Below are 72089 nucleotides of genomic sequence, written 5' to 3'. Positions count from 1 at the left end.
TCAGCTTCCCCACCTGTCCGGCACCGACGCGGGGAGTGTACAGCCACACCTCGGAGCCCGCAGTGTAGAAGGGGGGCTCCATACGGGGTCGGGCGCCCTGCTCTTGCCGCTGGTGCGCGGCCTCTCCGTTCGGGTAGGCTCAGCCCCTGGCCCCTCGCAGGGTCTCCAGCAAGTGCTCCACGGGGTGGCTCCCTTCCTCCCGTTGCGGCGGAGGGACACCGAACAGCAGATCTGCGGGCAGGCGAGACTCGCGACCAAACATCATTAGGAACGGGGTCTGTCCTGTAGATGTGTGAACGGCGGTGGTGTAGGCGAACAGGGCATAGGGGAGGTGTTCGTCCCAGTCCTGTTGATTCGCGGCCGCCATGCGTTTAAGCTTCCCGGCCAGAGTCTGGTTCATCCTCTCTACCATCCCGTTCGCCTGGGGGTGATATGCCGTGGTTCGGTCCTTCTGGATCCCGAACTCTCGGCACAGCGCCTGGAATAGTTCGGCCTCGAATTCACTACCCTGGTCGGTAATGACTCGTTCGGGGATCCCGCACTTAAGTACGTAGTTTTCCACGAAGGCCCGGGCCACTACGAGGGCTGTTTTATCCGGGATAGCCACCGCCACGGGGTAGCGGGTGAAGTACTCCACCGCTACAAGAATATATCGGTTGCCCCGGTGGGATCGTGGAAAGGGCCCCTGCAGGTCGATTCCGACCAACTGATTCGTCCGACTGACTCGGAACGGCCTCAGTGGTACCTGGTACCTCGCCGGCTTTTGCCCACACTGCTGACAGGCCCGGCAGCCCTGCACCCAGGCGGCCACATCTTGCGCCAATTTAGGCCAGAGATACTGGCGACGCAGAGTCTCCCGGGTGCGCCGTTCCCCATCATGGCCCCCGAGCGGGTGGTCGTGTACCAGTCGTAGTAGTTGGGGTCGCACATGGGCGGGAACGCAGATGCACCCAGGCTGCCCAGCGTCGGCCAGTTCCCTCACCACCCCGTTTTCCACACACAACCGGGCATACAAACCGCTCCAGGGCCCTGGTAGTGCATCCTCCTTCTCTCGCAGTGCCGCCTCCACCGCCGCCAGATCCGGATCTCGCTGCTGGGTCTGTCTCAGCTGCTCGTCGTTCAGGCCCGGGAAGGCGCAGCCGACGTCCTCCTGGATCCGTCCGATCGGGTCCCGAGCTGCGGGTCCCGCGCTTGCCGGGCGGTCGACGGGATTCTCGGTGCCACCTGCGAGGGTCTCTGTGGCGCACACTGCACTCTCTCTCGCTGGGGGGGGGTCAGTGGCCGCGGCCGCTCGGGGGTCCGTTGCCTGCCGGCAGCGTCCCCCCGTGAAACACGGGCAGGCCTCCTCCGCCCTCGTCTCGGCGAACACCGTGGGTCGCCTCGACAAGGCGTCCGCGTTTGCATGCGTCCGGCCAGCCCGATACTCGATTTGCAGGTTGTATTCCTGCAACTGCGCCAACCACCGGGCCATCTGCCCCCGCGGCTCCTTGAATGTAAGAAGGAACTGCAGAGCATAATGGTCGGTGCGTACGCGACATCTCCTGCCGTACAAATACGGCCGGAACTGTTTGCATGCGAAAATTACGGCGTACAACTCTTGGCGGGTCACGCAATAGTTCAGCTCGGCCCCACTCAAGGTCCGGCTGGCGTACGCGATGACTCGTTCCGTCCCCTCCTGTACCTGTGACAACACCGCGCCCAGCCCGCTGCTGCAGGCGTCGGTGTCCAAAATAAAATCGGTGGTAAAATCGGGGAAAGCGAGGGTGGGGGCGTGGGTGAGGTGATCTTTGAGAGTGGTGAAGGCCGTCTGGCAGGCCCCCGTCCACTGGTAGGGGTGCTTAGGGGAGGTGAGTTGGGTGAGGGGGCGTGCAATCTCGCTGAATCCCTTTACAAATCGACGATAATAGGTGGCGAGCCCCAAAAATGATCTGATCTCCGTCAGATTCCTTGGCCGTGGCCACTCCACTACGGCGCGTACCTTCTCCGGATCGGTGTGCACACCTGCCTCGCTGACGCGATGCCCGAGGTACCCCACCTCGCGTTGTGCGATGTAACACTTACGTGGCTTGAGCTTGAGATGAGCCGCTCGCAGTCGCTGGAACACCTCTCGAAGCCTGGACCAATGCTCAGACAAAGATCTACTGAACACTATCACATCGTCCAAGTAAATCAGGCACTGTTCCCATTGCAAGCCCCGCATCACCAACTCCATCAGCCGCTGGAACGTCGCAGGCGCATTGGTGAGTCCGAACGGGAGTACTCGAAACTCGAATAGTCCCATCGGGGTGGTGAATGCGGTTTTCGGCCGATCTTCCTCCGTCATCTCCACCTGCCAGTAACCGGACGCCAGATCGAGGGTGGAAAAATACCGCGCTCCTGCGAGACTGTCGAAGGTGTCGTCGATGCGGGGTATGGGGAAGGCATCGCCGAGCGTGACTGCATTTAGTTTACGGTAATCGACACAGAACCGGGTTGACCCATCCTTTTTCGTTACCAGTACCACCGGGGCAGACCAAGGGCTCGCGGAGGGCTGGATTATGTTATCGCGTAGCATATCCGTGACTGCCTCTTTGATCTGGGTCCGTTCAGGCGCGCCCACTCGGTATGCGGGGAGTTTGATGGGTCGGGCTGCACCTGTGTCAATTTGGTGCTTGACCAGGTCGGTCCGGCCCACGTCCGAATCGTGCTCACTGAACACGTCGGCGTACTCCCGCAATAACCCGCGCAGCTGATCGGCCTCCCCCTTAGGTAAGGCTGCCCAAGGCACATGTAACGCATCCTGCAGGGGAACAATCTCGGCTCGGGGGGTCGGGCCGACCCGCCAGGCCAGATCCTGGCTGTCCTCGGGGCGGCCAGGGTCCTCCGCCCAGAGTGCGAACACCGAGTCGTTCGAGTGGCGAGCGTGCAGGGGGTGTACGGTGGCTACCGGGGTGCGTCGTCGTATCATTGCCGGGGTACTGTGTGGGTTAAACACACGTATAAACAGCCGGCCCCCATCTGCGTTTACCAGTGTGGCTGACCCTACCACCCCGTATCGCGATGCCAACTCCGGGTGAGGAGTCAGCATTACCTCGCCCGATGGTCGGTGGGTTGGGTCGGTGGAGAGGGTTGCCACTGGCACCAGCATCTCGGCGAGAGGCCCGATGGTGACGGCCGACACCAGCGTAGCGGCCACGGGTGTGAAGCGTGGGCGATTCGGCTCCTGTCCTAGGAACGGAATCCGCTCCCCGCTGCCCTCCACCGTAGCGCATCGTTGCCGGGGCTGTACGTTAAGTCCCAACTTTTCCAGGAGGTCCGTTCCTGCAATGCACTCGTGGCACAACACACTCGAAACGTAGAATTCCTGTGTGCACACCTGGTTTCCTATGCGGACCTCTAGGGTGGCTCTCCCCAGCAGCCCCATTCCGGCTCCGCTCGCCGTGTGCAGCGCGCGGTCCGGTGCCTGCAGGTGACGCACGTCGACCCCGATCGCGCTGCAGTGCGCTGCGCTCACGAGCGAGGCCACCGCCCCCGTGTCCAGCAGAATTCGGGTACGCACTCCGTGTACCTCCCCTTCCACCAGCGACGTGGCCCCCGTGATCCCCGCCACCAGCTCCCGTAGCCAGTCGCCAGGAGTCACCGTTTCCGTGGGCGTTGTTGTTGGAACCTGTGTGGAGATCACTCGCTCGCCATTATTACCATTACCGTCTATTTGTATCGGGACCGCGTCGATTGCACCCCTAGTTGGTCCGCTCACTAGGAGGCGTTGGAGTTTAACCCCCGCGCCTGCCTAGCTCGGGTGATTTCAGGACAGTCTCTCACTAGATGCCCTCGGCGATCGCACATATAACATGCCCGGGGAGGGGGGGCGGCTCCGTAGTGGGCCCCCCGCCCACTCCCTCCCCCCCCATTACGCCGCTGTCCACCCTCCGCCTCTAGTCGGGCTACCCTCCCAGATAACCCTCCCACCGTGGCGCGTAGGTCCCCCATTTCAGATCGGATGGTCTCAACGGAGGATTGCAATTGGGTCATATTTTTGTTCGTTTCCTCGCGTACCTGGGTTACCTGGCCGGAGACATCCTTTATACCCGTTTGTATACCGGCAACCCATCCCGGGGTTGTCTCGCGGGACACTGGAGGTTCTCTTTCCCGGCCCCTTACCGTCCTCGCGAGCTCCTGTTCCTCCTCCTCGTCTTCCGAGAGCAGGCTCGCAATGGCGCGCTCTCGTCCCAGCCCCCGGAGCTGCGCGCGTTCGCTGTGAATTCTTTCACACTTACGTGCGCGCTCGACAAGGGTGTTAAAGGGAAGACGTGGGCAGCTCATGTCTGGCTGCCACCACGCCGTGCGAGACAGGTACCGCTGGATTTTCTCGGCAGCCAGTTCCTCAATAACCTCAGTTGCGTACCCCGGGCGTGCGATCTTTGTTAACTCGCGCACATCCTCGGCGTAATCACGGAGATCTTCGCCAGGTTGGCGACGGCGCGCCTCTAAGGCCGATTTTGCTTCCTCCTCGTCACGCGTGCCAAAACGCTGATCGAGTCGGCGCATCAGCTCCTCTAGCTGTGTCTGTGCGCTCGCGGGTAACGCTTCTACAAAATCGGCTGCCCGCCCATCAAGATTCATATTAAGTTGACGTACTGCCTGCGCGTCCGTCCATCCATTAATTTCCTTGGCCCCTAAGAGATTGCGGGCGAATGCCTTCCACGAAGGGGCCCCCCGGCCGGTAAATATCAGTCTTATTTTAGCGTGAGGTAACGCGGGGGTCCGTACCGCTTCCGACACCAATTTGTGGGGGTCGCTAGCCCCCGAGATCCCTCCCTCGATAATACTAACGGCCGGACTAACATCATCAATCGCCCCCCCCGCTGCTAAGCGAACCGCCGCTAGGCTCCTCACCCATGGTGTGGGAGCCGTCACCCGAGGATTCCCCTCCACCGCGGGTCCGCGTAGCAGGCATGGTTAACCACGTACGCGCACACCCACACACAGCTCTGCACGGCACTCACCCAACGCTGGCCGCTCACGTTACGATCGCGCACCTGGGGTACGCCGATTACGCACGCCGAGAGCTTACGCAAGTAACGAGCACACGCGGGCGGGGCACACGCCGACACAACGACTCAAGCCGCCGCCGCCGTGCGCGCGAGACAAACCGTACAACAATGCGCAGCCGATTACGCGCTCGAGCGGCGGGGTCGGGGGTCAGGGGTCCACCACCGCGCCGCACTTTACGCAAGTAACGAGCACACGCAAGCGGGGCACACGCCGACACGACGACTCGTCCCCTCCCCCACTCGCGCGTGCACGTCAACACAAATATCGTACAAGGACGATTCTCCTCTCACACGGCTGCGTAGTCACGCCAACACACAAAAGTGCTCCCCCCGGGCGTTAACGCACACACCTCCGTACCCGCACAATCGTACAGAGACCACGGCCTTTATGCATAGAACGACCACACACTCGCGAATGCAGTGCACGCTAATACCACGTTCCAAAAACACCCAACAACACGGTTTTGTTACTACGCTCGAGATTTTATTAGCCCTTGCTAACCAACCGAGCCACCCGTGTGTGTGTGCGAGCCAGCAAGGCGCTTCTAACCCACACTCTGGTGCCGTGTAGCCCTATTCTATGCTGCGCTCTCTGCCAAACCGCTTTCCTACTCGTCCTTACCCCGAACTAACCCTCTCCCACGGATCCTACTCTCCGCTCTGAGGTGTTGTAAGGCGCGCAACACGATACCGTCTGTAGTCCTTGGTGACCTTGCGGCGCTCAGATCGTCCTGCAGACAATCTAGCGGCTCGCCCGATGACTCCTTCGTCGCTGACCCCGTGTCCAAACTCCAGAAGAAGAGAGTTCCCTACTGCCCCTGCGTTTTCTTTTAAACTATTTACATCAAAGGCTAGGCGCCCCCGTCCCGACCGCCTTGGTCTCTCGACCAATCCTGAGCCCAGGATTTCCCGCTCCCCTGCGATCCCGCCGGCCTTTGAACTTTCGACCAATCAGTCGTCCCGGGTCCTGATCCCAGCTATCTGCCTTGCTGACCCGTGTTTGTGTTTGTATGCGTTTCTAACTGCGGGGCTCTCTGAGCTCGCCGTGGTCGTGCGATCTCAAATCCGCCCACGGCGCCGCAGTGTTACTTGGCCTGGGAAGGGTCCTGTCCAATTCCCTGGCCCTGAGAAACCGTGGGGTAACCCCCCTAGGGGGCCCTCGGGTGAAAACTCAGGGTAGGTGACCCGACCACGAGGCCCTACGTGGGTGCGGGTGCGTGTTTATGTGGGGGGGGTGATGGGGGGCAGTGCGGCGGTGGAAGCCGGGCGGCTCCCTGGCTCGGCCGAGCGGCCCCGTCGCTGTGGCACCACAAAGGCACAAATACCATTGGTGGCAAGGTGAGGTTTAAAACAATTAGGTTTGATAATATCTAGAAGGGCCAGTTAGGGTGAGGTTTTGAGGTTTATTATAAAAAGACGCCATTTTGGTTTGCAGGAAGTCTGACTGAAGTCACAGACTGCGGAAGGCCGGAGCCTGGAAATCAGAAATCTTGCCATTACCCGAGTTACTAGTGTCATCAAACGAACCCAATTTCCACCACGAGCAGGATCATGGATCAGGACCTTGATGAGGATTCACTCGATTCCGAAGAATGTGATAGTGATGTCATATATGTGATGGAGAAGAATGGAGTGGCTGGCGAGGAGAAAGATGGAGTGGCCGACGAGGTGTCGGCGAACGCAGGGAAGGCCAGAGGACACTCGATGGGCCAGTTTTGGCACTACTTCAGTGATGATCTGGAACCGCACAAGTTGAAGAGCGCCATCTGCAAACATTGTCGCACCAGATTCAACCATCACAAGAAGAGTGAGCAGGTGGAGGCACCTGAATGCATGCGCCACTTTTCGGAGGGCAATGAATGGCACCGAGATAGATGATTTTCCTGAGTAGTATGCATCTAACAAGAAGTGGGCGAAGCCATTGAAGGCAAGCGGCAGCTCAACTCCATCTACATCGAATGCCTCGTCGATGAAGCAATGTCTTGCCTCACGGCAGATGGGGAGCGTACGTTCACAGGAAGTTCCTGTTTTTGGATGCTGTTGGTCACGTGACCAGGAAGTGACGATGTTAGATTTCCACTGTACCACGGGGGCGTCGGCCATTACACAGATAAGTCAAGATGGTGGCACGCATCGCATCTCAGTGAGACCACAGCCACACTTGTCCATTGTGGGAGCTTAAGAAGCATTATCTGTAAGTTGTTTATATTCCTATAATATTGGAAATGCTGTTGTAATGTTGGAATGACCGTTATAGCAATGTAAATGCCTTTATGGTGCCGTTAAGTTGTTGTAGTAAATACGAGGCCTGTGACTTTCCTTATTGTGGATGTTACTTGTGATTTAGTAGGTCGAGTCAGACTTGTGCCTATGTTGCGATCCTGAGAGTGATGAAGTATCTCATCCACAGTTTAGTGTTAAGTGTAATGCTGTACATTTGGGGTGCAGTGGGATGAATACACTATGTGCCTGTATGCAACGCACCAGCTTGTGCCTTTGTCTAGTTGTTCAGGGGTAATGTGGGGGCCTGGTCCTTCCAGGATCTATTGTTATCTAAGACAATGTTCTGATGCTGTGGTGTTCATTGTGTGGGTGTTTCCGAATTATAACAGATGCTGTATCTGTGTTTTCTCACCAGTTTTACCTGTTACAATCAATAAATGACGATCGGAGTTGGACGGTCATCCTGGCTCCGAGGGTTTATTGAACACATGTTATCTAATCGACTAGCGGTGCAACACAGCGCACGGCGAGGCCGAGATAAGCAAGGATCGATCAAAGATCACCTCATACCCAAGCTCGAAAAGCGAACGAAAGAGAAGTTCGAGCAGGCCATAGCAATGCATTACTTTATCTCGATGCACGTCGTTCCAGCGGGTCGAGGAGGAGAACCTGGTGATCGCTGTGAAGGCCCTTCGCCCAGATGCAGTGCTGCCGAACAGGAAGAGGCTGGCCGGACCATTGCTCGACAGGGCGTACTTCGACATGAAGAAGGTTGACAACGTCCTGGACAATAAGTCCGTTTTCCTGACATCTGATGCGTGGTCAAACATCAAGAATGATCCGATTGTGAAGTACATGGTCACATCGCCGTCCACACCGTTGTTTCTCGAGTCGGTGTCCACTGGAGAGCAGGGCGACAACGCTGACTGGATCGCCTCGGATCTTCAACATGTGATGGCGTCCCATCCGAAGACTATATTCACTGGCACGGTCACTGACAACACATCCACCAACAAGAATGTGGGAACAGCTCTCGAATGCTCACCCATCCAATGTCCAAGGCTGTACGTCGCATGTTCTGCATTTGCTTGTCAAAGACATATTGTCTGCCACGAAGACGATGAAAGCCGGCCAATCAGAACACACATACCTGATCGACTATCCGTTCGAATACCTGCTTGAGTTCATAGTGGGGTGCAAGGACACGGTCAAATTGTTTCACAAGTCATGTTCTGAAGGCACAGCTGCAGGCTGAACAGAAGATCGCTGGCGTTCGAGCATTGGTCCGGCCGGCTCTTACACGTTGGGGAACGATAAAAGGCTGTTGCGAGACGCTGTTGTCGTCGAAGAGGATTCTGCATTCCATTGTCACAGCTCGCGACTTCATCAAGGGGATGGCAGCTCAAAAATCCGAGCGCATGCGAATCAAGACCATCATTACGAGCGACAACTTCGTCTCTCTGTTGCAGATGTCCCTCGTCATTCTCACGACCATCGACGCATTGATTGTCAAATATCAATCCGATTCCGTACCAGTCTCTGAAGTCTTGCTGGATTTTCACGCCCTCCCTGCTGAGGTTGCCAAGCTGCACGAAGGCGGTCATACGAGCACTGAAGAGACCAATTACTTGATCAAGTTGGCAGCAAGTCGCTTTCAGTTCATGTATGGAAAGGCCCATGGACTGGCGTATCTGTTAGATCCTTGCTTCATTGGAGAGGGCTTGAGCCTGGCTAATCGAAAAGAGCTGGAGAACATTTTACTGGAGACACCGATCGATGATGAGACGGCAGTTAATGACGAGAGGCGCTCTTTATGCAGCTCACCGAGTACGTCATTTCGGCGCAGCAGGAGGATGCCGGCGGGTTTAGATTAATTATGCTGTTCAAGGGACGTAAGACACCTTTGCAGTATTGGCAGTCTGACGGCGTGGCCTGGCCCGATCTTCAGAAGATCGGCATCAAGCTGTTCACGATGGCGATATCCTCTGCAGCCTCGGAGCGCAACTTCTCAAAAATGGGCTTCATACACAGCAAGCTCAGGCACAGCTTGGCGCCCAGTTCCGTGGAGAAGTTGGTCTGCCTCAAGAGCAACTTGCGGCGTTCGCCGAATGTAGTTCTATGTCCGAGGGCGACGACATGGACTCGTCAGAGGACTAGTACTGATCTGGGAGTATTGCGAATAAAACCACGAGCTTTGTTAGGTTTATTAAGGTTTGAACGTTAAACCTCAAATTCGGATCTGAAAAAATAAGTTTTTTCCCACTCCTGACATACTCGCATAATCTTTTCTGAAGATGGAATTCTTAGAAATACAAAAGGGCGTTTTCCAGCAAAGCCTCCTTTGATATACAGTACTTTTATGAATACGTATTTACAATTGAGGTTAATTAATAACATTTATTCCATCTTGACTTTTCGTGACTGCAGGAATTCGTATTCTTTGGGTCTTTCGGTAAAGTCACGTAGATAGGTTCAAATAAAAAAAAATAAACAAAAAAACTACGACGTTTCGATCACAACACAAACGATCGTCATCAGGAGGAAAAAGAGTGAATGTATGTGTATTGTCCTTTCTTCACATACTTTGAGAGTATTTTTTTTTAAACCACAAACATTTGCTATTGCAGTTTGCCTTTTGGTATAAAAAAAACTCACTTTTGATATCCATTAATTCACCTATCCCGTTATATCACGAGGGTCACGGAGATCTCTTTAGCAGAGGCCATTCTGCCAGCAGTGGCGTGAGCAAGAAATTACAGGGCTGCACCTTCATTAGTTTCGTGATTCATGGGCTATTGCTGATATTAATTGTTTTTTGATATAGCGCCCTATATCCCAGGGCGTCTGAGAAAGCTTTAAATCGCATCTCAAATATGTGAAAATGTATCCCCCCCCCCACCGTGACTCAACACCTGGCCTACAAACTTGCATTTGTATGTATTATGAACTTATTTCTCGCCGTACGAAGCCAACCGTGCCGATCAGTGGTGCGGGGGAAATTGCAGGTGCCAGTAAGAGGTGATGATTGCCGTGTGTAATCCCAATTGAGCAATTTGTAGATATTTGAACTGGGCAAATCTGGGACCTTGACACTGCAGTTGCTCTTCTCGTCAATCGGTAAACGGCGACAGCACAAAGTGGCAGCGACAAAGATGCACCACTGATGAACACCTGTAAGAAATTATATTAAACTGCTCTCGTCCAAACATGAGATCACCATATCAAATTTTATTGTGAATGTGCCACGCACTATTGCCCACGTTATTCCACAATCATAAAGATTACCCGGAGAGAATGGTTAAACATTCTGAATCATCTTTTCAATAAGAAATACAAATAAACAAAATAATATTAAACGGCTCACATCACACCACACAGTGCAAATCAGTTAAAGTATCCATACCGCATGTTCATGTATTCTGAGGAAATTGTTCAAAAGATAAAAAACACATTATTTTCATTTAACACAAAGTACCGTATTATCTGCCAGGGCTCGTGAGAGAATAACCAGATCGAATGGATTGTGAGTACGGGTAGTGGAATGATTGCTGCAAGAAATTGGTGAAGGAATGGTCATGCCCCAATAGGCCAAAACACCAAGGGAGTAGAACACGATGTTATAATGAATTATTTCTACCTTTTGACAATGATTAAATTATACATATAAATACATTTAAAACACAACACCATAATACATATAGTCACAAGTATGTGCATAGGAGCGTAATTTTACAGTTACTTGTTCAGTTTTGTCTATTAAAGTTACATTTTTCCCAACAAATATTAAATGTCTTAGCTATGTTGTTTATTCACCCTGTTCAACAAGAACAGCTTGCACCACAGCAACATGTGCTTAAATGTTTAAAAAATATATATTTTTGTGAAACATGGCCTAGATACCAACGTGTATTAAAAAAATAAAAAACCAATCCCGTACACCAACCCGATTCCCGAGAAGACTACCCCTGATGAAGCTCAAAGCAGTTTGAGCGAAACGTCGATGTTAAATTCAGCCACGAACAATTGTAAGCCACCGGTGAGGTTCATTGTTAAGAATATGATCGGTACATCAATTGGCATGTATATTATATTTTCATATTTGTTGACGCATACATTTAAACACTGAGAAAGCTTTTGCAAAAATATACATTTGGCTATATTTTTTTTAGAAGGGTACTATGTTGAGCGCAATATTAGTTAGTGGCTGTGGACTTTCCGTGCTTTCTCTTGACTTGAGTGTCAAACTCCCACTAAAGATTATCTGTTTAGTTAACTCGCAATGGTGATGGTTTATTTTTAACTGTTCAGTATGAGACTTAAATAAATTCAGAACGATAGTCTGGTTCTTTCCGTTTGCGTGAAACGAATTAACTTTTCGGCTATTATCTTGGAGGCTAAATTCAAATAAATTAGATTTTCACATTTTTTTAGATCTAAGCATTACTTGTGCCAAATTTCAGCTCTCTTGTCTTTCTCGAACTTCATGAGAATCCATGTCAGTGATTATCATTTATGTGTTTGAAAACAAGTGATAATTTCCAGTCTCTTGTTAATCCACTGCTGGATGAAGCTATGTCTGTCACGGGGGTTGTGTGATCATACTTCCCCACACTGATTATTAGTAGCGATAATTATTGAAGAGGGGAGGCCACGACTAGTTCGGATATAACTCGCTAATGACGTTAGCCGGGGCGGGGAATCAACCACAGGTCACCAGGTTCGTAGATCATTGTACTCACCACTGCACCACCGCTTTTCACATGTATTAAGTAATTTAAACGTAAATCCATAGACTGCAAGAGCAAGTTTACAGAGGCCAGCTCTCTAGTCCTTGTAGAACAGCACGATCATTTACTTGTGTGTGTGTGCGCGTGCAACTGTGCAAGAGCTACCCCATCAACACTGCACAGGACAGTGATGCTAGTCAGGGGTCCAGACACTCTGTGGAAGTTAGATTGCAGATGGGATCTGGGAGTTTCAAGCCCCACTTGATCAACGAGGCATTTTATGCTTTGATTATACTAAATATATGCGACTATTGGCTTCTGACTCCGAAGCCAACGATTCCTTATGCATTTAAAGTTTCTGTCATCATTATCAATGACGTCACATTGTTAAAGGCAGGAAAAAACATGGAAACTGAAAAACACTGAACTTGTACCCAATAATGTTTTGGGAGTCTCTTGGCCTTATCTAAAAATGCTGAGAGGGTTGGGGACACCCACGACACTCCCAGTGGCAGCACCACTGGATCGATATCGACTCTGCACATGTGGGTTTGGGCAGTGGTCGGCAACCAAAATAACAAAAGCAGCCATTTTTTTCGAATTCGGTAAAAAACTTGATTCCTTTTGCAAGGAATCAAGTCTGCATTCACCACGTGATTGTGGTGAACATACAAACAGTACAAAGACAATGCACGTATCACAGCATTTATATGCTCACCCTCGGTATAGTCTGCTGCTCACCCTGCACTGCCTTTGTGCTGTTCGCCTTTTGGCGTTCTCTGGTCTGACCCCGGTGAGACTAGGCAATAAAGAAGGCTGTCTCTGGTGTAGGCCAATCAGTTTCAAAGATAATGCATATATTATCAGAGTTTGTTTGCATGTTCAACATAAGTATGTGTGGTTAATACAGACTTTATTTCCTTGCAAAAGGTTTCTATTTGGTGTTTGAACATCTTAACACCTGTAGTATTGCCAGAAAGGGTAGAACCTATTATTATTTTTCGGGCATTTATGATCCCCACGATTGACCCCAAATACAGAGCCTCTCAGCCCAGGTCAAAAACAAAAACGAACCGTAATTCATACAATGCACTCACACCTTGCATGTAAATCCAATCAATTGCGCAGCTATCAAGTGTGCAGGCGGTGAAACTGCACCGTTGCTTACATGTCAGTGGGGCCCAGATTCTGGGTTACAAGAAAAATGGAGGGGGCTCATGCCAACCAGGCTATGCCACTGAATTTAGAATACTTAATTTACAATATAAACACAACTCACTATATATCTGTGGAATAAATGACCACGGATATATAGCGAGGTCCCTGTAGAGAAGATTGTCACCCTTTTTACTTTCCAAAGACGAAACTCAGACATTTTCAGTCAGCCGAGGTTACTCAAGACTGTGCAGTGCACTGCTACATACCAGTCAACCCATATTCTTGTACAGGGAATAAGAGTTTTCATGCCCATACGGCGTACAGCTGTTTCAATACGGGCAACATCTTTTTATATTTGTGTTTCTCCCTTGTGATGGGACTTTCTAGGATGAACGATGAGATGTATAAGGGCATGGCGCGACCAATAAGGTCTAAATTGGTCTGTAATAAAGTAGGCACTGATAAGGGGTTGACAGGTATGCTGTTAGAAAGTTTAACACGACGCCACCAGATCTCGGTAAAATTCAATTCCTGCCACCTGACAACAGATACCAATTTCCCGGACTCTCTGGGTCAAACCCAGGTCATACCGGAGTCAAACCTGGAAAGGTGGACACACTGGGTCTCTACTCCTAAGGGTTGCCGACGTTCACTGTGACGTTCGTATAGAGTGGGTCGAGTTTTTTTTCCACCAGCGAGTACTGAAGTGAGTTGATGCCGTCTTTCCACATCGTGTTGCTGGTTGACTGAATCAAGTTGAACCTACACACACGCAGCACACGCACAGCACACGCACAGCACACGCAAAGACAAAGATTCGACATGTAACTTACAAAGGTGGTTGTGGAAAGTGCTGCAAGCACCTATGAGGGCCGGAATGGCACATGAGCATGTGGGTGTGGCCAGAACCTCGCCCCGGCCACCTTTGTCTCTCGAGTGCTGGTGTATACACAATGCATTAGATACTCATTTAGGACTAAATAAACCGAGTGGAGGTTCATGACCAGTCAGCATAATCATCACCACTGTTAGACATAGTTTGGTGTTGAACCCGGGTGACTGGGTTTACAACGCAGTCCACTAAATACGGTGCCTACGACCGCATGACCAAGAATTAGAGGCCGACCGAAATTTGGTTTTGGTTTCGGTGCTGAAAGTTGTCAAATGGCCTCTTTTGGCATAGTTTCAGCCAAAAGAAAAATTTTTTACTTTCGGTTTACTTTCGGTTTTGGCCGAAAGTAAATTTTTAACTTTCGGTCTGGTTTAATTTTCGGCTGAAACCAGAAATTCAGTTTTGGTCGGCCTCTAAACTACACGCGCGCATGCGACTCCGGGCAGCGGCGGCGGCGGTGGTTGATGGCAGACGCACACACGCACACTCAAGCAAGGATGGGGGAGAGAGGGGTGTGGTGGTGGTGGTGGGGGGGATAAGACAGACGACGGAGAAGAATAAGAAAAACATTACTTCCCCCACAAAACCACCAAACTAGCGAGCAGCAGCAGCAAGCAGCACACGCGTAGCCAGCACTCGCAGCAGCAGCCGTCCACCAGGAGCACTTTTGTTTGAGCGGCTCAGAGGCTGGACTCTCACAGGCAGCTCGAGGCACGCACAACACACACACGGGCGCACGCACAGCAAACAGACACGCGCATGCACTGAGCAGATTATAGCAGCGTGCTGATGTCAACAGTGTGCATACATGCACGTACACACTCATCCGCCCACCAGTCACACACACACCAACCTACCCACCACCCTTCCAATGATCCAATTCAACCCTCCCACTACCCCATCCCACCTCCTCCTCCTCCACATGGGTTCAACACAGCAGGAGGGGGCTTGGGTGTGCATGCGTGCGAGTCTGTGACGCGTCTAGAGGCTGACCGAAATTCGGTTTTGGCGCCGAAAGTTGGCAAATGGCCTCTTTCGGCATAGTTTCTGTTTCGGCTGAAGCCAAAAAGTTAACTTTCGGTTTACTTTCGGTTTCGGCCGAAACCAGAAAATCAGTTTCGGTCAGCCTCTACCAAGAATGCATGCTCCTGATTTAATCAGACCTCAGAAGCAAAGCATGCTTGAGCTCGAATAGTGATTAACAAGCGTTATAGGTTGCGTTGTGGGCAGCAAATGAAAGTATCAAAATCCATTGTACTGTATGTACGTCTATGCTTCAAGAAAATCTTTGACGAGGGACACCAAAACACATCAGGCAATTGTGGCATTGCATTCTTCTGCAAATCTACTGCCCTCTACTGAAAACTTTCAGGGCTAACAAAAGGAGTGTTTAAAATATTGCTGGCTTGCGCTCAATCCTATAGACTGCCACTGGTCAAGTGTTGATGCCACTTAGAACGACATACAGTCCTCGACTTACGACCCAACTTCCATGAAATATATCTTTTTTTCACATCGACTTAAAGCTTGCCGATTGAACAGCGGCACTATTTTGTTTCGCGATATGTAATGAGTTAACCTCGTGCTGTAAGTGTTTGTGTGCGTGGGCATTTAAATATACGATACATTTTTTTGTTCTGTCTTACGAACGGGTCTCAGGAACAAATTGTGTTCACAAGTCGATGACAGCCTGTACTAGGGTATCAGCTAACATGGGTGAAGGGCGGAGAGGGAATATTTAACATCTTCAACAGAAAATTGGGATGCTATAAGAGCAGACTTGTTAGGTCAGACGCCAAATGTGCAATTGCTGAGGAATCTGGCAGAAGGAAGGAAGCAAGGGTGATGATGTGTACTGTGATAGCATCAACGGCTTTGCTTTCACGATGTCGAACTTGCCCTCGGGAGTGCCTCTCCAGCCACTTCGAGGCATCTGAAGGGTGAGGGTGGGACCCTGCTGTTCAGTGGGGGGATTCTGCTGCCGTGACACCGGACTTGCAATCCACAGGTCACAAGTTCCATCTTCCAGTGCAGCAGTTAAAACAATGGGAATGCTTTTGTTTGTTTGCCCGCCTCTCTGCTCCCAGCAGTGAAAAGGCATTCACCACAGTTAGTCGATCTGCTGCAGATCGCATGTGATAGAGTAAACTATATGTACTCCCACCTTTTCCAAGACATCCGTCCAGCATTGAAGACATCGACCCTCTCGATAGAAGTCACTCTAGTGGAGGGCCATCCACCAGCAGTGACATGAGACAGTAATTTAATGGGCTGCACCTTTACATTTACTGCTCATTATTGGAGCATGGGGAACACCAGATCACCCCATTTAAAGCTTGCTGTTTGCCATTTCTGATCGGTATATATCATGGCTTCCTGGTCTAAAAGCAATACGATTGTGTTACTTCACAAGGATCATAGGACTCCATACAATGCCATTTATTTGCCTCTCGTTTCTGCTCATGCAACGGAACTGTGTTCACGCATATGAACTGTGTTCACGCAACACACACCACGCGCTGAGCCGATGCTGGTCCAACTCGCCTTTGTGGGTTCGGCTCGTTGTTCTTGTCATTTGTGTGCTTTATCATTCGGTATCGGCCAATCTCGCCCGATGGTCGAGAGATGTGCATTCCAGCCAGAGACACTCTGTGGGGGTGGTGGGGGAAGACAAGTGGAAAATGCAACTCCATCCTGCCTGCAACATCACAACTTGGGTTGCACCCTTTAGGAGGTACAAACAACATTCATTGTTAAGATATCACAATACAGTAAAACTTCGTTATTTCGGTATTTGATCATTCGTAATTGGGGATAATTCGGCACGGCTGCACTTTCTGCATATATACAGTACGAGTAATTCACCATGAGCCGAATTGCCATACCGAATGGTCCAATTTCGGCATACACGTAGAGCGACGCTGTGCACCACGACCAAAACAACGACTCAGTCTGGTGGCGGCGCGTGCGGTGAGCGTTAGTGCAGACCTGTTGCTTCGGAATTGACCTTGTTTATGCACTCTGTGCAAGCCAACACTCCAAGACATGTCGTCTTCACCTACATCAAGAAGTGATAGAAAGGGACTGAAGAATAAATCCCATATTTTATATTTTTAACATACCGGTGAATACACCCAATCACTGTACTTTATGTTTTCGTGTTGGTGATCTAGGCCACTTGCAAGTGAGAGGGGTCCAGATATCTTGAGTTCTCACCTGGTTCAACAAACAAACTAGAATTGTAACTATATTATACATTAATCAGTAAAAGACGTACATTTCCCCTTTAGATGTATTTCTAACGAGCAGCCCAAATCTCCTTTGGATATGACTGTCTGCCTCCGGACATAGCGTCCTGCCAACCAGAAAAAAAGTTTTCAAATTCTTCCCAGCGAGCCCACCGTGCTATGTCGAGGCTGTTTAACAAGCTAAGATGCAGGTATTTCCGCCACTCGTGGCATACATCAAGCTCATGTGCCTTGGTCCAGCTGGTTTTGGCAACCTGCACCCAGTGACTCGCGACTTGATTTGGTGTAACCGGTGGTCGATTGCGCCCTGGTGGTCACTGGGCAGCACCGAGCTTGCGGACAAGTTGCTCAGGCCCTTCCTGCTTCATTTACAGAAGTCTGCATTGGTGACGAGTTCCTTCCAGCGAGAACGCCGCATGATGTCGAGGTTACCAATCAGATGAGTCGTTACCTCCAGGTAGCCAGACTGCTCATATTGTCGAAGTAGCTCGGTACACTCGGCATCAAGACTCGGGGCATAGATGGCATAAACACCACGTGGTATGGTCTTTGTGGCTGGTAGTATTAACTCTTATTGTTTCCTTCTTATTTTCACGATCCTTAGTGTAATATTTGCACACAACCTTTTTTTTAATTTTAGATACCATAGCACTGGTCGCGCATTTGCACGGGATCCATGGCCGGGGTGGAGGGTGGGTAGGCGTGATGTCTGTACTATGCACGTGTAATTTAGCTCTCAGAGACACCGTCTTGTCTTTCTGTATATTTATTATGAATAAAGTCCACTGACAACTCAACGAGTAACCACGAGTGACTATATACACTTGGAAAATTAGACGACTCTATTCTGGGATAGCATAGCTTCTAGTCTCAAGATAACGAAGACGATAGAGAGGACCCATTCCAAGGTGACGGCGACGAAGGCGATTCCCCACACCAACAGCCCCCAGGTCCGGTTTGTGCCTCGCCCGATCCGGCCACGCACCTATTCTTGAATTCTCCTCACCGCATCTGCCTCTGTCAATCTCCACCCTTATTACACTTTCCCGCCATTGGATCCCGTGCTCCCCCTCACGTGACCCTGTCAACGCTTGTCCCATCAATCATCATTAGCACATCCATTAGTAACCATGGTCCCGGTGAACCACACTGTCCCTCTATCGCCCCGTACTGTCTGTACATGTGTAAGGGCAGTACGGGATGATGTAGGGACAGTACGGCTTCCCGTAGCCATGGTTACTAATTAACGTAGGGAACAGACAGGATCACGTGGAACCTAAGTGGTCGCTAATAATGATTGATGTGACAAGCTTTGACAGGGTCGTGTGAGGGGAAGCACGGGGCCTAACAGTCGTAAATTATAATAAGGAGAGAGACAGACAGGGCCAGGTGCTATGAGAGAGGGCTTGGGGAAAAGGGGTGTGGCCAGGTCGTGAGGGGGAGAAAAGCCGCCGTGAACCGGGGCTCTGGGCTGCTGTTGTGGGGGAACTGCCGTCGCCGTCGTTACCTTGGAGCAGGTCGTTTTCATCATCCTGAAGTGGACACCTTGTAGTCTTGGAAGGCGAGAGTTATGTTGTCTCAGAATAGAGTTATCTAAGTTACCCAAGTGTATATAGTCTCAAAGCTACATTACACATGGACCCGGATCAATGTTGCGAGATGACGGTGTCGCGCAGATATGCGCGGTAATGTCATTACTGTGCACGCACACTTTAGTAGTAGCCAGTCAGGAATCCAGCCAAGAGGGCAGCCAGTCAACAAAACTTTTTTTCTAATGTAGCATGATGTATAAAAAATAAAAGTTAAGCTGCCTTGGCATTATAAAACGAACTTTCATTTCATATCACAGTACCTCGGGGTACCAAATAATACAAAATGGTCGAGGCAATTAAATATTAGATTTCTGGGACACTTTTTTTCCAGGGGTGTACTTAACTCCGCGACTGGGGTACCATCAATTCGAGATCAGTGCTACTCCGCGATGTCGAAATGCCAAACTTTAGCATAAAAAATCCGTTATATAAAAAAAATCTACTTTGAATAGTGCATCGTGTACAGCTCTTCGAGATGAGTCATTTGCCGCATCACGGACATTTTGCGAGAGCCGGGGTACCACCATAAGGTTCATATGCAGCTATGTCCTCGTCGTGTCCTCCGCAAGTACCCAGTCATGTGAGCTATGTCTGGGGAAACCAAAGCTGCAGCTAGCTGGCCGAATCGTCATGATCCTGGCCAATACGTGATGATAGTCACACCAGTTACACCTCCTGCCCAGGGCTTAGGCTCCAGGGCTGTGGGGCCAGCACTCCGTGTTCTTCAGCTTAATGTGGAAGGAATATCAGAGGCTAAACGTGATGTCATTCATGAAGTAGCCACTTCACACAATATCGACATAGTCTGCTTACAAGAGACACATGTTTCTGACGACCAAGCAGAGAGTTTCGAGATAGCTGAATATGACCTTGTCTGTTGCTCAGTGCACCCACAATATGGCTGTGCAATGTATGTAAAATGTGAACTGGTTGACGTCGAACTGCTGCCGCCCTCTGTTATCTGTGGTGCTGTGCGCATTGCCTCTTATACTGTCTGCACTGTATACAAACCCCAAAATTACTCATGGGGTATACCAGTCAGTCTACCCAGGTTTCAGCATTCTGCGATATACGTTGGAGTTTTAACAGCCACCATACAGAGTGGCAATATGCAGTGTCTGATGACAATGGCGAAGCGCTTGTGGAGTGAGCATCACAGTACGATTTTCACTTGGTACACGACCCTAAACAGCATGGCACCTTCCACTCGGCCAGGTGGAAACGTGTCAGGGTATCATAATCAACGATTTTTGGGTTTAGATCGCGTTATTCAGGGTATGCCGGGCGAGCTGATTGTCCTGCACGTGCCGGAGGAGGCTGCAAAATGGCTCTGTGGCTATTTGGGCTGACGTTCGCTCAAATAACATGTGTTTATCTAGAAATATTGTAAATGTATCTAGTGCTTTGATTGTGGTAAGTCGCGTCAAAGAGCATTCGCTAAATTAATAAAAAACGAGTTCTTTTTTTGCAGTATATACTTTTTTAGAAATGGCCAGATTGTCCAGATTATGCTTCTCCAGTCTGATCCAGTTTCTTAACTCACAGTCAGTGCCCTGTCATAACCAGCTTCTCCAGTCACAACCAGTTTCTTCAGCCATAAACACTTGTTTTAACCCAGAATTCAAGGTCAGCATTATCGGCTATCCTAGCAGTCCTTGACTTATGCACATCCGCATTTACGAACCAGGTTCCACGAGATATATATATTTTTTAACATAGACTTAAAACGCGAACTCTCACGTGAACTGTGGAACTATTTTGTTAAGCGGAGCGATCCTCCGCAAGATGTAATGAGTCAGCCTCGCGCTGCGAGTGTGTATGTGCACGCATGTGTGTGCACGTGTGTATGCACGTCTGGTAAAAACAACCCTCTACCTTCTCGTTGGTGCTGGACGGCAACGCTGTGGTGGGCAGTGTCGTGGGGGGAGGGCCAATTTATATTGGCCATTCCCCTCATGGCATTTGTAACCAACACAGCAGCCAAATGGGGGCTCTGTACAGGTGCGAGGGGCTGGTAACCACTCCACCTTCATATAATTACCACAAAACCACGATGAAAACATTTCATTAAGCTTGTGCTGGAGTCCCTGGGGGGACAGGCGTCTATGACGTCTCCCAGCCAAACTCCATTTGGCAGAGCCAGGAGACTGAATCCTTACCCTGGAGTCTCCTCCAGAAAAAAACAAAAAAACACTACGGGTGGCCACGTGGAATGTTCGAACGCTCACTGCGGAGGAGAGGCTGCCACTCCTTTGTCGGGAGCTGAACTGGTACCGCCTGGATCTCTATGGTATTCAGGAGGTCCGGTGGACCAGCTCTGGCTACTGCCGCCATGAGGGGTGGGCAGTCCTCTACTCGGGGCAGGAGACTGCCAAACAACAGGGAGTGGCTCTTCTTCTGAACAAAAGAATGAAGGGGGCGTGGGAGCGTGGCGGCGAGTTGTGGGAAGCTGCCCCCACCGAAGACGAATATCCGTGGAGGAATGCAGGCAAGGCCGATGAGTCAGATGCCTTATATTACCTCCTGTCACAGGTGCTAGCTAAAGTGGCCCCTCGGGATAGAGTGATCTTGTTGGGTGACTTCAATGCCCGAGTTGGTCATGATGCTGGCACCTGGTCTGGAGTGATTGGAAGGAATGGGCCAGATCAGCTCAATAACAACGGCAGGAAGCTGCTTGATTTTTGTGCAGCCCATGGGCTTGTAATTACCAACACGCTTTTCTGGCATCGGCACATCAACACATCATGGATGCATGCTGGGTCTAAGCAAGAACATTTGCTGGACTACATAGTGGCGGAACAGCGGCTGCAGGCCCATGTCCTTGACATCAGGACCTTCCGTGGAACTGATCTGCCCACTGATCATCGACTTGTCATCTGTAAGATGCGCCTGCCATTCTTCCACTCCAGTGGTGGGTGTACACCCAGAACCCCATTCAAACACAGTGGGATTGGTCTCAGATAGCTTATGAAAGTTGTAAGCGAGAATTTCATCATCATTTGTGGCTGGGGTTGGCATCATCCCCCACTCCTGATGTCGAGGGGAAATGGGTAAGGTTTAGGACTGTGGCTCATGCAGCTGCAATGGCTGCTTTGGGTACACAGTACAGACCTCTCCAGAGACCCTGGCTGACAGAGGAGGTGTTCAGGCTGGCTGAGAAAAAGTGACAGGCCCATTCTCATCGTCTACAGCATCCCATGTCAGAGAATGAGGAGGCTTACCGCAGCCTTCACTCGGAGGTTCGGAGAGCCGTCAGGCGCTGCAAGGATGGGTGGTGGTCGCGGGTTGCTGAGGAGATGGAGTCTGCCGCAATGGCCCGTGATCATAAATCGCTCTTAAATTCCATCAAAAAGTAACCTGCAGCGCCACACCTATTACCATCATTATGGGAAAGAACAATGATTCAATCTCTGACCCCCAGGAACAGGTTTGCAGATTTGCGGAGCATTTCTGTGAGTTCCTGGAGCAGGGGAAATCCCTCAGCCTGTAAAACATCATGGGACAAAGTGGGGATGACCCTGCTGAGGCTGTAGTGCCTCAAATATTGGAAGAAGTCACCCCCTGTGAGTTGCTGGCTAAGGTGCTATCTGTTGAGGAAGTACTGAAGGCGATCCGGAGTCTGAGACTAGGAAAGGCACTGGGCAGAGATGATCTCCCAAGGGAAATGCTGAGGGAGGGTGGCGTTTGTGCACAAATTGCCCTACATGACATCATAACAGCAGTCTGGACCACTGGACAGGTTCCGCAGGATTGGAAGGATGCCTTGGTGGTCCCCCTCTTTAAGAAGCGGGACCGCACAGACTGTAACAACTACAGGGGCATCTCACTCCCCAGTGTGCCGGGAAAGGTCCTAGCAAGGATTATTCAACATCGCCTTGCCAGGCATGCTGAGGAGAGGCTTGCGGAGCCCCAATGCGGTTTTAGGAAAGGGCGGTCCTGCACATATGCTATATTTTCTGTCCGTCTGCTACAGCAGAGGTGTAGGGAATTCTAACAAGTCCTACATATCTGCTTTATTGACCTGGTCAAGGCATATGATACCATCAGTAGGCCTGAGCTCTGGGTTGTTCTTCGTACTTTCGGGGTCCCTGACCCTCTGCTCGTGATCATTAAGGACCTTCATGATGATGAATGGGCCCGGGTAAAACTACGTGGCCAGGAGTCGGAGCCATTCCCTATTCACCTTGGGGTGTGACAGGGATGTCCTCTGGCTCCCACATTATTTAACATCTATTTTGACCACTTAGTTCGTGAAGCCTTCAATAGCTGTACTGGAGGAATTTACATCTGGTACAGATATAATGGGAGGCTGATCGATGCCCGGGTGCGGTCAACCATGTTATGTATGCCGATGATCTAGTAATTGCTGCTCACTCATAGGAGGAGTTAGAGGCACTGCTGCTAAACCTGGAGCTTTCCACTTACCATCAGCCCCACCAAAACTAAGCACCTGCCTGGGTATTTTGTACCATCGGACACTCCACCCCACAACTCCCAATTGGTGATGGGGCAGTTGTGGCGAGAGTGGAGAGTTTCCCATACCTGGGCAGTGCTCATGATCAGCTCTGGTTTGACAGCAGTGGTCTCACTCCGAATCAGTCGAGCGGCATTATCTTTTCATCGGTTGCATAACGCTGTGTGGAAGCTACCTGGTCTGTCACTCCCCACGAAGCTTCAGATCTTCTCAGCCACAGTCATTCCCTCCCTTCTTTACGCTTGCGAAATGTGGACCCCACCCCTAATGGAACATTTTCGCTGGTTAGAAACATTTAGGCTGGCCTGCCTATAATCCATCCTGGGTTATAACTAGGCTGGATTGTGTGAGGAGCTCACAAATCCTTGAAAGATCTGGACAAAGTACCATCAGTGAGCTCCTCCGGCAGGCTGGGTCATGTAGCCCGCATGCCAAGCTACCACATGCATAAACAGCTTTTGTTTGGCCGGATCGAGGGGGCTAAACGGGCACGGCACGGGCTAGAGAAGAGATGGGGTGATGTGGTACAGGAGGATGTGGAGCTGAGTGGACTTGCCGATGACTGGTACCAGCGGTGTCAAGATCGGCCTCTGTGGAGGATGCTCGTGCAGGACGCTACTGGTTAGTTGGAGGCAGTCACCCTCCAACAACAATGGAGAGTGGAGGAGCGACACTCACAACAACGAGCGGAGTGCCAGGTGGCTAGAGCACAGCAAGTTGTCACAGTAGGGGGCACAGGTGGTGCAGTCAGTCATTTCAGTCAGTCGACCCGTGGCACCTGGTTCTGCCCTGTGACCTCGTGCCAGCGGGCGTTCGACACTTCACGTAGCCTCAACGTGCACACAGCCTGGCACAAGCGTCGTGGTTGCATCACCACCAATTAGTGGCGAATGGCGGTTGTTGTTGTGTGCGTGCGTGCCCTTGTGTGTGTTTGTCGGGAGAAGTAGTGCAATGGTTAGCGCTCTGTGCTGCCAACCCGGCTACCCGCGATCGATTCTAGCTCATGACCAACACCAGTGACGATTATCTGAATGTATTCTGGGCTTCCCCTAGGTCAGGGGTCGGCAACCTGCGGCTCCGGAGCCGCATGCGGCTCTTTTGAACCTTGACCGCGGCTCCGGGGCGGATGCTAGCGAGGGGAGGAGGCGCACTGTGACACCTGCTCTGGCGTTGCCGCTGCTGACAGGTCGCCGCTCCGCTCCACACTGCCCGCCCGGTGACAGGCAATAACGTTGCCGTTGCTTTGTCACATGTTTGGAAGAAGTAAAAACCTTCCTGGGCAGCAAAGAGCTCACCTTTGCTGAGCTGGAACAGCCAGAGTGGCTGGAAAAATTACATTTTATGGTAGACATGACAGCACATCTAAACACGCTAAATACAACCCTTCAGGGGAAAGGAGGCACAGCCCTGCACATGCTGGAGGAGGTTTTGGCATTCGAGCGCAAGTTGACAGTGTTTGTCAAAGATTTACAGAGAGGTACACTGTCTCACTTTCCCTCTTTGAGAGAGTTCAAACAAAGTCATGATACAATAAATTTGGAATATTTCAAGTCTGCAATCACCACAATGCAAAGTTCGTTTGGGAAACGATTCTGTGAGTTCAGAGAGGAAAAAACGACATTATCCTTCCCTGTCACTCCCCTGGCGATCGATCCATCCCTATTGAATATGACTGCATTTGCAGGTGTAAGTCAACCTGATCTTGAGATGGAACTGGCCGATATAGCCGACAAAGATATATGGGTGTCCAAGTTCAAATGCTTGACCGCTACTCTTGAGGATGTTGCCCGTCAGAAGGCCATTCTGGCTCAGAATCATAAATGGAGTGATATTGAAAACCTTCATACTCTCAGGTTTTTTCGGTAAAGTCACGTAGGTAAAACATTAAAAGTAATGAAAGTAAAATAAAACAAAACAAAAATAAAAATAAAATTCACGACGTTTCGGAGGCAACACAAGTCTCCGTCATCAGGTGGGACCGTCACAGCCAGATTAGCTGCATCAAGTGAAGCAATGATTCAAGATGTAATCCCTTATAAGCAAGTTGAAGGGGGGGAGGAGAGGGGGGGGGGAGTTCATCAGAATGTGGTAGCCAATGAATGGAACGTATCGGGAGGGAGGGGGGTGGGAGGGGGAGGGAGCCAACAAAACATTTGGCGACGGCTTGGACGCGGCTGCTGCGCACGCCAACACAATGGGCAGAGAGGGGGGAGGGGAGGTCTGATACACATGATAGAACAAAGGAACGAAAATGCCCATGTTTATACCAATGCAGGCTGAAAAATGAAGAGAGTACTGTTAAAAATAACTGGGGATGTTAACACTCGGTGAAGTAAATTAAAATAGTGCCTGTCAGATAAGATGGTCCAAAAAGTGTAATTAAGTCTTTTTTGCGTGGTTAATAACATCTTTCCAGTGATTACTGAGTTTGTACCCATCATCACGGTTGAAATTATGTCTGTGTTTGTATATTTGTATGGCTTCGTGTACAAACCTTTGATGGTAGCCAGGAGGCTTGCAGAGAACCTTGGTCTCGGAAAAGACAATTTCATGAGAGCCCGCCGAGTTGTAGCAATGATCGGCAACGGCCGAAGAATCAGTTCTGCCGTGTTTCAGATCTGACTTGTGCTCGCGGGCACGATCAGCAACATGACGTTTTGTTTCTCCAATGTAGCAATCACCACAAATGCAACTCAATTTGTAGACTCCAGGATACTGTAAGTCAGGAACGACATCCTTCACAGATGGAATCAGATCACGGATTTTATGCACTGTGCTGAATCGGACTTGGATCTTATGTTTGTTTAGAATTTTGGAGATCTTTTTGGTCACGCCTGCTATGTATGGTAACGTGATAGTTTTGGTCGGAGTTTCATGTGGTTGTTTCTGTGTGGTGGGAGAGACAGCTTGGCGGATAGTACGGTCAGAGTATCCGTTCATCCTGAGGGCCCGATGTACAGACATAATTTCAACCGTGATGATGGGTACAAACTCAGTAATCACTGGAAAGATGTTATTAACCACGCAAAAAAGACTTAATTACACTTTTTGGACCATCTTATCTGACAGGCACTATTTTAATTTACTTCACCGAGTGTTAACATCCCCAGTTATTTTTAACAGTACTCTCTTCATTTTTCAGCCTGCATTGGTATAAACATGGGCATTTTCGTTCCTTTGTTCTATCATGTGTATCAGACCTCCCCTCCCCCCTCTCTGCCCATTGTGTTGGCGTGCGCAGCAGCCGCGTCCAAGCCGTCGCCAAATGTTTTGTTGGCTCCCTCCCCCTCCCACCCCCCTCCCTCCCGATACGTTCCATTCATTGGCTACCACATTCTGATGAACTCCCCCCCCCCTCTCCTCCCCCCCTTCAACTTGCTTATAAGGGATTACATCTTGAATCATTGCTTCACTTGATGCAGCTAATCTGGCTGTGACGGTCCCACCTGATGACGGAGACTTGTGTTGCCTCCGAAACGTCGTGAATTTTATTTTTATTTTTGTTTTGTTTTATTTTACTTTCATTACTTTTAATGTTTTACCTACGTGACTTTACCGAAAAAACCTGAGAGTATGAATCATTGCAGTCACGAAAGCTTCAAATCTAGAATTGAAAACCTTCCCAAACAGGACAAACTTGTATTCGAAACATGGAATGCCATCCCCAACACTTATATAAACATGAAAAAGTATGCATTTGGAGTCCTGTCGATCTTCGGCTCCACATATGTATGTGAGCAGGTCTTCTCCAACATGAACTATATTAAAAACAAACATCGATCACGCCTCACAGATGACAGCTTGCAAGCCTGTGTGAAAATGAAGGTGACGTCTTACAGCCCTGATGTGCAGACACTGTGCACTGAGGTTCAGGAGCAAAAATCCCATTAACCAGGTAATTGAGCTATTAATTTGCAAAAATATATTTTACATTGTTAAGTGAAAAAGTCCTTTTTTTATTCAGATTGACAGCTGACTGCACGATCCTGTATATAGCAATAAGGTAAGAAACAATATATGCAGTGTTATATTTGTTTTAAATGTTGCAATGGTTTTGCGGCTCCCAGTTTATTTTTTCCTTCGGAAACGGGTCCAAGTGGCTCTTTATGTCTTAAAGGTTGCAGACCCCTGCCCTAGGTCAACTCAGCCTCAAATGATTACCTGGTGTGGCGTGCAAACATCACCACTGGGGAGTTAAAGGTGGCCGGTCGTGGTGCGAGCCACCCACCCCCTTGTGTGCCATGCCGGCCTTCATAGGCACTACTCGCTAACAGCACTTGCCCCAACAGCCTGTGAAGGTTACACAGGACAGTTTACAATGTGACCGCTATTCATTATGCCCTATTTACAGTATTGTTGTTACAATCTATGTCGTTTATCACTGAGCTTATGTGCAACAGTGCAAGTACCAGTCCTGAGTGTGTTTAAAAACTCTGCTTTAGCTGCTGTAAACATAGGTGGTTCTTGTCATTCCTGTCTCTTACCACATCTACAATAAATAATACCGTAATAATAACTGCATGTGTTTTTGCACGGTGGCAGATAAGCAAAATGTACCCACTTCCTCAAATTCACATAACCCCCCATCCCCCAGACATTCTATTGAGCTCGCGTGGTCATTTTCCACAGCTCATATTTCAGCTATCTTTTCGCCATGAGTCATGCAGCCCTAAGTTGCAATGCTGCCTGGATTCATAATAAAACCTACTCACACATCAAAACTATAGATGGTGATTAAAAAAAACCCCAAGATAACAAAATAACAGCGTGGGATGTAAAACCTTATAACACAAGAGGACCACAATGCACTTCTTCAGGAAAAGTGGATGTATTTTTGCACATGTACAAAATGGCTGGCATCCACAGCTTGGTCCTTATGTTCACATACCTGTCAACCCATACGGTTTACCCGTATTCTTGTCCTGGGAAATGTTTAGGTTAATACGGCGTACAGCCGTTTCAATAGGGCTTTGTGGGATAAACGTTGAGATTTATAAGGGCACGGTGTGGCCAATGAGGTCTGAATTGGTCTGTCATAAAGTAGGCACTGATAAGGGGTTGACAGGTATGTGTTCATCAGGCTAAAGTTAAGCTAATGTACATAATAAGGCCCAAGCCGTGGACATTCGCCCAATATGCATAATGCATTAGATACATTATGTACATTAGTCTCATGTATGACATCAATTACATAGATTATGTACACTAACGTGATGTACGCAATGCGTAATACTTATTTTTATGAAACTACAATTTACGCATTTGTGCATATTGTTTGAAACCAATCGTGTGCTGCATCCGCATGCGAATATGATTGTCGGTACCAGTGCGCAAATCACAACGGACATGACAAAATTATGCTTAGTTTGGCTCGAATAATTTGGCGATGTTGAGTTGGCAGTGGTGCACAAACAGAAAAACCAAAAACACACATTTTTTTTAAAACACTGTGGCCTTAAAAAAAGTAAAATAAAATACACAACAGGTGGTGTTCTGGGACATTTCCCAAAACATTGCCTATTTTATATTTTCCCTTTTAAGACAACTCCACAGAGACGGTCTTGCAAGCTTTAAGGACTTGGGACCCCACTGAAAAAGAGCCGTCCCATCTCAAAGGATTATGCAGATTAAATACTTTGAGTAACAACCAGAGGTGTGGACTCGAGTCATGTGACTTGGACTCGAGTCAGACTCGAGTCATGAATTTGATGACTTGCGACTCGACTTGGACTTGCATAACAATGACTTTGTCCCACCTATGAGATGTGGACTCGAGTCATGTGACTTGGACTCGAGTCAGACTCGAGTCATGAATTTGATGACTTGCGACTCGACTTGGACTTGCATAACAATGACTTTGTCCCACCTCTGGTAACAACTGTCAATAGGATCGTTGAGCAAACGTACTTACAGCCACTCGCCGATTTGTTTGGCCAGTCTTAATCGTGGAATGCTCAAGTTTAATGGACTGTTTTACCAACAGGTCAATGCCATTGCTATGGGGATATAGATAGGTCTCAGGTTTTGTTAATATTTTTGCTGTGGAAGAACAATTATTTTGATATGTGGACGTCAAAGGTGAACTCTACAAGAGCTGCAGTGACGATTGCGTAAGAAAAAAAAGAAATAAACAGAACCATATTCCTCACCAAGGATGTCCTCTGCACATTCATTGATGTAATAATGCACTGTCGCCCCTCACTATAATTTACAGTTGCATTCTTTCGTGGCAATACCTTCAGTCGCTAAATTCTAATGCCAAGGTCTGCTAGCCACAAATTTTCAGTACACATCAGAACCCAGCCTTGCTACTATTGACATGAATGTGTCCGTACAGGGGAACCAGATAATCGCGTTCCTTCATTTCAACACCAAAAAATATGAACAGCTTATTACGTACAACTCCACATGCCATTTGTCACAAATTAAATGGATGTACTCAATTCCACAAGCTTTTGTACTTTTACTTATTTTGTCATTCATAATTCCCCACAATAATGCTCATGGTTATTTTGTGTGATGTATTATATAGTTTTGCGTTGAACTAGGACCCATATTGAAAAGAGAGGGTCCTTGCCTATACGTATGTTGAACCTATTTTGCACCTTACGCAGTCAACCATGGCAGTACATCAGCGATGGTTCAAGAAAGCTCTTTAGATAATGAATGTTAAAATTAGTCCAGGGTTTTCTTGTATGACACCAAAGCCGCTGACAAAAATGACTCCCAGAAGGTCATGTTGCTGGTGGGTAATGTAAGAAAAAAATAATGGAGTGGCAGATATTGGAAGGGGGCTTCTTGTCCGTTTATTATAATGCACAAAGGTGTTTCACATAACAATACATTGCTTTTAACGTATTATTGCATTACTTTTTCTGACAAGTTCATGCCTGGTGGACGTTTTTTGTTTGTGTTTTATCAGCACTCCCGAGTCAGGGGCAGGGAAACACGGAAGAGAAGCAGAGTGAGCAACACCATGGGCATGACCCGGGACAAAACCACCAGGGCATGACCCGGGACAAGACCACCAGGGCCCGGAATCAACAACGACAATGCAGGGCAGCCAGGGCAGCACCAAGGGGCATTCTTGCAGCTCGGCCGCCCGGCTTCTCACCTGGTATAGATGTCATCGTCTTCGCCGCCCCAGCCCCAGTAGTTGTTGGGGAAGCCGTTTATCTTCTCAAACTGAGCCTTGGAGAGGCCCGACACTCCGCCAAAGTACGAGTTGTACGGGAGGCTGAAAATAAACATTGGCACGAATGCGATAAAAAAATGTTGCGGCATTCTTCGGTTCGCTACTTTTACACTTGATATAGAATCTTAGTAATAAATTGTTTGGTGTGGGTGTTCACATACATGCTTTGGTAAGCCTATGCACCTGCAATGTTGACAAGACGTACACAACATTGCGTGCAATTATACACATGAGGACCTGTACACAAATGATGGCCAATTGTCAGGAACAATAACGGAGTGGCAGCCAAGGAATGGAACGCATCCAAGAGGACGTCCGCCAATAAAATTGAGCGATTACATCGGTTTGTGCGAGGGGATGCGAAGTTGGATTTTTGCATCGCGGGATCCCAAGTGGTGGTGACGGTTTGGGGAAAGCCTTCAACCAGCAGTGGACTGACCATGGTTGATAATGACGACGATGATGAAGAGCAATTTAGACTAGTTGGGCCTTCATCAGGGTGGGCTTATCCCCCTTCAGCCCCTTCCCCCTCCCGACACTACATGGCTGGTGTTGACCCTTACTGGAATCCGAACTTGTCCATGGCGACGGAGAAGTGCCGGGGATTGTCGTAGCAGCGGTAGAGGTTGCGGTCGTCCATGGGCACCAGGTCGACGTCGCTGAAGATGAAACAGTCGTAGGGGGCGTCCTTGAGGGCCTCCACGTAGCCGATGTTCATGAGCTTGGCTCGGTTGAACACCCCCTCTCCAAACTGCAGCCACCGCATGCGCATGGTCCAGTTTGCCAGACATTAGGAGGTAATAGGTTATGCCAAAGCGAGTGTTTAGTTGATCACCCGAACGTAGCGTGTGTGTGACCGTGAGAAATGCACGTTAACTACGCGCCGACATTCATATTAACGACCATGAAATAATTTGCAATAACGTTTTACAGACCTTAGTCACTCCACTGCTTGGTGAGCGCTTCCCCACGCCGTGTCGGTCATGGGGCTTATCTGATAATGCATCATCGACCTAGTCAGTGTGGATTTGTGGTTGTGGGAAGCAAAGAATAATATAACAATGGAATTGATGTGCTGCCATCTTCTGCCCACAAAGTGACATTGATGATAGAAAATGCTAATATTGTCCATCCCCCCTTTGTCAGTCAATCACTTCCCACACTGTCAGTTAATGGGTGGTTTACCCATGTATAACCACACTGGTCACCGACGTTTGCTTTGGTCATGAATCAAACTCGGCTCACCAGCCTCAATGCTACAGCACTGACTGCTCCGAATGTTAACAATTATAATTACACGCATGTCCAGTTCATACACAGGGATGCCTCACTGAGTCTCACGATTCATTCAGCAAGGGACCTGCTTGTTCTGTTTGGCTCATCCTCCACTTTAGTACAATGAGTAGATGATTGTAGCTTGGAATATGCACACCCTGAGTAGCTCTCATAAAAAATCTGGCATCTTCTACATGCTAGGCTTCAAACCGTGTGATTCGAGTCCAGAATTTTTTTTTTTACTCCATTAGCATTTGGGACAGTAGTGACATGTAGTGGTTGACTCATGGTGTTATGAATTCGGGAACCGGAGTCTGATTCCCGGCCATAGCTAACATCAGTGGCGAGTGGAAATCTAAACTGGTCAGAGGCCCCTGCCAATTACCAACCCGCATTGACCTCCGTGGTGAAGTATGGTCAAACAACCCCCTAGCAGTGGAATAATAATGAACTATAACAGACTATTATTTGTTGCACGCTCGATTTGAAGAGACGAGGGGCCTCCAGATCGACGGGAACACATTTATTTTGAATATCTGTAAAATGCCACAATATGTATTCTCACACTCAGCAGGTCGACATACAGGCCTCCACGAGACACGTGGTTGGGGTGGATAGTACACGACTACAGTACTTAAGAGCCCCCACCTGTCACCCACTAGCCGTAATCGACATTGATCGCCAGTGTACACAGACGTGCTGTTGAAACTCATCAGAGGGACCTTATAAAACAAACTCAGCTTACAATGATTGAGGGGGGGTAATTTCTATGTTATGAGACAAGGAAATGCACAGAAGCCTAACGGAGATCAATGTTAATCACCTTTTATCCCCTGTGAGAGAATGGCCTGTGGAGAATGGCATCATAGAACCACATCTCAGGGTCCCTTCAATTCCCACTAATCCACATTGGGCAGGGGGAGGACATTCTTCTATGGCCTGCTTTTGAGTTGGTCATTGCGTAGCAATCAACCGCAAACCATATCATTCCACATTGCCGTAAGCTCAAATTGAACAAAACCTTCTCTGTGCAATTATTGGCGACTGAGATAACCAATTCACAATAATTGAGAACCCCATTTAAATCCCAGGCAATTTGCCATTCAGTGGGCAATAAAAAAAATATGCATGATTTGATGCATATTAAATCAGTGGAAGTGTACTACTTGTTTTCAATAGACATTAAGAAATCAATTGAGGGGATATTTGGTAAAACTCGCTTTGTAAGCAGCAGGTGGCACTGTAACAACAAGGTCAGACTTAATGAACGTGTAACTTGCTCCCGAACATGAGAGTCTCGTGGGGGTCAATGCCCCGCCCAAACTGGGCACCTTTATTAATTTATTTTCAGGAGTTTACAATCAAGATTAACAAAAATAAATTAATTATATGCACCCGCCATTCATAACGTGAGGGACAAAGCGAACCCCCCCCAAATATAGAAGTCAAACTCCGCCTATGCTCGAGAGGCTTCTACGAATTGTCAAGACTTAATATTAGGATCATGGTGTGCATTAATTAGTTGTTATTACAACAAAAAATGAAATGCTCAAAGAAGAAAACGGTCGGGTGCATGCTTTGAATTACATTGTGGGACCGGAATGTGAACGCATGGATTAGAGAACACACACACATGCCAATAACATACTTTAAAATGGTCAGAAAAGTTAGTGGGATTAGGCAGGACACGTGGTGGCTAGAAGACATGATGTTTCGAGTACTGTGTTTGGCTGAAATACATTTCCAGGTGATATGCCCCTTCGTTGAATAATCATTTATGGCCAGGTCGCATCTGAAAATGACCTACATAGCTCAGTGGGCCTTACCTGGTAAAAAAAAAAGTTTTAGTTAGATGGCCGATGGTCAAGAATAATTATAGTGGCAGTCAAGGCGTGGAATGCACTCGAGCATACATCCACCGGGGATATGGAGCGATGGGGCAGGTGCTACATGGATAATTTATATCGTGGGCTCGCGAGAGATGGTGGGGCATTTGGGAGGCCTTCATCCTGCAGTGGATTGAGCAGGGCTGATGATTAATATAATCAATTACAGAGCAGTAATGCAGTCGTCTGTGCACTGCACTCTAAAAAAAATCTGAAAACACAAACATCTTTAAAATGCACATTTTTTACTGATATCTTTATATTATGGAAAAGGGCAATGCAGAAGTTATTTTTAGAATATCATTTACTCCCTGTTATTTTACTAAATGATAGTACATTAAGATTGGTCACTGAGTTTGCATGGGTAACCTTAGTTACCCAGTAATGGGTTTTGGGTCTTGGATAATGGATACTGCTCTAACAAGCATTTCGCACATGTGCAGGATACACATTCACGGAACGTGCTTTTATGTATTTCAATAAAGACCTAAACATGTATGTCTCGAAAGCCTCTCGGGTACCTCCCGACAAGGTAGAAAGATGAAATTTGGTACATCGGTAGCTTTCAGGAAAAATCTGAAAATCCAACATTTTTTATTTTAAGGTCCCCAAATCTAGATTTTAAACGCCCCATAAACATGTTTGTGTGTCATTCAGAAACCGTTCAAAATACAAGATTGCTTTTTTTCTTGGATCAGCATTAAACGGCAACTAAAATTAAACGAAAACCATTGTTCTATATTATTCTTTTTGAGATATGTCGGATTCAAGTGGTTTTGAACGAAAAAATACGCATTTTATGATGTTCAAATCTAAATAATAATAAAATTATCTATTACATAATTGCATACACCCCCACCCCTGATCTCGAATCATGATGGGATTCAACAATGATGACATCATCCTGCACTATTTAAGACCGGAAGCAGGTGGATGGCTCCACTATTCTGGAAAATCGCCCGAAGAAGCTGGATGTAATTTTCAGCGAAATGGCGTACTCAAATTGTAAATCTTATGGATCCACTCTTCAACACACCGGTGGGCTAAAGTAGTGAACTATTTGTCTTTGTCAACGTGACACATTTTTTACTGATTAGCGATGTCGGGTGGTGGAGGGTTGCGACACATTGATAATAACGCGATCTAACCCAAAAACCTTTATTATGAACAACTTATATTAAACATATTACACATTATAATGTACAGTATTAAATAAACTTCCATAAATAAATAAAAATATTTTATTCGTATGTATATAGTTCAATAGATCGGTGCGTTTATTATGTATTTAGTGATTTCAGTGTTTATTTATTATTTTACTTTATCTATTTAAAAAAATGTAATCGTGAACACACCCAAACTTCTACTGTCCGAGGCCACCACGAAGGCACCTTGTTTCACTGATGCAGTCCGCAGTTGCTTCGCAGGAGAGAGGGGGGTCGCGACGATCGCCGTGCGTGTGATTAGGCACCTTGCGGGGGAACTTTCCAGACACTGACCGTGACACCAGCATGTGTGGTTTCCTCTTTTTTGTATATATAACGCCACGGTACGTTTAACATCCACTTTGAAATTGGACGGCCGCCCATTTACTTTGCGGCTAAAATTCCTGCGTTGTTTAACCAGGAGGCAGCCACGGATGTGGGTGGTGTGCCGTTCCTACCTGGTTGATGACGTAGATGCCATACTCGATGGTCTGCCGCTGGAGTATCGGGTGCAGGTAGTAGAGCCAGTACTTGAGGTGCTCATCCCGGTGCCGGAAGGGGATGATGATGGCCACCTTCTGTTTGGAGACGCAATTTGCGGGACGGAACCGGCCACCTTCTTGCACCTTTGGGTTCATGGTCTTTGTCTCCTCCAAGGTCACGGGAATGTTGAATTCCACCAGAAGGGGCCCCACTGCATAAATGCGTGTGACAAACAGTGCATTCATTACTAAAATTCCACTGAAACCAATGACCGCTTCCTGACTTTGAGAACCAGTAATCGATTATGAAAACGACTACACAGTGGATTGGAAACAGGAAAAATATATTTTTTTTATCTTGTTTCCTTTCTCAAATTTACACGCCTTCAAAATCTATACATCAGCTGTGTTATCATGATAATGTAATATGTGTTAAGCAGGTCACACTCAGCTAGCTCGTTATGAGACTGATACTGCTTTTCCACTGTACAACAGAGCCGCGCGGCGGGGCCATGCCAAGCTAGCTCCGTGCCGCTCAGGAGGTGCTAGGTTTCTGCTGACGTCGCGTGCAATGAATGTGGAATGGCTGATTTACACAATCGACTGGTAAAACGTTATAGAAATAATTGACGCTGTCCCTTGCCCCCTTCTGATGAGGCCAGTTTTACAGTTTGGGCCCGACTCAACTTGGAAAACAATGGTCCCAGGCTGGCATGGTTCTGAAGGGGGCATTCAATGTTAATTTAGTCTGAATTTTTGAAAATTTTGTCACAGTCTCAGTGTGTTCGACAACAAGCGGTGGAATTACGGTCACATTTTAGCCTTTGGAATTTTCAAGTCACCCTCGAAAGCAGACAAAAATATTCGCTCTCTAAAGCAGTTGAAATGTTGTGTCTCAGTTACTAAATCCTGGTGTGAGGGTGTAACATCTTTGCCTTCCACCTCCCACCAATCTTAATGGGTATACATTCACTGTGCAGACAGTTACCATGTTTGGTCTTCCTCGGTGCACTGCAGCATGGTCAAACAACCCTAGAAGTGGAATGTCAAAGGGTGAAATTATATTTAAAAATTATAAAAATTATCCACCAATGAAATTACATTCTTGTGCGCGTGATATTTGGCTATGCACAATTGATGCAAATGATATGCAAATCTTCTTGGTTCTTTCCCTTCTACGCGACTTTACCGAAAGAACCAAGAAGATTTGCATATCATTTGCATGAATTGTGCATAGCCAAATATCACGCGCACAAGAATGTAATTGATATGTAAATGTTTATTTTTTCAAGCTAATGTTAGATTTTTTTAGAGGGGATCAGTGGAGGCCCTACCATGACCAAAGGATGAGTAAATAATTGCAGGGTTAACATTTCAACTCACGGAGTAACACTTAAGCAAATGAGAGAAGTAAAAAGGATAAAACTCCAAATAAATTAGGTGAAATGAGACGAATAAAAGAATACAATCTTGAATTGAATTGCAACTAAATTAAATCGCCAAGGGAGGGCGAATCATTACATGGCTACGTTACGAGGTGCTGTGGAGATATTTACTGGTACTAGATTTGTGCGAAATTTCACTTCGCTAGCATTAGACTGTGGGAATCCTCACTGCACGCGAAGAGCAGGAGACTTCAGAGCTTTAACCCATTCAATCCCGAATTTTTCCCAGACATGAAAATATCTAAATCATGCGTCAATAGTAACCCTTTGAAATAATCAATCATTATTTTTTGAAATTTTTATGGAAAAGTATGTGGAAAAAGTGTGTTTTATGGTCGGTCACAATTGTGACCGGTGGGATAACGTGATGTATACTGAATTAACAAATTTCTCCTATCCAGTCATCAAAATTATTATATATCCCAGCCCAGTTATTAACACATTTAACTCTGTCACTGGCAGTAGGCTTTAGAACCAAGTGCACGATTAGTTTGTCCATCACTATTTTGAACCACGATCAGTCAGACCTACTCTCATACAGTATGTCTTGAATCAATTGACCTTTTCCAAAAACATTTCAGTCATTTTGATTGTCTTTTTCCCTTTTTCATCGACTTTTCTTTTCTTCATAGAGTCCGTTGTACTGCTTCTCCTCACCCTTTATTGACTTTTCTATTTTTCTTCCATTGGATTTTTCAGCCGTGTAACATTCAATTATCTCCTTTGCTACTGTCCATGGTATATCTTGAAGCACTCAATGTGCAGTGGCGCTTTGCATTTCTCACATGCATAGGTATGCGTTTGTCACAATGACGACATCTCTGGAACCGGTGCATCGTGTTAATTGGCCTGTGGGAAGCTGTCATATCTTGCCCAATCGTCAACAGTGGCAGATCACTGGCTCAGTGGTTTCGTCCCAAACATTTGCATAAGAGACTGTGCCACTATCCATGAGAAGGTGAGCAGGTCGATGGTCCCTCCCATAACGTCTCTGTGAAAGGAAATGGCTGTTTACGAGTGCACTGTTGAGTGACCATGCAAAGATGGGCCACCACCACTTCTTAGACCTGATCGAGATATGGTATATTGAAACCTGTAGGTCGTGAAGGTCAACATCAGCAATGTGCTCATTGTATCGGTTGATGCATTTTGGTTGTGGGACTTTGTCAAAGGCACGTCGCTCCTTGTTCCATCTCTTGACAGAGGGGTCTCACTGTATTTCTCCTCCTTGTTTGTTTGCCACTGTGACAATGTTATTGTCTTTCCAACGAACCAGCAACTTGTCTCCTTGGGTCAGAACCTCAAAAGGTTCCCCGAGGTAACTTCATGAAGTCCTTCTGTGGTTTGAATAATAAAACGTCAAAAATACGATTTTTCCTCATCGTTCCAGAGCTCCCATATCTTCTTATCGTCATTTCATCAAGGAGTGCAGGCGAACTGGAGAGGTTGTCATTAAGGAACTTGCAACCTTGAGGCACCTGAGATTGTTCTGCAAGACCGAGAACGACACTGGGTCCCTGACCCAACCCAGTCTCAGGGAGGAAAGTGTGGGATCCACCATATGGCTCAATGTGATACATGTAACCACTGGATGAGGCAAGGTTCCATAGCTTGTAACCAAAACGGATTGGTTTACCTCTTATGAATTGCTTACATCCATGTCAGCCATAGTATCAGATCATGATCTCATCCACTGACAGCCATTCCTGAAATGGAATGACTTTGTATGACTGATTGAGCTCGGAGAAGAATAGCCTAGCCTTAAAAAAACGGGTCGTCAGTGAACTTTGTGTTGTTAACCACATGAACTGAGGCCATTATTTCATCAAAGCGATTTCTCCGCCATTGCATCTGAAATGCTATTATCGTGTACATCACTGTCAAGTGACCAGTACATGTCTTCTTGGAATAAAGCTGTACCCAGATGTGATAATGATGCCATATAATGTAAGGAGCTCATCCATACTCAGATACAGTAGCTTGTCCTTGGTCTGGGTGGTTGTAGAGGTTGGACATTTCAATGGTGATCTCTCTTCGGATGGGTGGATACATTAGTAAGAAAACATCCATTGGGTTGGGGCAGCTTTGTTTTACACATTCTGCAGCATTTGGGCTGTATACTATGTGGTTTGGAATCACAGCGGTGGCAGGCCTCTTCGATCGTTTGAACACTCGATCTTTATTTTTGACCAACTGCAGCTTTGCCCTTGGCTCTTCTGGCTGCCCAATATGGCTTATAGAGGCCCTTGGCTCTTTATTATCAACAGTGGAGGGGGGTGGGGGAGTGGGGGGTGAGGGGTAGGTCATCATCACTGATAACGTTGTTCCTGTCATGATTTGTTTACATAAGTTCAGCATATGCATTCAACAGATTGGCTGGCAAATGGCCTGTCTCCCCCTCATAGTCCATATCTGACCCATCGCTATCACAATCACTGAGGACAGCATCTTTCTAATTTTGAGGGATAACTGCAATGTTGCATGCCTTGTCTGGGCGGTCATCTAGAGCCAACATATCCAGAACTTGACTCAAGTGAAACTAAAAGAACAGTAGAAAGTTAGGTAGAACAAGAACTATGTATGTGTATAAGTATGTGTATACCTAGAGCGCCAGGTGCCTAAAGCACAGCAAATTGGCACAGTCAGTCGACCCATGGCACCTGGGTCTGCCCCGTGACCTCCTGCCAGCGGGCGTTCGACACTTTACGTGGCCTCAAGGTGCACATAGCCTGGCACTAGCGTCGTGGTGACATCACCGCTACTTAGTGACGAATGGCGGTTGTTGTTGTATACCTAGATGCACTGTGTTATCCCACCGGTCACTATTGTTGTCGTCAACATGTTTACTCATTCTATGACAACACTGAACAAATTTGAGTACCGTATTTTTCCGCATATAACCCGCGGGGTATACCACTTTTTACAAACAAAACAAGCCCCTGCGGTGTATATGGAGGTGCGGGCTATCCCAAAAAATGTTTACACGTGTGACATGTCATAACTCGTTCAATTTTTTCATGGTAGGACTATCCACTATGTAATACTTACCTTTGACTAAAGCACTGCTGAATAAACCACTCACACTAAAATTGCACATATTATCACGTTTGAAATGAATTGTTTGTACAATTAAACAACAATGTTTGAAGTGCGCACAGTTTACCGGCGACGGGAGAGCTGGAAGGAGAGAGGTGGGGGGGTGAGGCAATGGCGTTACCGTAGTGCCGCTATTGTCTGCGCCGTGCGCAATCTACCAGTGCTAAAACTGTACTTATCTACCAGTTATGTGTTACTTATTTATTGGATATGTACTTTGTTACTTATTTAATGTTTTAAGTTCACTCGTTTCCGGTTAGTTTGTTTTCTTTGTGCACGTTATGATTTTAATGTTAACAATTGATAGTGGAATGTATTACAAATGTAAATTTCGTATTAATATGATGGAATTAAGCTCGGTAACGACGTTAAATATATGAATGCATGCGGGGTATATGGAGGTGCGGGCTATCTGAAATTTGTTTTACACAAAACGCTATTTTTGCGGGGTATATGCGTCTGCGGATTATATGCGTATGAGGGCTATATGTGGGGAAATATGGTAATTGCAAATTCATATGTAGTGCTCGTACCGACACAACAGCTTCTTGTCTTTCCTCGGATAGTTATTTAATTATATAGTTCCACATTTCACCCGTCAACACTGCTCAATGTTCCTCCGTACACTCCAACCCACAACTCTCCGGCAACATCACTCAATGTTCCTCCGCTCGCTCGCTGCGCTCCGCTGGCCTCGCTCGCTCCCCTTTGCTCCTCCGGCGACTCTCCTCTCCACTCTCTTTCTCTCTCTCCAGCTCGGCTGCTCTTTATCAACTCCGTCGTCCCACTCCGTCGTAACTCTCCGTCATCTCACTCCGTCGTAACTCTCCGTCGTCTCTCTCTCCATTGATGTTTCCGTTACTCCGCTACTACCCTATGCTGCACTCTCTATCCACTGCTACCCTATGCTGTAATCTCTCTATCCACTGCTACCCTATGCTGTACTCACTATCCGCTGCTCCGTCTCTCCATCCGTTCGTCTCTCGTCCCAGGCACCAACTCCCGTTTCACTCCACCATCTCACCCTTCATCCCCGAACCAATTACCCCTAATTAATTAGGTCATCCCCCGCGACGCCATTCGCCCCCAGCCCTCGGTGCCACGTGGCATTGTTATTCCAGACACGCCGGCGCCAATCTCAGACAACAACCCCTCTCGTCCAATCAACGTCCTGCGTCCTCAATTACCCCCGGCCACCTGCGGCCCCCTTAACTATCACACCACCTTAATTTGTACAACAACAACGGTTAGCCAATCAGCGCCCTGTGTCCTCGTTTGCCCTCACTGTCCGCCACGTGCACGCATACCGACCCAGCGCGTGACGCGTGTCTCAAGCACTACACATATATCAATACTAGACACCTTAAAAATGATGTGTACCAAAAATATTTGTCCTATCTTTATGTTAACATACTTTAGTAACCTTTTGTTTGGGAGCTTTGATGCAGCCATCCTCTTCTCATGGTGCACCCAGGCAGTAAACAGCTCTGATTATGTGACAATTTACACTAAACATGTGACACTGCACATATTTCATTGAGACCCTTTATTATTTCAATATTTGCTGAAAATGCATTGATACATAAGTCAATAAATATTTTAGAGCCTTATAACTGAAAAAGTTTTTTACGCTCACTATTGTGACCTATGTGATTAAATGGGTTTAAACATGTAATAAAAATAAAACACGTTGTCAATCTGATACATAGTGAAAGCCTCTCCCAATGGTTTGAGCATACTTCATCATGCTGGTCAATGCGGGTTAAGGTGAAGTTGGACCCTTAGCATATCAAATCGGCCATGGCGTGAGCAGCTGCGAGGAATTTGGTAATTTCATATGGCACTGTGTGAACCACTTCAAAATGACGAGGTCATTGGTTTTGTTTGTGCAATTGCTGCATTGGAATGCATTCCTTTTTTTTGTAGAAACTAGAAATCCGATTAGCTCCAAGGAGAACGAGTGTTGTGAGAATACAAATTAAGTTCGTTTTACACTACATGGAGTTAACATTACGTAAAATTCCTGTTGCTTGCAGCTGAGAATCCTCTCAAACTGCAATGGTCGATTGTACCGAACTTTTACTTCAGTAACAAATATAAGTAAGCAAATAATACACCTTCCAAAATATGTTGTTCCACGTAAAAACATTTCTTTTTATATATACAGTCAACGGGTTGTGGAAGACCCGACTTATGGAAATCCGATTTTACGGAAATGCTCCCTATAAATCATGTAAAAAAAAAAATACGCGGAAATGTTTGCATTAGTTACGTTAAGTACAAGTAGTGCAGTGCGGAAAGGTTGTGGATGAATACCGCGGAGCGAGGAGGTGTAAGGCGGGCAGCCGTCTTACGTCTCACTCGAGCTTCACCAGAATTACGGTAAATGGAATTTCTTGATTTTTGGGTAAAATTGTTCAGTTTCCGACATGGAAAATTTGGGCTACAGATCGTTCATGGGAACGCAACCCTTCCATAACCCAGGGACTGTCTGTATCTGATCAGCCACACAACCTTATGGGAGTGAACTTGTTCAGCAGCATTTCAGTTCAATTTCGATTTAAGGCTTTCGTGACTGCAGGGATTCATATTCTTGAATCTTTCCTTAAAGTCACGTAAAAGGGAAATAATAAAATAATAAAAATAAAACAATTAAATTCTCACGACGTTTCGGCCACAACACAAGCAGCCGTCCTCAGGTGACCTGCAACCATCCTCAGGTGACCCGAGGACGGCTGCTTGTGTTGTGTACCTTCTACGTGACTTTACCGAAAGATCCAAGAACATTTGGGTTCAATTACAAGAAAACCATCAGCTGGTTTCAACATTCAGTGTTTCATCGGCAACAAAAATAACGAATGGATTCAGTTTAAACAAAGGCGAATTAAAAGCCAAAGGAGAAGAGGCGGCCAAATGTGGTCAAGTCCTCGTCCCACGGCTTGCTGGAACTGGTGCTGGTAACCTAACAGATATCACAAGACAAGGAAGCCTTCCTCTCTGTTAAATATGGGTGCTTGTGATGTAAAACTATATGAACGAAACTATTTACATTTTACCAGAAAAGACCCACTGAGCTATATAGCTCTTTTTGAGAAGCGACCTGGCCACAATCGATCGCTCAACGAAGTGGCTTATTGTGTGGAAATTTATAGCAGCTAAACATTTAAAAACGCATGTTCATTCTAAATGTGGAGGGGAAAAACCAGGGGACGTGGAGAAAAATCCACGCGACCATGGGGAAAACATGCGAACTTCAAATATACGGGCGTCAGCGTCGCGATTGAACCCACGACCTCCTGTATACCAGGCAAAATAGTTAACATCGCCACTGTGGCACCCTCATATAATACGTGACACAAAACAATAATTAGCATCTGACTCTGCTGATGATACACTGAAGTTGAAAAGTACCGTACCAGAAGGCTGTGTGTAAATGTACATTTGTATGTGGAAAGGCAGATTTGTGAAAGAGGCATTTGTCCTGCTGATGATGGCATGTTACTTTTATTCTCCACAATGACCCGCAATTGTTATTTTGTGTTTACCAGTGTGTGTGTGTGGGAGATCCAAATACAGGATGTGCCCAAGGGCAATCACTCATTGGCAAAACACACCTTATAATCCAATGTGAACCACAACACGATCAGATTTCATTCAGATCGGTTGCTATAACAACAAGCCTAAGTGATTTCCTATTCAAATGAGCATTGAAGGCAGTGCTCATATCTTGTTACAGTTCTGAGCCAGTGGTGGAGATTCCACATTCCTATGACGAGGTTGAGTCTATCCATAGGACAACCACTGTTTAATTCCCCACAAAGCGGTAACTAATTGCACCAGTCCCAAAAAGCTGATTTCCCAGAGTCAAATGGTGATATCATCGGCGTCATCAGCCGCTTCATATTGGGTGTTGCTCAAAGGGAGTTTTTCGCCTTCAAAGGCACGAGTAATTAATCACAATAAAGTAGTTGATTACTGAATACAGTAATTGTCACCAGTATCAAACCTAATTCTATTTCAATCGACTTACATTTGCATTGTAATGCTGAGGGGTGAGATAAAAGTTGTTTTTACAGAATGTGGAAGCTGCTAACCGTTGTTCTTTGACAATGTACTTGTTATTAAATAAACGTGAAGTAAACAAACATGACCTTTTACAAACACTCCAGGTAACATAAAGATGAATCATTTATGAATGCATTTTAAAGATTTTCCCGTATTCTGGGTTCAGAGCACAAGGCACTGACTATTGCATTATTGCTCCATACATTGTGCCTATCATAAATACTCATCACCAGCCATGATCATTCCACTGATGGATGAAGGCCTCTGCCCAAGCCATGACAGAGTAAATGTTGATGGATATCCATTTTGCAGTCAGACAGCGTGGTGGTCCTCAAGTCACAAATAGAGGCGTGCGAGTTCAGTCGATTCAGCACATCATTCTCTGGGGTTCATAAAATGAGTACCCCTTCATGGATGGAAACAATAAACAGTGGTTAACCTATGAGAAATTATCCTTGCCATTTGAATGTGGAATTTCCACTTCTGGCCCAGGGCCATGACTTTACTGAACTAGGGTGGTCAATCATCTTGAGATTGGTTTAACACGTGGGCTTTCGCGACCAATATCATCCATAAGAGGGTTTTTTTGGGTTAGATCGCGTAAATATGTGTCGTTAAACCCGCCACCACCTGACACATCCAACTAGTAAGGGTTGTCACGTAAATAGAACGTGCCAATTCGTCACGAGTACAGCACACCAATGTGTTGGAGAGCCAATCCATAACATTTACAATCGGAGCACAACGTTTTGCCAGTATTTACAACTAGCTTCATCAGGCGACAGCCCGATTTGTAGAGAAGTCCACCTGTTTCGTTCTTTATATATAGAGGCGTAGATGTGGTGACCACACTTGTGTGCACTTCTTGCGCAAAGCGTGGGGGGGGGGGGATTAATGAGTCAACGCACATTATGCGAGACCATTGATCTTGTCCTTCCTGTCCATTGCATGTACACTTGTGACAAATGCCATGTTGGGCAAACAGGACGAATGATCAGCACGAGACTAAAAGAAGACCAAATAAATATTAGATACTTCCAAACTGTCAAAAGTAGCAGAACACGCGTGCCAAAAAGGACACAATTAATTTTGATAATGTTGAAGTTCTGTGCAAAACTAGTTACGACTGGCCAAGACTAATTAGAGAATCTATCGAAATTGAAAGGAATACAAATAATTGTAACTGTTCGGATAGTGCTGCGTTGAAGCGAATCATAAAATAATACATTGTTTAAATGCATGCCTATACAGGCCACCATACTTCAATAGGGATTACCACACACACAATTAACAGGAAGGACAAGATCAATCGGCTCGCATAATGCGCATGCATAATGTAGTAGAGCTTAGGTTCGATTTCAGACCCATGCGCCTGTGTCGAGTTTGTACGTTCCCCCTTGTTCTGTACGGGTTAAAGAAACCGGGAGATGGAACCAGCGACAGCAGGAATGCTAGTCAAATTTGTTGGCCACTACAACACCGCCACGGCAGCATTCCTTGTGCCGAATTAGAGCGGTAGGATTATAGGGAAGGGCCTGTTGCCTCCTGCGTTTGCCGTGGGGCTGTCGTTCTTTGAGAAAACGTGTTTGTCAGCAGCAAAAAAACCTAACCTCAATAAAGACTGCCTCACCGCCTGACACGTACTGTATTACACACAAGCCTGGATAATGTTTAGACATTTTTTTTCTTTCATTTTCACATCACAAGCCTGGATTTCCTGTCAATGGTACCGCTCCTAATGTCCTTGAGGTGTGTAGTCAACCTTCTAAAAGAGCCACTTTTAAATTGCTATAAAATGTTATTCAACGAAAGTCTACTACTCTGTGTGTTCGCAGTTTATTGTACATGTTCTCCGATTACTCCGTCTCGTGAAGAGTGTATTTAGTGGATGTGGATGAACAATAATCAAGCACAGCCTTTTATCAATCCACTGCTGGATGAAAGCCTCCACGAACGTTTCGGTGATGGCAGTTGTTTGACCATGCATCATCACGCTGGTCAATGCGGCTTGGTGAAGGAGATGGGTGTCAGCAGGGCCGGTTCAGACATCACTCGCCATCGATATCTGAACCAGCCCTGCCGGCTACCCATGTCTAACATACCGGCCCATTGCCAACATTGCCATCGATGTCAGCCCTTGCTGAAATCGATGGCAAGGGCGCCACGGTGGCGAGATGTTAACTGCCTTGGTAAACAGGAGGCCTTGAGTTCCATCCTGACCTTGACACCTGAATATTTGGAGTTTGCACGTCTCTTTCACCATTGGTCACCTGAAGTTTTTGTCCGTGTCCACCGATTTTTCCCCTCCACATTTAGAATAAACACACACATTTTAGAGTATTTGGCTACTATAAATGTCCACGTAATGATAAGTCTCTTCGTTGAGCTATCATTTGCTGGCCAGGTCGCTTTCTGATAAAGGGCTATATTTTCTTTGGGTTTTTCGGGAAAATCACGTAGATAGGTACAAATTAATAAGAATATTAAATATAAAATAAACAAAAAACGATATCACAACACAAGCGACCGTCATCAGGAGGAAAGAGGGGGAAAGCTGCTGAATGCACACTGTTTCATAGGGTGTAGTCCTCTTTGTAACAAATAAGGCACGAGTATGCTTTAATCCGTTTGTTCCTGTGGTGTACAGCATTGCACTGTGTGTGGTATATTACCAACAGAAGTACGTCAGTGAGCCGGATATATCCTCACATTACAGAAGTACAAAAAGCAAGCCACACAATTGAATGCGGTCTGTATAAGAGTAATGCGGCAAAAAAGAACCACATTTAGATTGTCACCAGCAGCTATGACAATACCATACGAAGGAAAAATAATTATTTTAACCTGTGTCCAATTAACATTCAGTATAGCACATCTACAAAGGAGGTGGAGTGTTGAAATTAGCTCCTGGGCAGGTGCACTAGGTGGATTGTTGTATGGCAGGATAGGGAGACATGGTGGTGGCTTGGGGAGTCCTTCATCCAGCAGTGGATTAATCAGCTGATTATGACTTGGCATTTAGCTCATTACAGAAAACAAAAACGTTTGATTCCGAGCCTAAGTTGAGGGATATCTTAACCGGTTCTGTGCAACTTCATCACAAACCTGCACGACCTGCATGGTGAAGTATAGTCAAGCAAAACCAATGGCGAACAGAGCATGGAGAGGCCTTTATTCTGCACTGGATAGCCAATGTTTGATTATGATTATGATAATACATATTTACCATGTTAACTGTAAACTAAGTGTGCCAAGAAGCATGGAGATGCACGCTTGGAATTACGTAGAGAGACATGGATTGGAGAACGTACACCAGTTTAATGTGTTTCAAACTGTCAAGAAATGTACATGATCTTGGGAGATTGAGCGATGAACTTGGCTTGCGTGTAGGTAACTCGGTGGATTTTTTCATCGCGGAATCGTGAGATGCAATGGCTTTGGGAGGCCGTCCTCAAGCAGTGTATTCATCATGGCTGATGATGATGATGAATCGCAATGAGAATAATGAAAAACTCTCATTCGCCAATAACACTACCTTCAAAGAAAAAAACACCGGTGATTTTTCAGGCGAGCGTGCTTCTTCGTAATACATAAATGTGGACAATTACCATCGCCCCCTGTTCATTATGGGTTATATTTGTACAGTGATCGCTTTCTGAGTCCACATAGATGTTACCCACGGGTGAAGAGGTTGAGAGAGAATCGTAAACTGGTTATGGAGTATAAAAATGCTACAGGTCTGAGTGGTGGAAGAATTCAGGTGGACTAATATTAGGCACATTATGTTTTCAGAATGCCTTACAACAAATATCACAAACAACATCCCTGTTTGCTGACAAACCATGTATTTTTTTATTTAATAGTCCTGTTCTAATGCTGGTTGAGGTGGCACAATTTCATATGGGCTGGAAAAACCTGAATTATTACTGCACTTGCTCACCCGAGGTTGTGGCCGAATTACAATACAAGCGATGCACTTGTCGGGAGCAAGTATTTGTTTTACCACCCTTAAAATCAAAATCAGCACAAATAAATTACATTTGCCAATGACACTGCCTTAAAAGTAAAAAAAATATAATAGCAAATTAATTCACAATAACCGGTCGACTATTTTCAACACATTTTTTTAGCATGAGTTATATGTCCGAGGGTGCTTTTTCAGCAACAGCATCGGTCATGATCTATCCACTGCTGGATGAAGGCCTCCAAAAGCCGTCACCATCTCTCACGATTCTGCGCTGTAATGATCCACCGAGCACCTGCACACAAGCCGAATTCTCATCACTCCATCTCCTCGTCGCATGTCTCGGCAATAGGCCATAATCCCTTCTCGCAACGTGTCGTGGCCAAGCACCCTTACTTTTCTGAAGAGTCAGAATGATGATCTCTTTAACTTCCGGATGTTTTTCACAGTATAAAAGGACACTACGCCTGACAATAATTCCCGATGGGGCAGATGCTTGCGTAACGCTTACATTCATTCGATAATTGCGTTTATTGCATTTTTGGCAATGCATTATTTTGACTGCCAGTCAAAGATGACATATTATATCGTGTACTTATTGCAGACACCCGAGGCCAGGGAGTCGGCAAATAAAATAACAAGAGCAGCCATTTTGTCGGATTCGGTAAAGCAACTCGATATTTCAAGAGCCGCAAAGCACGGGAATAGGAGACGGTGGGGTCCTTAATAAAAGTAGTTGTCCTTAAAAAGCCGCATGCTTCTCCAAAGTCGCAGGTTGCCGAACCGCGCTCCAAGCATTCTACACGACTTTACATAAGATAGTATTGCAATTTATTGTCCTGCCACAGTGCTTAGCCTTGGCACACTCGGACTATGAGCCTGGTGGCCTGAGTTTGTGCCAAATAATTTCTGAACTGGTCCTGAGTGCCCACGTAAAAAAAGACCCGCACCAACCATAGGCATAAAAACAGCACTGTGTATATAAAGCACAGTAGTACATCTGTGTTAGTCAATCAAATGTCGAGTGGCCAAATGCCTGGGGTGTTTGAGCCAGATATTCCGTAACTCCGACAATTGGCACCAGTTTTGCCAAGCCCGCTTTATAAAAGCGGAATAAAACTTTTTTAGAAGTAGCTTACATGGGTTTTTTTGCGGGGGTTCGTTTTAGTTGGAGGTCGTTTTATTTGGAGGTCGTTTTATTTGGAATCTTTTTGTGTTACAGGTGATAATAATGGTTGTAGGACCGGTTTAGGCAATTGACAGGTGTTAATTAATTATGCACGTAATTAAGAGATTGAGAATCCTCGTATCCACACTCTCCGACTGACATGGTTGGCTACGTACGGTGCGAAAGAAGTTCAAAACATACGGGTAGTTCTCGGCTTACGTTCGTTTGTAAGTCGAACGGTTTGTAAGTCGGAACACAATAATGCACTACATTTAAATGCCCATACGGTCAGTGTTGTGAAACGTGTTACGGTTCAACGAAAAAGGGGGGGGGGGGGAGGGTTCGCTCATCTGAACAAGTGCGAGTTAGATTTTTTAAATAAAATGTATTACTATTTGTTTCCATGGAAGCTGTTTTATAAGTACGGGTGTTCGGCTGGATAAATACATAACTCCGCCATTCATATCAGAAAACACCCACGAGTTGTGAATTTTCTGGCGTGTCCAATTAAATAAAACATCCTACGTTCCACGTCCGACATGTTCTGCAATCTGTGCCCCATTGAGGCAACAGGGGCCACGGGAGGGTGGAGAGCATGAGGATGGCCTCTTTTAAAATGAACCTAATTACACACACATTTATTTTACAAATATTTTGCGTGCAACTTAATGTTGTAGGCAGCAAAACTACAACAGTAAAAAAAATATTATTTTTATTTCGTTATTATAAACACCTTCACATTCCACCCTCTCTCAAGCCCAGCCGTGGTTGGCTATGCACACGCCTGGAGGAATCCAGCGTTGTTGAGGCAGTGAGTGTTGGTGGATCACAAAAATGTGGTGTAACTCCCTTCCCGTGCACGTCAAGGTGCCATACCCTGGGGATAGTGTTGCTCCCTTGCACGCGTGGGGTTTCTCCGCAGTTCCTCCGGTTTTCTTCCCATTTGTTTGAACACTCATCATTAATTGGCAGGACCCTCATTAAAACGAGTCTTATGTCTCAGCGTAGCTTTGCTGGATAAATACATTATCTATTATCTCTTAAAAATGGGTTGTTCGGCTTATTTTAAGCTTGTTTTGAAAGGCAGTGCCACTAGTTTTTTTCTCATGAGACTTGGCAACGCTGCTATGAATATATAGGTGTTCGAATAGCATGAATTGATGTGTATAAAGATCTGTGTTGAGATTGTGTTGAATTTCATTGCAGTACACTGCGGAGTTTTGATAGACCGAGGCCGAGAAATGTTCAGGTTGGGTCTACAGTGGAAAATACGGCAATTCTTATTACATGTAATATATAAGTGCAAGGACGATATGTATATACAATGTATACCTCAGAAACGATATAAAACAGTAATATAATAAATGCGCTCTGGAACTCTCCAGTCAAACTGTTTAACGAATTCTTAAATCCTCCTGTCGTCAAAATCCACAAGTGCACACAAAGTTCTTACTCACCTGTGGCTGCTTACTTAGTAAATTGAAAGTTGCCCCCTACGCTTGACTTGAATACGCACAAAGGGAGGTTGTTTTTCACTTACGTTGCCTTGTCAAACCAACTCCTGGCCCTCGGCCAAACGGCTGTAGTTCAGTTAGCATGGGGGGGGGGGTATTAGCATGGGGGTTGGCAATGGATGGAATGTTGAGGACTCCCCCCCCAACAATAATTGACGTTGCAAACAGGTACAACTAGGTACTTAAAATTTAATTAATAAATAACTGCCATTTTCCTCAAAGTTATTTCACTAAACTACAAACGAAACTCTTATTTAGCTGATCAGGCCCACCGAGCTATATAGCACTTTTTCAGAAGCGATCTGGCCACAAATGATAGCTCAACGAAGTGGATTATCACGTGGAAATGTATAGCAGACAAATAATCGAAACGCGTGATGCTGATTCTAAACGTGGAGGGGAAAACCCGGAGGACCCGGAGAAAAATGCACGCGACCGCGGGGCAAGAGAGTGGCACACAAACTCCAAATATACAGCAGGCGTCAGGGTCGGGATCGAACCCACCGCATCCTCCATACCAGGCGAGGCGTTAACAGTTCGCCAAAGTTGCGCCTCTCGAAGTCTCTAATGCACGTCTAATCATGACGTCGCTATTGTGGCACGTCATTGTGTGATTTACTCGGTGTAACTTGATAGCAAGTCAATAATCGGCACGATAAACTGCAGTGATTATAAATACGCGTGGCAGGATCGTGTTTAGTGAATTACAATTGAAGGACTTAAGTCATCCTTATTCTGGCTGGGATTACATGAGGGGGGGGGGAATGCAAGACAATACAATTGTAAAATACAATTACAAACATTTGGGAAACTTGATATTGAGATATTTTTCGATTTAAAGCTTTCGTGACTGCAGGGATTCATCTTCTTGGTTCTTTCGGTAAAGTCACGTAGAAGGGAAGTATGTCTGAATGAAACAGCACGTGTGCTGTTTCATTCAGACGCTGTCGCCTCGACAGATCTGGTTTTCACCCGAGGACGGCTGTTTGCGTTGTGGCCGAAACGTCGTGAGAATTGTTTTATTATGTTTTATTTTTACTATTTTATTACTTCCCTTCTACGTGACTTTACCGAAAGAACCAAGAAGTTGATATTGAGATATCATATCATGTCGCAGCGACTCGCGTTCCATTGCCGCTCACGTCCAGCAGCGATGACGAATATCGGAAGCGGTTCTGGGCTTCCCCTAAGTCGACTCGGCCGTAAATGCATATTATAATGCTGTGTACAATCACTTCCTCATGCTCCGTTGCTGGCATGAGTGATCGTCGTAGTCTGTTCAAGGTTATGGGGGGGGGGGGGTATTTGATTGTATTCCCTTTATTAACCGCGTGTAGAAATGACAGACAAAAACATGTTAAGTTAAATATTAACTTGAGAAAATGACGCTGCTAGAAGAAAATATGGCCAATGGTGAATGATAATGAGGTAGTGACAGCCAAGGTACGGAACGCGTCTTAGAGGTCACCCACAGGAAGCGATTAAATCAGCTCGCGTGCGAAATGACGGCTTGGGGGAGGTCCTTCATCCAGCAGTGAATCGATCATGGCGGACTAGGATTGTGCTGTACGCGTGGGGGTCTTTTCACCGTGGTGAGGTCTCGTACCACCGAGATTCAAAGGAGGATTTGCGTGGATGTTATATACGGCGGTCCATTTATAGATAGCCCCCCCCCCAAAATAAAATAAACAGGGAGAAATCGCGTATAAATATGATTGCACTCTCCCGTGTATGATACAGAGCCATCCGCACTAACAATATCCACTCAGCCCCTCCTCCCCGTAGAAATGCTCTAAAGTTGAGTAAAAAACGTTGCTTCAATAATAACCACACCGAGCTTTATCATAACGCGTCAAACACACACAGGCGAGCACATCGTGTTATTATTACTCATTGTTTAGCGTTCAACATTTGATTACAGTTTTACCAATGACTGCGTCGTACCGTATCGTGTACTTATCTTTTGTGTGCCCCTCTCACCTCGTCCAAGACGAGGTAAAGTTCACAGACGCATTGTAACCTCATCAAGGGTGGCACAGTCTGTTTTTTTACAATCGGGTTTAATTGTCTTTTTATATTAAACCCGGTCATCTGAGATTGGGAGAAATACGGTTTAATTGGCTCTAAAAAAAACCGATGCCTGCCGCTGGAAAAATCGGGTTTTTTTCCACCCATGAACTTCATGGGCGCAATATAAACGCGAGTAAAGTATTGTTACAATATCGTTGTAGGTCGTTACGAGTATAGTTAACAAGCGAAGAGTCGTCGGAGAAGTAAATATGATTACTGCTTTTGTCGTTATCGAGCCGGGCGGGATGTTACTCACCAAGGCCTGCGGGGTCGTCGGAACACGGCTCCGTGGGTTCCCGGGGAGGACTCTGGCCCGAAACGTCGACGTTCTCCTGCACCCCGAGCGTGGCGCTTGCGAGGTCCGCCCGGTGCGTCTTCCTCATCGGCGGAGGGGGCCACACGGCGTCGGCGTCCAATCGGTCCGTCAGATTTCTTTGGCGCAGGAACGAAATGGCCTTCGCGGGTACCTCGGAGTACACGACCAAGACCACGAAGAAGTGGACCGAGCACAGGATCACCAGCGACACGCACACGGTCTCCAGCGGTTTTGACAACGACATCTCAAGACGTTTTTGCGTCACCCGCTCCGATTGATCCCTTCCTCTTGATGCTGCTGCTGATGCCGATGATGCTCTCTTTCTACGTTGGGTTAACGAGTAATTAGTAACCGCTGCGGCTGGCTGGCTGGCAAGCTCGCTCGCTGCACAAAATAATTTGTAATCTATTACGGTAGGAAGAGGCAAAACGGCGGATTAAAGTCACGGAGGTGACATCTGACGACAAACTGTGGGGATTGATCGGCGCTGCAACTCAGAAAGAACCTCTCGACAGACACCGCTGCTTGCGCGGTTCCCACCTTTGTGCGTTATTTCTTCACAAAGTGTGTGTGGGGCGGTGGGGGAGGGGTTTATAGGGGTGGGGACTGATGGTGTTCCATAATGCGGAGAGAGTCCGACGCGCATACAGATGGTGGGAGGTGTCCAGGTGTCGTGAGCGACACGTATCTGTGGAATGCATCCAACGGCGAGGGTGTGGTGTCACCACGGAAGAGGGTCTCCATCCGTATGGAGCGGTATATTCGTTAGAACGTTTAGCTCAGGAGAGTGAGCGCATATGTATGTTGATCGCTTTCAATTCACATTTCACGTTTTGTTTTCATTTCGTTAGAGCAGCAGCGACTTTTGGCTTCCGTAAAGGGCGCAAATCAAACATTGGGCCCCCACGTCTGACTGATTGTCACACTCTCTGAGCTGATAATGTAGTCACTACGCCATTGCCCCGAGGATGTTAATTAAGTAATGCTATGAAATGGTCTCAGGTGTATCGTCTGAGGCCATTTCATAGGAGTACAGCACATCGCTGGACTAGTGACGAATTATCACGTTCTGTTTACGTGACAACCCTTACTAGTTGGCTGTGTCGGGTGGTGGCGAGTTTTAACGACACATTTATATATTTACGCATGTGTTTAAAACTGTTTATCGTCCTATTAATATGCTGCACCGGACATCCCTTCCTTTGCAAACGAGATGTTCCATCTTGAGAAAGTATCCAGGTCACATTATTATTTTATAATCGCTAGCTAAATAAATAATACGTACGAACTGTACAGCACTTAATAATTGATGTGGAACCGGTGGCGCAATGGTTTGCTAAGTGCGATATAAACGCGGGCGAACGTCAGTGCTAAGGGGTTTATGATCTATGCGTGTCCCCCCCTCCACCAATCACTAACTCGTGTTGACCAGCGTGATGAAGTATGGTTAGAAACTCCGATGGCCGACGTAGCTTGGAGAGGCTTTGATCAAGCAGCGGATTGACCAAAGATGTACATTATTATTTGTGATTTTTTTTATTGCAGCCCATTGTGAATCCATTGCGAGATGATATCGTCCCCATGCCATGTCGGTCACGATTGTTTGTTGTACCATACTTCTCCACTCTGGCCAGTGCTGGACAGTGAAGTGGACGGATTCAGGACCGCTCCCTCTGCACATGCGTGATTAAACAGTCAATAGAGTCGGTAAAAAAAACATAAGCTTCACCCTTTCCGGAAATAATACATGCGATAATATGTTCAAACACCAAGCAGACGTCTGTCACAAGTCATCAAAATCTACATTAACCACACACATGCTTGTAAACCATGCAAACAAACAGGCTTTCATTATGCATGGATTGTCCTTGAAAGTGATTAGCCTACACCTTGAAAGGGTAAAGAGCTTATTCTTGTTTACATCATCTGGATACTGGCAAAAAAGGAATATAGATAATTCACAGTTATTTGTTTAACCACTGCTGGAGGGAGGTTTGATCATACTTCCCAACGCCAGTCAGTGAGGTTTGGTGAAGGTGGAGCAGGGAACTCAGGACTGGTTCATCACTCGCCATCGATGCTAGCCGTGGTTAGTTATCGTGTCATTGCGTGGTGCGTTAACCACTGCGCCACCGCCCCTGGCTGTATGTGTTATCTTTCAATACATACTGTATAGCATTTTTTAAAGGCAGAATTGGGGGCAATGGAAGTGGTGCAATTTAGTTAATTGTTAATAAATGGGGAAATTTTACAAGGATTATATATTTTTGTTTACGTAAAATGTTGACGTAAAAATATCGCAGGTCATTTGTTTGAGTTGCCCGCAATATACATTATATAGTGATGATTATTTATCAGTCCTTGGTCAATCTACTGCTGGATGAAAGTCTCCCCACGCCGTATCAGTCGTGGGGGGTTATTTGGCCATACTTCACAACGTTTGTCAATGTGAGTTGGTGAAGAGGGTGGAGGTGGGGGGACATGTCAGGACCGATTTCAGACATCAGTCGTCATTCAAGTAAGACATGACCGGGAGTCAAACTCAGTCCAGAATAAACACTTCGCACCTCCTGGCTTGGACATTCATCGAGAGACACTTGTGTGACCCATATTCTTGGTTCTTTCGGTAAAGGGAAATAATAAAATAATAAAAATAAAACAGCTGTCTTTCCGACAGCTCTGTTCTTCACCCGAGGACGGCTGCTTGCGTTGTGGCCGAAACGTCGTGAGAATTTTATTTTATTATGATTTTTTATTTTATTTTATTTATTCCCTTCGACGTGACTTTACCGAACGAACAAAGAATATGAATCCCTGTAGTCACGAAAGCTTTAAATCGAAACCTGTGTGACCATCAACCGCACCAAAACATCAACAGGCCGCTGCAGACATCTCCTTCAAAAATGGAAAGTTAAGGACACAAGCCAAAGCGCGACCTGTGACCATGCAACCCAAACTTTGGACCAAAGAAGTAACCCGCTGTAGCATGCGCTCCTTCAACGGAGGAATAACAGAACAACACGTACTCTCTCTGCTGAAGCCCTCTCGTGGCGAGCAGGCCACGACATTGGCACCTCTGATTAGTACGGTTGGCTACGTACGGTGCGAAAGAAGTTCAACAGTACATACACTCACATTTAGCTCCTGAACATATCGCTGCCATCATGCACAAGAATAGAGAAATGCACTCACCACTCCATCAACACGTCGGGAGGTGAAATCACGTGTAGAATTGCAACAACGACAACAATGTTCGCCTCGCCACGTCCTGTTCGTTATGGAGAGGGGGGTGGGGTGTTAAGTATTTTGCCACACCTGGTAAACATGCGCTTTGGCAACGTGTCGAGTCAGTGAGCCGTGGCCCGTGGATCAACTGCACCCGCGTCGCCGCATTCACTCGTTGACCTTTGCAGCATCATTTTCTCGGGATACATTTGAAACAACATTTATAACGTTTGCCCCTTGTGTTTTTTGCCGAGGTAAGGATTGCACTTAGTTTGGGTTTAACGACGTTGCTCGCTAGATGAAAGTACATCACCTGTTTACAGTTATTTTTTGCAAACAACTTTCAGTGGAACCAGAATGTACACGGACAAAAAGGCGGGCACTGCGATGTATTTGTGCGCTGGTGCCGACTTTATTGAGGGCGATTATACCACGTCAAATGAAGTGTGATTGATTGATTGAGGCACAACCTAAACACACACAGATATTCATAATCTAGGTTTTTGGGTCAGATCGCGTTATTTATAAATGTGTCGTAACCCTCCACCACCCGACACGGCCAAACAGTAAAAAATGTGTCACGTTTTTCAAAGGACAAAATAATTAACTTCTTTAGCCCACCGGTGTGCTGAAGAGAGAATCAACAGCATTTTAAAATTTGAGTACGACGTTTCGATGATAATTACAATCAGCTTCATCGGGCAAGAATGGTTAAGCTCTCCTATTGCTTCCGGTCTTAAATAGAGCAGCATCAGGGTGACCTCATCATTCAATTCAATCTGGTGCAGTGATTCGAGGCAGAGAGGGGGAGGGTATTGTAATTATATAGATTGGTAATCATTCAATTGTTATTCATTGGTATTTGTTTCCCTTATAAGGAATTGTAATTGTATTTATTTAATAATACGCTTCCAGGCCGCACTAAGCCTGTAGCTGTCAGAGCGCTTGAAGTTATTTCTGTTTCTTTCAATTTCAATGGATTCTCTAATTAGTCTTGGCCAGTAATAATTAGTTTTACATAACACTTCAACGTTATCAAAATCAATTGACTGTCTTTGTTGACAAGCATGCTCTGCCACTGCTGACAGTAGTGTTTGAGATAATTTAATGTTTCTTTGGTGTTCTTTTAATCTTACGCTGATGTTACGTCCCGTCTGTCCAATATAGCATTTGCCACATAAACAATGAACCTGATATACACCTTCTGTTGATAATTTAGGCAATTCGTATTTAGTGCCAGATACCAGTTTTTGAATTTTGTGCACTGTACCAAATCTTACTTTAATGTTTTGCTTTTGCAAAACCCGTGCTAATTTGTCAGTTACTCCTGAGATGTATGGTATTTTGATTGTTTGAACAATCTTGTTGCTTTCAGCAGTGTTGCTTTGCGTTCGTGATTTGGCCTTCAGTGCTCTGTTAATTTGAGCATTATTGTAGCCATTCTGTCTTAGTGCTTCTTTAACATGTTTCATCTCTCTCACTAGACTCTCACCATCTGACACTGTTTAGCCCGATGTATGAGTGTTTTAATAAGGGATGATTTCTGAGCTGGGTGATGATGTGAATCTGAATTCCTTATAAGGGAAACAAATACCAATAAATAACAATTGAATGATTACCAATCTATATAATTACATTATCCTCCCCCTTTCTGCCTCGAATCATTGCACCAGATTGAATTGAATTAAATGATGACGTCACCCTGATGCTGCTCTATTTAAGACCGGAAGCAACAGGAGAGCTTCAGCATTCTTGCCCGATGAAGCTGATTGTAATTATCAGCGAAACGTCGTACTCAAATTTTAAAATGCTGTTGGTTCTCTCTTCAGCACACCGGTGGGCTAAAAAAGTGAATTATTTTGTCCTTTGAAAAACGTGACACATTTTTTACTGTTTGGCCGTGTCGGGTGGTGGAGGGTTATGACACATTTATAAATAACGCGATCTGACACAAAAAACCTATATTATGAATAATATTGGTCGCGAAAGCCTACGTGTTAAACACACAAATCTTGTTTTGGAGCGACACAACATTGGCCATGCCACCCAGGATGCTCAACACGAGTTTGACATCAGGTTAATTGTAAAGGTGCAGCCCTGCAATGTCTTCATCACACCACTGCTGGTGGAATGGGCCTCCAGTAGCGAGAGCTCTAAAGATCAATTCGCTTATCGATCCGCTTTATTGTTACCTTCCGCCTGGCCTCGCTGTTGCTCGTGATTCCGAAACAACAGCGGTTCTCTAAATTAGCGCCGATACTGTCTCCGTTGTTCCTCCCCTTGGCCAACGATGTACGGAAACTTTGCACTGTGTAGTGAGTACCTTGTAGAAAAGTGCCTGATAAGTGTTGTTTATTATTAGACATCTGGCAGTTCACCAGCATAGCTTTAAATAAACACGATGGGACGCTTAATGTGGAAACCATTCAAAGGCTTCCATGTGTAATGACAATCGAGCCTGCATGTGGTCTGAGGGGACTAGTGGCCACGGGAGGTAATGACATGGGTATCAGTTTTGAGTGCGAAGGGACTGGTGGCTACGGGAATGTTCGAGAAGGGAGCGTGGTCAGGTGATGGAAGAGGATGGTGGAGTCTGCCGGTGGCGCGAGCGTCCAGAGTCAGCGAGAATGATCGAGAAGGGGGGCGTGGCCTTGTGTTGACATATAAGGAAGATTCGTGGGAGACTCGGGGCTGTTGCGGTGGGATCTCCTCCGGATGTCAAGTGAACGTGTCTTCAATGAAGTGCCATCTCAAGAGAAGTGTGTCAAGTCGTCATTACACATGCATTGAACAAAAAAACCATCAAATTCACACGAAAATAAATCAGCGTAAATGCTAATGAATGTGGCTCATCTCCATCTTCTCTGCAGCTGACTTGACCAGTCTCACTCCATCTGTATCGTGTATCTTGCACAAAGGCTGAGTGCTGTTTTCACATATTTTGTTGCTTGAAATGTAGCATCTTTGTCAACATCTCTCTCATTTCACTATATTTCTGTCTCCTGTGTATATCTATCTCTCTTCTCTCGTCCCACTACTGCACCTCTACATTTTTTTATACGTCTCCCATCGTGCTACATCGCTATCTCTTGTCTGAATCTCTTCTCTCATTTCAAGAGGCGTTCATCAATTTAAATGATGCAAACCGAGGTGGCGGGGGCGCAGCATAATGTCCGCTTCGGTTCCTCAAATAGGCTCAGAAACCTGCTAACCTGCTTGTACGAATGTACGTTGAACTTCTTTCGCATCGTAGGTAGCCAACCGCGCTCGTCGGATGTCCTTGGCAGAGCGATTCAAAGCCTTTAAAATATAGACGAATGAAGTATTGGAAACAAAGCTGAGACCATGCGTAAATATAATAATTAATTAATGACTTACACATTATTTGCTCTGTAAAGAAACCAATATGTATAGCCCACGTATTTCTACTGTTTGATGTTGCAGCGCATAATTCTCTATAAATATTGGAAATAGCATACTGTATCACGTACGATAAGCTTGCCAACATTTGTTACGACCCACAAAATAAAAGTTTCAAACTCCATAAGCCCCGTTTGCATGTTTGGTAATGGCCTGGCACAAGCGTCGTGGTGACGTCACCGCCACTTAGTGGCGAATGGCGGTTGTTGTTATTATAGCTCACTGTCACCATAGTTATGCCCCATGTACTTTTCTGATTTATTTATTTGTAATGTCAAATGTACAAAATGTACGGGAACTTATCCAAGTTAAGTGTGAAAATGTTTTAAAGTTGAAATATGTTTACACAGTGTCCTCACAGAGATGATGAGAGTGGCTAACATTGTCTAATATTAAACCACTGCTTATTTTTGAAAGATATTATGTTTGTAATAACTTCAGTTTCAGGATGTTCCAATGAGGTTCTATCATGACACAGTGCATGTCCAGCAAATATCGTGTTTCACGGCAGGGGTTTTGCCTCACGGCAGATTGGGGGGGCGTATGTACACAGGAATTTCCTGTTTTTGATGCTAATTTTGGTCACGTGACCAGGAAGTTGCGATTTAAGATTCCCGCTCAACCATGCGGGCGTCGACCATTACACACATTATTCAAGATGGCGGCACACATCGCGTCCCAGTGAAGCCAGCCGCAATTGTTCATTGTGGGACTTTAAGAAGCATTGTCTGTAAGTTCGTTTATGTTCTTATAATATTGGCAATGCTGCTATAATGTTAGAATGACCGTTATAATTATGTAAATGCCTTTATAATGCTGTTAAATTGTTATGATAAATACGAGGCCTTATTGTGAATGTTACTTGTAATTTAATAAGTCGAGTCAAACTTGTACCCAAGTAACTATATTGCGATCCTGAGAGCAAGGATGACAAAATATCTCATCCACAATTTAGTGTTATGTGTAATACTGTACATTTGGGGTGCAGTGTGATGAATACACGATGTGCCTTTATGTAACACAGCAGCTTATGCTCTTGTATAGTTATTCAGTGGTAATGTAGGGGCCTGGTCTATCCAGGATCTATTGTTTAGAAACATGTTATCTAAGACAATGTTATGATGCTGTGGTGTTCATTCATTGTGTTGGTGTTTCCAGGTATTAACATATGCTGTATCTGTGCTGTTTTCTTACCAGTTTTACCTCGTTAAACTCAATAAATGACGTTTGGAGTCGGACGTTCATCCTGGCTCCGAGGGTTTATTGGACGCGAGGTTAACTACTCAGCTAGCGGTGCAACGCAGCGCACAGCGAGGCCGAGACATATCGTCAGAACACACTCCCTCCCCACCGAACGTATAACAGCAGCACGACCACACGGTGTAACAGCCTCACATTATGATGGAACCACACAAAGTATTTTGTAAAAGGTGCAGGTGCAGCCCTGCAATTTCTTGCTCACACAACCGCTGTCATCAACTGCTGATGACAAGTCGAGAGTAGAAAAAAAGCATGCAACGGACAAGGCCACGGAAACCTTGTTCAACTTACGGAAGTCAACACAAAACCTAAGACTGCCATCTTTTTTCTTAACAAGCACGACGGGCGCTCCCCAAGGGCTAGTAGATGGAGAAATAATATCGGCGGTCAACATGTCGTCGACCGCCCGTTGCACACGTTCCTTTTCTACTAGACTCAATCGGTACGAGTTCTGATGAATAGGGCAGGCCTCCCCTATGTCGATACGATGTTGCAACAGGGAGGTACGACCAATATCAAATTCACTTTTGCTGAACACGTCGAAGAACTTGCACAGGAGCAATCACAAATCACGTCACTGCTCCGAAGACAACTGCAAATTCTCCTGACACAGCGCTTCAGCCCACATCCCGTTCATGAATTCAGTTTGCTCTACTGCACCAACCACACTTCCCGACGTAACGGCATCATTTTCACAAAATGCGATCATGGCGTGAGCCAATACCGAACCCGCCTAAACACCGCAACCGTACCCGGACCACATTAAGTACTTGTAAGAATGGAGCTTGGTCGGGGCGAAGGACCGTCTGTGTGCCAACTAGCGCCAATCCACAAGTGGCCATATTCGACGGAGTCAGAAGGACTCCAGCCATTGGATCAACATTTCTCAACTCTTTGTGATAGCGTAATGGTACAAGCATCTGTGAGCCCGGCGGGATCTCCACTGAGTCCCTAACAAGAGCTTGGACCGTGACATACGCTGCCGTGCGCACATGCAAAGATGGCAAAAAAAAATTGGCGACCCGACGGCATTTCCACACAACCCTGATCAACCTGGATTTAAATAGGCATCCAATTTAGAAAATCGGTACCCAAAAGGCAGGATACTGCCAGCGTTTTTTAGATTAGTACGGGCCCGACCACAGCGACCTCGCGAATTTCGATGCGGGCATCCACCTCTCCAACGATGCCCATGCTCTTACCATTCGCCACAACACAAGTATTAAAGACTGGTCATACTTGCCGAGCAGAAATCGACAACAATTGAAAAATAACATCGAAAATAATGGTGCCCGAGGCTCCCGTATCTACCAAGACACGTACCTCAATACCCTGAATAGAGCCAGATATCGCCGAGTAACCCGCAGCCGCTGCGATCACCCAACGCGCCAATTTCCTCCACTGCGTCCCCAAGCTAGACCACCCATGCATAACCAGATTTAGTTGCCCAGTGTCAATGTGTGTGTCATGCTGAGTGTGGATGAACCCTGAATCATTAAATGTCTGAGATTGCAAAATGGTCCGGGTATCTGATGTGTCTCGTCTTGCCTGTTGGGGTTGAGATTGAGCCATCGGAGGAACAGCGGGCGCCAAAGTTGTGGTCGGTATCCGAGGACGGTTCTGGCATCCTCGCGCGAAGTGCCCCGGTTGACCGCACCCAATCTTCCTGCTGATGCGGTCTCCAGCTCCACTGACGCCTCGCAGTGTCCCCTCTTCTCTGGTTCTATGCCGGGAGCACAGCAGCGACATCCTCCTCCGAAGTCGCATCATCAGGCAGAATCACCACGACTTTCCGTGGCGACCACCCCTTCAGCTCCCCATCTCGGCCGGGGTCCCCTGTCCACGCCGCCATTTGAGTTGATGGCTGCAGATTCTCGTGGGCCTGAAGACACCTGGCAGCCCACCGGGATGTCTGTATGTCTTCGTCACACACAGGGAAGACCACACCAATTTCTCTAGCCAGTCCCAACATTCTTTCCATGATGAGCGAGTCGAGGGCCTCCAGATTCACCCCAGGGTAAGCTACTCCCGCCAACGCCAACAGCGCACTGCGGTAGGCGTCTCGGCCTCCCCTCGCCTACGCTGAAGAAATTTCCTGCACGTGTTGGAAGGCGGCTCGTACACGTCCGCCATCTAAGCAGAAGCACCTTTTTGCTTTTTTAGCAGTAGGAATAGCTCTGAAGACAGCAAGAGCATCGTCGTCCAAAACAGTCGGTAGAGCGATCAGCGCCTCCTCTTCCGTCCAATGTACTGATGGTAATATGCGAGTATGATCGCTTCCACTCTCCACGTTCCTAGTGGCGGGTGCCACATCTTGCGAATTACGCTTGCTTCGTAAAATGGCGGACTCCGTCCGTGCCTCTCCCGTGCCGCCCGAAATGGCGGCGTCCGGCTGCGCATCCTCCTCTCCACGTGTAATGGTGGCCGTCGCGCTTGTGGACGCACTCACCAGGATGTCAACTCCGGACTCCTGGTCGTTCCTCCCCAGCGATGTCAGCGCTGAGCGCCCCGCCACCATAGTCTCCGTGACGAGTGATACTGGCTGAACGACAACCGCCCGCAACAGGTCTAGCTGCTCCGACACCTTCTTCCAGCCGTCTTTGGGCTGCTGGTGCGGAGATGCTGCATCTGGATCCACCGCCTCCGGCGCAGCCAACTCCACCGCCGTGGCTTCAATAACTGGGACCATGGTTCCCAGGGTCGGCAGGAGGTCTTGGGTCGCATTTTCATCGTCATCGGAAGACGCCACAGGTGGGTTCCGTTTCTTCTGATGTTTGAACTTATTGTTTTCTTCGCTGTTTAACACAAGTTATTTTTTTTCCAACCACTTCTGACTCCAAAGTAATGAGCGACTTCTGTGACACGTCATGTAGAGGGTACATCTTCTTTTATTTCTCACACGGGCATAACACAGGCCACCTTATTCGTCTTATTCTAAGTACAACACTTAGATTTTAACGTCTCTACTAGCGACACACAGGCGATCACTCGGCGTAGTCCTACCGCCTTCACTCGCCTACGCCGCTGGTTGACGGCGTGACGAGGATGGGATGGAAACCCCACAGGAGATCTTACACGTGGCCGGACAACGGAGAGAGATGACGGCGAGCAGCGATGCAGTCCGGACCCAAGAATCCACACACGAACCCCGAGCCCCGGTCCACCCGCGCTTATATCTTCCCAGGCGCGGCTAGGCTCCACCTCCGGCCATGCCCTATTGTGGAACCTTCGAGCAGGTTCCCGGAGCATCTCGGCCAACCCCGCCTATTACTTTTTCCCCAGATACCTCTCCCTTTCAGATTGGATGTCGTCTTAGTGGTGCCCGTACCAGTGCTTTCCTTTCCCAGCCAGCAGGTGTTATCATGTCATTACACATTTACCAACACAGTTTAATTTGTTCATAGTGTATATTGGTCATAGCACCAAATATAATCATAATATTTCGAAATTCTGTCCCAGACTCATCCAATGTAAGGCACATGGACTATAAGCACTTTCTGCCACGAAAATAAGCTCGTGTTCAGGTGCGAGATGGCAATCACTGGAAAAACCTTCATCCAGCAGTGGATTGATCATTGCCGATAACATGAAATAAACTGCTGAGTTAAATATTAAAGAAATGGAAATCACAGGGAATTATTTGGCAACTGCTGCCCAATAGTACGAGATGTCTTTGGGGCATATACAGATTTGTGATTCGAAATGTGCTTTGTATTTAATCCGCGTGTTCGCAACAGTTGGTTGGTGAATTAACCCAGGTTCACACCAATCAGTTGCACACCTTTGCTTGCAATCAACTAATTTCCTTATTTGTGGACGTCGCTGCAATCAGTTGCCAGCAGTTGTGGGACCGGTTACTTACAGACCAGAGAGACAGCGAAGTAGTTTTGTTTTCCTTTCATAGCGTGCGCTTTGTAACCTACAATTAAATGTTACAATCCTGAACGCGCCGTTTCATTTCCCATTGTGCAGTAACTCTCTCAGATGTGTGGAGAAAGCAGCCTCAGGTGGTGACTGAGTCACGCGATGTGGAGAGCGATCTGGTTGTACAACATATCGTTTATATTTGAGACCGGTTTTATCATTTCAACGCCGAACCTTTAAGCCCAGAAGGTCATCTAGGAATGCATCGTCGCATTACAGACTATGCAGTACAATATTGCATGTCAGACTCGCTGGAGACAGAGATATAAACAGGCGAAATGGCCGTAGTTGTGAACGCATTTCAAAGATTATGGTTATGTACAAATAGGTTAACGGACACAACTAAAGCAAGAAACTTGTTTAAACACGGGGAAATTATTGATTCTGCGCCACGGTGGCGAGACGTTAACTACCTCGCTTGGTATGTAGGTGGTGATTTCGATCCCGACGCTGACGCCTCCTGTATATTTGAAGTTTTCATGCTCTCCCCGTGGTCGCGTGGATTTTTTTTTACGGGTCCTCCAGTTTTCCCTCCACATTTAGAATCAACGTGCGTTTCGAGAATGTGGCTGTTGCTATCAATTTACACGTGATAAGCTGCTTCGTTATCATTTGTGACCAGGTAGCCTTACCTGGTAAAAATGAATAATTATTTTTAGTTTACATTAGAAGTAAGTGAAGGCATGTCATGTTGAACACACACATTACTTTTTGTGAAAATATTCTAATTCTGTTCGCCTTTTGGCGTTCGCTGGTCTGACACTGGTGAGACTAGGCCCTAAAGAAGGCTGTATATGGTGTAGACCAACCCGTTTCCAAGACAATGCATATATTACTCGAGCATTTTTTTCCATGATCACAAGCACGTGTGGTTAATGCAGACATGGTTTTTTGTAAAATGTTTCCATTTGGTGTTGGAAAATCTTAACACCTGTTGTATTGCGAGAAAGGGTAAAATCTATTCTTATTTTTAAAATTTAGGATTTCTATAAATAAATTACCATTATGTCATAAACAAATACCACACTGTGTGGTCAGGTAAGTGGTCAATGCGTATACGTGACGGTCTGGTATTTAATTTGTACTGCATTTGGAAATTCGCAGAGCAGATGACGCGATTTGTGGGTGCTCGGTTCTTTGGTACGAACGGAGCTGCGGTAGCGATTTTAAAACTGCAGTGCTCGGAGTTCGTGGGGGATCTTCACTCCGGTGGCTTGCCTGGTTTGATCTTAACGCAAAGATGACATCAGTTCCAAAAGGTGCATGCACTGTGCATTGAACATCTTGGCCACTCTCATGCAATAATAAATATATCATGCCCTTTCTATGTATAATGTCCCACGTCCAGCAAAGCTTCACCGATTCATAAGACTTATTTTAGTCACGTAGAGCATGTTTGCAATGGCAAACACTGGAGAGGGTGATGGCTTATAAACATCTGGTAGTTTACCAACATTGGTTTAAGCAAGCCGAATGAGACAATGTTGGAACAGATCCAGCGTTTGCTTGGATTAAGCCAATGCTGCCAAAAAAATGATACCAGGCGGTCGTGTGCCCGATGGGAAGTGTAAAAAAAATAGACTGCACTTGATTTTTTATATGCGGAGAGAGGAATATTTAAAGGAAGTGTATTGTCTGCTCAGACCCTCCTGAAGAGTGAGCGATTTAAAGGCTTTAAATATGTATACAAATGAACCATAACAGACAAAACTGAGAACGTGTAAATATAGATTAAGTCAAGAAGTAATACTATTATTTTCTCTGCAAAGAAACTAGCATATATATCTAGCCCATGTGTAGTGTTATTCACGGAGGCACACACTTGACTTGGAGGCAACACGTTTATTTCAACACCCCAACCGGGTAACAACATAAACGTACGGAATAACAACATAGGTGATAGCCACTTGAAGTATTAACTAAGCCACAACGGGGCAACTACATCATCGGTTCAGTCAGTAATATTCTGACTGACCCACGATGCCAGGCGAAGACCGAAGATGGGAGAGACGTAGCGCCGAGGGTTGATTCCAGAGAACAGCCCTGATCGGGGCTCGGGACCCGGCCTTTATCGGCCGTGGCTGGGCTCCGCCCTTAGCCACGCACCCTTCCTGATCCTTCCCGAAGACTCTGGCCCCTACATCATGTTCCCTCTCTCCCCCTTTTGGGCCCCTCTTGCCACCTCAACCGGTCACGTGCCCTCTCAGGGTCACCCAGACTGTCATGTCCTCATTCGATCTCTCAATATCACCAGAACTAAGCCCTCTAGGGCCTGTTTTCATGGCATACCCACTCGGGTGCCCGAAAGAGGCCCAAGACCAACAGCTTCACTCTTGTGACGGTAGCAGGCGCTAACCGCCATAGAGACCCCATTTATGTAACTACACATGTATTTCTACTGTTTGATGTTTCAGTGTATAATTCCCAGAAAGTATTGTAAATAGCGTATCGAATATAATAAGATTACTAAAACGTGTTTGCACCCACAAAAGAAAAGTTTCAAACTCCCTAAGTCCAAAAGTATATGTTGGTAATGCGCATTATATCGCATTGTCACCATAATCCTTCTATTTACAGTTCGGATTTCTCTAATAAGCTGTAATGTCAAGTGTATCAGCTGTAAAGTGAAATGTACCAGCTGTGTGGCAACTACATTATTGAAGTTACTATTGACAGTGTTTTAAAGTTTGCGTCAGTTGCACATTGTCATCACGAAGATAAAGGAAGCCACTGCTTCTTTTAGAAACGGATCGTACGTTATATGTGATGCAATCATGACACAGCACACCTACAGTAAATATCCTCAGAGAGAAAAAAAACCCCACAGAACTTCTAACAGCAGCTCCGCCACACTGTGTAGCAGCCTCACATTATTACGTAATCAACTAATCTTTATTTTCTGTGTCGATATCGCCCTCAATAAAGTGGGCATGAGTGCACATTACAACGGAATAACCCCCCCTCCCCCCACCACAAAGGTGCGGCTCCGCAATGTCTTGCTCACACCATTGCTTGTGGAAGGGCCTCCACCAGAAGGAAACTCTAGAGGTCTCCTATGAGAGGGTATTTTGGCTTACTCTTCTACAATGACCTTTGGAAGGGACAGGGTGGATAGTGGTGGTGGGGGGGGGTTAAGGAACTTCTACCATCGTTTCAACTGCCTTTCTGGGAGATCTAATATAATCGAACTGGGAGCCTCTGGATTGAAAGTCTAGTGTGCCAACCAGTGTGCCAAACATTATACCCTATGGCAGCATTACCAAAAGTGTGTAGTGCTCTATAATTGTAATTCACCAGCATTCTCTACAGGGAGCGGGAATTGTTTTAAGACAGACGTCTGCGAAATACAAGCGCTATGTACTGTATGTTGAACTTATTTCGTGCCATACGTAGCCAACCGTACTATTTGGAAGTGTGGGAAAGCCCTCGCCTTCCCATTAACATCCAGCAAAATAGCTGCTTGATGTTAATTGTTGATGTTTGGGTAATGGAACAGGTTTATCTGTCTATCTCCCAAAAACCACAGAATAATGTTAGATGTGTAAACTTGCATGTTAAGTTAATACTCAAAAATATCCACCATCATTTACTGAACACATCTGCACATGACATGGCAAACGTTTCTCCAAAGTGCTGGGTTACACAGCCCCTGCCACCACATTACTCGAATAAGAATCATATTGCTAGAAGCGGAAGCGTGGTTACATGGTCAGAGTGCTGAGCTGGTATCTCCGAGATCCTGGGTATCATTTTCAGCCACCTGTTATTAATCCTCTGGCTCTTCACCAAGCACCCGTCGTTGCCAAAATTGAACAAAACTTTGTGAACAAAACTTTGATTAGCGCATCGTGTAGAGTTCGTCGATGGAAGATTGCCGTATCGTTCGCCTTCAACAGACATAAAATGACATCGCAACACAGTTTATGCGAGTGCCGGGGCCTTATGGGACCCCGGGGTCCCGCCATAAGGTTCAATTGAGCGTCGTGAGTTTATGACTGCAGACAAATAAAATACTCCATCATTGATGTCATGTCATTTAGTGAAAAAACAATCTGAGTTTTTTTTATATCATCATACGTTACCGATAGCACAATCACAATTAGGCAAAAAGACACTGGGATGGCACTTAGTTTTCCCAAATTCCAGCTCTGAGAATAACAAAAAAATGTTTGTTTTACTCTTATGTGGCTGGTTGGGAGGGAAAGTGATCACCTCAACGGTGCGGACCCAGTCCCGAGCAGAGATCTCAGAAGTATGTCCGTGATATCCGCTTCCAAGGACCATTCTCTAACACTTTTGAACTGACATGATGCCGTCAGCACAATCGTGATTCAATTGGAGAAAATACAACGTAAAACAATATAATAGTCACAACTTAACTTGTTACATCTCCAGCTTTTATTTATTCCACATTGTCCACAACATTCTCCTGCTGTACTTGTGTTAATTCCATAGAAATTCAATTGTGACAAATCGGCTTGTGATTCCATTGAAACAGTGCATTGTTTGTCTCATTTGCAATGTCTTGTTTGTATTGCTTCTCACGTGTTTGTTCTGGTTTGAATTCGTTAGCCTAGATGTCATATTTGCATAGCATTTGCTCATAATTTGCATTCCTTGTGTAGTGAGCCCAACTGAGTCGCAGACGTTGTTCTTTAGAAGCAACACTTTTATTGTAACATCAATCCGTTAACCCAAAGGGGTAACTGCCCCTTCACCAGATACAGCCTAGGGTGGTGACCACCCAGCTAACTACTCTATACGTAGCAGTTACAGCTACGAAGGGTCAGACCCTCACTCGGGTCCCAGACCACGTGTTGATGCCTCGTAGGACGTAAAACTTCCAGCTTGTAGACGTGGAGCTTCCAGCAGTAGAACAAAACGACCCCGGTCCCTCTCAGGGACCCACCTTATATCCTCCCGGGTCGGGGCCGCTCCGCCCTCGGCCCCGCCCGCCTTCTCGAGCGTTCTAGCTCCCTCTCGATCCCTCTCGAGCGCTCTCCCTGGACACGTGCTCGCCCCCTAGCCCCCCCCCCCACCTGGGGCCCTCTCTGTGGACACTCCGGATCACGTGCCTAGGAGGTCAACCAGAGTGCCATGGCCCGGGGCAACCCTGGGCTGACACTCTCCCACTCCCGCTTGTGGGAGCCCGCACTACACGCTATGCGTGGTGCCCGCGCTATCCCAACGCTCACCAAGCTCCGCAAGGGCTGGAACTACACCCGCCTATGGGGTGTACGCGATGATGGTGCATAGCACGCCGTGCTGTGCTCGAGCCGGCCTCACACAACAACCGACCCGGTGCTGTCCGCGATGTAGGGACATCGCACGCCACGGCCCTCTTGGGCCGGCACCATACAGTGACATCCCCGATGTCACTACATGTGTAAATGGTCACCCACGCACCACACATTTGTGCAGTGTAAGATCATCAATCTTTCAAATTGATGCATTGTCCATGTACAATGAACTGTCGTGAGATCTATATTGTCTGTAAATGTATGATATAAACGACTCTGCGTAGCCCATAGGAAATGTTGCCAAGCGATGCGTTGCCGCAGATGAAGCAAGGCACAGTGGACGACAGCGGAAAATATCAATCACTGGCACAAAGTCAACTCGAATGGCAAGTGTGGCCACGTGACTAGGCCGTTTGTTAATTTTAGCGTGACGCAGACGATGCTGCTTGTGTATGTCTGATCACCCAAACCGATGCCTTTAGGCCCCAACATCGGATACATGTGTGCAGCACTGAATTGATGGCCCACCTCAAGGTCTACAGCTTCACGTGCAAAGATAATTCCAAATAATACACCGAACAAAATGATACAGGTTACGAATTCAATTCCTTTTTCTATCACCACCGGAGTCACCGCACACTGAATGTGCGTCATAAGAGCCCTGCGCTCGCGTCATTATTGTATATATATATACTATCCCGAATATTTATTGTTATTTTAATAACATATCCTGAGCACAGGCTCAAAGCGTCAAGCGAACAGCAACAAGCAGCACTGTCAAAGTTGAGCTGACACGCTTCTTGGACTGAGCGAAGTGAAACAACAGCTTGCGAATTGGAGACGAGGGGGAAGGAATTCCAGTCGAGCCAGTCAGCGCGAGGGGAAGAAGCCGAAACGAGAAGCTGTTTGACTCGCAATTGTGGCTGGTGGGTTGAGCGTAGTACGGATGAGAATGAAGCGGTCGGCGCGGTGGATGAGTCATGAAATTAGTGAAAGTTAACGAGCCAGGAGCCGTGGGTGTCGCAAGAGAAGTGATGAGGTGGCGACGGGCATCCGGTCAGCGTGGCTGGATTGAATCGGTGAGCGCTGGGCCAGAAATTGCCCCGACTGATTTACGTTGAATGTTATCCAGTGCGGTGAGGTATGTACCCGATGCCTCCACTCCAGATTCACAACAGTAGCCATAATTGTTCGGAGTTGAAGCTTTGGCATTTAATTGAAAGCCCACGCTTCGTTGATGCCGTCATCCTCAGAGTAGTAATACAGCCATTCCGTGACAGGTCAGATGAGATTGCACATTCATTGTTTCACCATGGAAAACAATGGCATGGTTAACGGTGATAGATGGACATGTGGAATTGTCAGTCTTGTCATCGTTGACTGGGTTTTTATTTGTTAAAGTGGCCAGGTTTTTGCCACCCCCACCAGCAGCTGTATTAATGTCAATGATGACTGATCGTGAAAGGAACTGCGTTTTGGGTAGCTAAATCTCCTGTTTCCTTCGGTTTGTGATTTACATGAATAGGGTACCTGAAGTGTAAAAGTCAGCATTCTGCGTGGGAGCAATGAATGAAAAGTGGAAAGAGTAGTCATGCAAATATCCTTCTCGGCGGGTTTGTGCTGTGCACACCCCTGGTCGTGAATACATACTCTCTGCCTGTAAAGCCTCACGGATTAGTCTTTCGGCTCACGGCTTTGCACAATGGTGCCCGTTTAGAGTATGTGAAGTATAGTAAACTACGGCGGGAAACCACTTGATGGGTAGCACACTTTATTCACACTTGGGTTGTCACAATAACACGTGTTGTCACTACAGCTCACGCTACACGTTCCACCTGACACGGGTGGTAACTACTGCTCACACTACACGTTCCACCTGACACGGGTGGTAACTACTGCTCACGCTACACGTTCCACCCGGCTACATACACACGGGCATTCCAGCCCCGTAGCATCCGGGGAAACCTCTAGACCCACCCCAGCTTGGGTACG

At 46.6% G+C, this 72089-nt stretch overlaps 1 protein-coding gene across 4 annotated transcripts; it reads right to left on the bottom strand.

Annotated features, from left to right (window-relative positions):
* Positions 1–12879: 12879 nt before the first annotated feature.
* Positions 12880–53566, bottom strand: LOC144726680 (beta-1,4-galactosyltransferase 2-like). Of its 4 annotated transcripts, none has more exons than XM_078605468.1 (7): positions 52969–53566; positions 35367–35602; positions 31478–31555; positions 31106–31293; positions 30462–30584; positions 16547–16682; positions 13587–13903 (listed from the first exon to the last, which is right to left on the bottom strand). In XM_078605468.1, exons 1-7 carry the CDS (start codon positions 53270–53272, stop codon positions 13715–13717), a joined length of 1254 nt encoding a protein of 417 aa, XP_078461594.1. In that variant the 5' UTR covers positions 53273–53566; the 3' UTR covers positions 13587–13714. The 4 variants fall into 4 exon arrangements, with proteins under 4 accessions (XP_078461597.1, XP_078461594.1, XP_078461595.1 ...); XM_078605470.1 differs by having other exon boundaries at positions 13653–13903; positions 16578–16682; XM_078605471.1 differs by lacking the exon at positions 31478–31555 and having other exon boundaries at positions 12880–13903; positions 16578–16682; positions 52969–53416.
* Positions 53567–72089: the final 18523 nt, after the last annotated feature.

The sequence above is a fragment of the Lampetra planeri genome, chromosome 24 (genome assembly GCF_965212315.1).
Source record: "Lampetra planeri chromosome 24, kcLamPlan1.2.h2, whole genome shotgun sequence".
Taxonomy (NCBI): Eukaryota; Metazoa; Chordata; class Hyperoartia; order Petromyzontiformes; family Petromyzontidae; genus Lampetra; species Lampetra planeri.
Note: the sequence above shows the minus strand (reverse complement) of the source record. Positions and strands in the feature narration are given on the sequence as shown.

Bases quoted from the DNA above. Each gene is read 5' to 3' on its own strand.
- LOC144726680 (XM_078605468.1), bottom strand. From the start codon at position 53,272: ATGTCGTTGTCAAAACCGCTGGAGACCGTGTGCGTGTCGCTGGTGATC. The intron at 35,603-52,968 runs GTGAGTAACATC...GCATTTATGCAG, and splicing joins CGACGACCCCGCAGGCCTTG to TGGGGCCCCTTCTGGTGGAA. The intron at 30,585-31,105 runs GTAAGGGTCAAC...GTTTATTTTCAG, and splicing joins ATGGACAAGTTCGGATTCCA to CCTCCCGTACAACTCGTACT.